Source organism: Schistosoma mansoni (genome assembly GCF_000237925.1).
Source record: "Schistosoma mansoni, WGS project CABG00000000 data, supercontig 0138, strain Puerto Rico, whole genome shotgun sequence".
In the NCBI taxonomy this organism is placed as follows: Eukaryota; Metazoa; Platyhelminthes; class Trematoda; order Strigeidida; family Schistosomatidae; genus Schistosoma; species Schistosoma mansoni.
Window position 1 is genome coordinate 626,386 of NW_017386041.1, and position 72,089 is coordinate 698,474.

The following is a 72,089-nucleotide window of genomic DNA, read 5'->3' on the forward strand; positions in this document are numbered from 1 at the left end:
GCATGCGGTTGCTAGCTCTATCTTCAACCTTCCTCTTTTATCTGGGATTGGAACCAGCAGTAACCCGAGAAAGGCCAGAGGCGGAGTTTTAATGCAAATGAAAGCAGTTAGTGTAGCAAGATCGTGAAATATAACACAGCCTGAAGCAACCCGATCTCGTTTGATGGACGAGGTCTGGAAGAAGTGGAAACCTTTTATGTACCTGGACAGCATCATCGATGAACATGCAGGAACTTATGCAGATGTGAAGGCAAGCATTGTAAAAACAAGTGGAGCATTCCTGTAATTGAAGAACGTATGGGACTCAAAGCGACTATCAGCCTATATCTAAGTCAGAATCCTCAATTAGAACGTCAAGGCAGTTCTGTCGCGCAAAGATGAAATTTTGAAAACTACCACAATCCAAAAAGTACAAGTATTTATAGACACTTCTCTACCCTGGATACTGCATGTTTGTTGTACGGAAACCATCAGCAAAACCTACTGCGAGAGAAGACAAACCAGCATCCAAATGAAGAGGAAATTAAAAAAAGAGGTTGGAAACGGACAGGACATATATTGCGGAAATCTCCAAACTGAATCACGAGCCAAACCCTGACCTGGGGTCCTGAAGGGAGAAGGCGGAGAGGCAGATCAAGGAACATTTTTCTCTGGAAACTGGAGGCAGACATCAGAAGAATGTGTAGCACTTGACAAGAACTGGGGAGGAGAACCGTGGACAGAGTTGGTTTGAGAATCGTAGTCCTCACCCTATCCTCCTCCAGCAAGGGTAACAGGCATAAGTAAGAAAGTATTTTGTTTTAGTGCTATGAAATTTCAAGGTTATAAACTTTTCATCTGATATCTGTATGTAATATATAGAATTTATAAGTATAACTAAATTACATGTTACGCATTCATATTAATGACATGGTACATCCTATTGATATTGCCTTGTGAACAAAAACATAGATTTACCAATATATAATAACTAAGAAACACCTTGATTCATCGAAGATATTAATTTCAGTTGAAAGTTAATCGAATCACATGATGATTAATTGTTTAATTTCTAAAATGCAGATTAGTTTCATTTAAAGATAAACTTGTATCAGTTTGAAAATAATATTGAAATTCAATCAGAAGTAGTTGTGTATTTCGACTCAGCATCGCATTCCACAACAATGTCGATCCTGTAACCTTGTACGAGATTGAAGTAAGAATCTTTAGTTCTCTCATAAAGAATACGTTCCATAAAACATATGTTTCGTAGGAAACTAGTTCGTATTTCGACATTATTTAACTAATGTTGATTAGTTATCGATATTGATAATATCTATTACAATTCCGAAATACGGATTTTACAGGACAATTACAGGAAAATTGACACACATTTAGTAATGAATAGGATCTAAGGCAAGACAAGATCAATGTGACTTATCTAACTCTTGTCAAAGGCTCAGCTTGACAGTCAACGACTTTATGAACTGATGCTTCCTTAGTCTGGCTCCTTCTATCTTTTCTTCAACCAATTTTTATAACAAAAGGCATCCTGAGTTGAGGTAGACAATTGTTTAGTCGAAATTAGTCAATTGATCATATGTTATTGTTAGATTAAAATCTAGTTCGAAATTGGTATTAGACAGTTATTGATAAAAATGCACATCAAAATATAAATCTTTTACCTCTATCTAGTTTGAAAATTATGGAAGCCTATCATAAAACGGACACACATTGAGGAAATCATCCAACTGCGTCACAAGACAAGCCCTCACATGGAATCCTGAAAGCCAATGGAGAAGAGGAAGACCAAAGAACACATTACGCTGAGAAATGGAGGCAGATATGAGAAGAATGAACAGAAACTGGATAGAACTAGGAAGGAAGGCCCAGGAAAGAGTGGGTTGGAGAATGCTGGTCGGCGGCCTATGCTCCATTGGGAGTAGCAGGCGTAAGTAAGTAAGTAAGTAAGTAAATAAGTAAGATTGAAACAACGTTATTAATTTATTGCACTATAAACTATTAAAGTTGTTTGTAGCTGGGGTGTTTTTAAAACAGATCATAACTGTGTATAACTGTTAAATCCCGAATCGGTAGACAAAACAGTGAAACATTACACATTGTATCTGTAAAATAACCATTAGTATCTTGACTTTCAGTTTGTATTTCAATATAACGTTATGTTCTATTAACAGACAATTTTATAATTCATAAGAAATAATCCGGAAAAATATAATTAGAAATTCAAGGGAAATATTTCTATGCCACTGATTTATTATCAAACCGTGTCATTCGAATTAATTCTTTGATGAAAATGTGACAGGTCAAGTTAAATATGTTATATGAGCAAGTCAGTCAGAATAAAGAAAACTGCATTTGGAATTCGACGTGAAATTCAGAAATCAATGGCATATCTTTCAGTACATGTACACTATAAAGGTAATCAAGTAAAATTGTTTATAATGCTTAAAATTGTTAGGAAAAATTCCTCCAACCTTCACAGAGTGAAAACGATAATGTTTTACATTTCCATACCGAGGTAATGAACGAGAACACAGGTGGGACAACCAATGTATTTAAATATAAAATTACAGAATATATTGGTAAAATATGAGAACCATACACTGAATACTTCATTTACAAATTTCCATCATTTGTCGTTTACAATTCTATATGATTATTTTAGTCCACAACTCCTTTCTATTTTCTTCTCTATTCTCTTCAACTCTATCTTCTTAGCCTTCTGCTGTCAAGTTCTCCACTTTCGGCTGTTGTTACATATTACTTATGTCAACAGACATACAGCACACACTGTAATCTTGAGGAAACTACTGCTCCCTGACGGATTCGATCCCGCGTCACTCAGCTTCAAAGTCAGAGACGTTACCACTGAGTTACTCGGGCCGCGACCGACCTCCTGTAGGACTGAGATGTAATCACAATTGATTGATCACTAGGTGGTAATCAATATCATGCGTGTCAAATCCTTCTTAGTGCACGCAGTGTCGAGCCACCTAGATTGGTGGTCACATTGCAACTTGATTGATAGCATTCGATCAGCACTAAGAAGGACTTGACACGTATGACATTGATCACCACCCGGTAATCAATCAATTGTGAATACAGCACACATATATATTCTTCACATAACAAGTGAATTGATTAGTTTTTGTCTAAATTTATTCATTTTATAAACTCATAAAAATTTTATTAATTAGCGGTTCACTTTATGAATTCGGAATGATAAAATTACCCATTTTTCTGTCTCATAACTCTAGCTTGTTAATTCTTGTTATTAAGCATGTTGTGTAAGTTGGTAAATTCTCTATATATAACTATCTATTATTATGAGAAAGACCAAAGAGATTTTTTTGTGTGGAAATATATCTGAACTCAGACAAATTTCTACAAAATTAAGATCGTCAAAATTCCCCCCCAAAAGAGCCGTAAGTAACCAACAAACGTTTTAACAGATTTCATTACTTTTGTTGCAGAAGACATTCGATTCATATAGGCTTTGTGTTCATTAACTAAGTAATAGCTTTAAAATTATACGACCATCATAAGAGTTGCTTGAGTCAAACTTTGTACTTTACTTTTACCGATGAATAATATAGGATAAACAGTTATTGGATTGATATAAAAAAAATGTTTAGTTTTTTGATTTTCCTAAATATAAACTTCTTTCATCATCTTTCTTTTTGATAATCTACATAAGATTTTCTGATTATTATATAATAATAGTCGTTTAATGACATTGTCTTTTTCGTGTATCTGACTAGTTATTATTATATCCATCCTTTCACTCTTTCTTTCTACAGTTCCTATCACTAATCTGTTCATATCAATTTGAAAGGATTAGTTAAGTGATAAGTTAGTATAATAAGTAAGCATAATAATATTCTATTATCTATTGTGTTTAAAATAATTTGGCATCTTCACTGTCACCTTATAAATCTTTTTATCACTATTTTTCCCCCCATGTTATCATGTACACATGCATGAATACATTGATAAGTAGATACATATTCGCAGTATGTATTACATGATAATACTTGGATAAATTTTCTTCTTTAGTACACACACACACACTTACATGCAAACACTGTGTATACAAAAAAATTCGGAAGAAACTTTAGTAACAAGTTCATGTATACAACTTGTCGTTTGAATCTGTCATTGTAACACAAAATTATTCTGTTTTTAGCCTTATATATATACATAGAGTTAGACATGCAAGTGCGAAATCCTATTTTGCATACATCTTTTTCGGTTTTTGGTTCACTGTCTCTTCTTTAAACTAATACTGGTACTAATACTAATACCACTAATACCACTAATAATAATAATAATAATAATAATAATATACTCTACCATATTTCAATATATACAATACATTATCAAAATATAGAAATCTGTCAACTACCTATATCACTTTTCAGAATACGTTATTGTAATAATGATAATCATAATAATTATTATTATTTTTATTATTCTTAGACATATCACACTGTATTACACACAGAATTATTTTGGGGCAGAATTGAAGCAAGTGAGAAGAATCACAGAAATTTCAGTATGGATATGAAAAAAAAAAGAAAACGAAGGAAGAAGGAGAAACCCAAAAACTGTTCATAACTATACTATACCCATAAGGTGCATATTTCATTCATGTTTATCTGTAAAAAATATAAATATATATCTAAGTAGACAGATAGATAGATAAGTAGATGTATGAATATCTGACTGAAAGATTAATATTTTTCAATAAGAGAAATTTACTTGTGATAATAATACTGATGATGAAAATAGGTGGGTTGAAGTAAAAGATTCCATCTTCTCTCATTTAACACTGTAGATACGTTTGTGCTACCATAAATGTGTTTTTTTCTCTTTAGTATTCACTTGACACAAATTTTACAGGTTTGTTAAGATGAGGAAAGAGCGTGAGAGAAAAATTTACATATACAACTCTTGGGGAGGAATGACTAAAAAGACATAACTAATGGAGAATAAGGAGACAACAACAAAAGAGAAGAAAATCGCTAAAAACCAAAATGATAATATAAGCATTACATTTATTTGCATTAGGAGTTTTTCGTATGTTTGTTTTCTTTTTCATCCTAGTGATTATCATACTACTTACGGATGTTGGGTGATAGTAATAAATAGACAGGCAATCAAATGACATCCTACATTACTCTACTCTCTGTCTCTCTCTCTCTCTCTAAACCTATACCTTGCAGTAACAAAGGAGATATACATACATACATACATACATACGGATAAATAGCTTCTTCCCTTATGATGTCTGTCATATACAATCACAATGCTGTTGATAATGATAGCGAAGTTAGTAATAGGGATAATAATAATAATAATAATAATTACAGTAATAATAATAATAACGATAATAAACCGATTTATTTTTTCACTTATATAAGTAATCAGTCTCTATCCTATTTTATACTTTGTCTGCTGCACTATCTGTTCAACGAAGTCAATTTAGTATTCTGTCCAAATATTAGAGAAGATATATTCATATATATATTCACATGTGCACTGACTAACAATCCTTCTCTATAATGTAAGAAGAAATAAACACTACACATATTCACATACATATAAAATCGCACTAAATAGTTGACGGTGATGATAATGAAAAAAAGGAATATAAAAATGAAGATGAAATTATTGACATGTACATCACTATAATCTTTGAATTGTAAAACCCACACTTTCAAAAGTCTTCTGTATTTGAAAAAAAACAACAACTAATTATGACTAGATATTTAATACTCTCTATACCCATGAATTAATATTTTTTTTAAAAAAAAAAATACAAAAAATAAGCTTCGGAATAAATAAACCTATTTACCTATATAGTTATATTTGTTACAATTTTAATAAAACATATACTTTAACGGATTAGAGATAAATTGTCCCCAAGGTGATAATTTTTATTTTTATTTTTTTTGAAAAATAAAACTGTTTGATTTTTGGGCAGAAAAGAAAAAAAGAATGTAACGATGTGAAAAGTGAAGGGAAGAAAGGAGAATGAAGTAAAATTATATTTTAAGGATGTTGATAAAGATGTTATTGTGATTGATGGAAATGGCGAAAGCAAATTAAATATTCAATATTATTTCTATCTTATTAAACAGTCTAAATCATTTATTGAATGAATTATGTATCTGTATAAATTAATTTTTGTTTCAGCGTATTATTATAACTTGTTAAGTATATGGTGAATTTTTAACAAGTTTTTACCAATCTTATGAATTGTGTTAAATATTAAAATAGTTGTTTGAATCTCGGGAGGCGAGGTCGTGGATACGCACTGCCGAGGAGTCTCACAATAGGACGAAACAGCCGTCCAGTGCCTCCAGGTTTTCCCTGGTGGTCTAGCTTCAATTGACTCACGCTTTCAACTATAAAATAGTTGTGTTAAATGTTGATTATAAACTGATGTAATGGTCTTTTCTACAAGAAAAAACACACAAAATATTTGCAGGTGATATTCGTCATACACTGAACTTAAATTGTCGTATTACAATGAACAAGAACATACAAATGAGGACGACTGAATGTATTTTCATACAAAGTTATAGAATCTCTTACTGAATTCTGAGAACCATACAGTAAATAATTCATTTGCAAAATGTCAATTAATTATCTTAGGCTTGATTGTCCCTTCGTTTCCACAACAGTCATTCTTTGTTCTCGTCCTCTTCTCTTCTATCTTTTTAACCTTCTACTGCCAGGTATTTCACTTTTAATCGGTGATACATACTACTTATGTCTATTGACATCAGTAGCACACACCACAATGTTATTTCACGAATAAATTGAAATTGAAAATCTGCAAGACTTAATACAAGCTTAATGTGTTAATGGCTAAGTTCTCATGACGAGATATGAATGCTCTGAAAATTCGTAGGTGCCTCGTAGTAGCCTCGATGTTAAACCAGTTAGCCATTTTGTCAAGGTCTTAATCTAGATTCAGACAAGCTATCTTTGAATATTAGTGCGTAGACAGATCAAGGACGTAACAGTTACGTTTTGTAAGAAATTGTTATACGAATTTTGTTTTGTTCGTTCCAGTGATTGAATCAGTAGAAAGGTATATAGAATAGGGATGACATTCAAACTTTTGATATATTAACAATCGTATTTGTATTTTCTCGTTTTGATATTCAGAATTGAACTTGAAAAATCTAGGTTGGTATGCATGTTCGTTGAATAAATAAACGTTGATAACTGTCATGTATCAGTAATCTAGTAGAAGTGGTAATTATAAAGTTTGATTGTTACTGGGTATTTGAACACTGGTGCACAAGTATTTTTGTCTAATATGTTTCAGATAGGATCAATCGTTCGTTCAACATTCTTCTGTTGGCCAACATACAAAATAAAAAAATCAGTTAGTTTTGGATATGAAAAATGAGTAGAATGCCAAAATTTATCTACTTCACAGTTAATATTTAAAGTTAGAATGTTAAAGAATCTCACATGAAAATTATAAAAAAATTCAGTTACACATTCTAAGGACTATTACTTAGAAGACTAATATTTGAACGAAGATTGGGATTTTTAAACGATTAAAATGTTATTACTTAGAATTTAAATGTAAACTAGACTTAGTATCAATTTCCTTGAACAGAATAAAATGACCTGTTCAATATGGTTACTTCAGATTTTCTAAAACCTCATACCACATTACAACACGGAGAACACCAAACCAATCACACTTGATGGCGAAACTCTGGAAGAGGTGGAGACATTCACGTACCTGAGAAGCATCGTTGATTAACAAGGAGGATCGGATGCAGATGTAAAGGCGAGGATTGGCAAAGCAAGGGCAGCATTTCTACAATTGGAGAACATATGGAACTCAAAACAACTCTCAACTAATTTCAAAGTGAGAATCTTCAATAAGAACGTCAAGACAGTCCTACTGTATGGAGCTGAAACGTGGAGAACTACTGAATCCATCGTCAAGAAGGTACAAATATTTATAAAAAGTTGTTTACGCAAAACACTCAACATCAATTGGCCAGATACTGTCAGCAACAGCGTTTTATGGGAGAGGACAAACCAGCTTCGAGCTGAAGAGGAAATTAAGAAGAGAAGTTGGAAGTGGATAGGACATACATTAAGGAAATCACCGAATTGCATCACGAGGCAATCCCTAACTTGGAATCCAGAAGGAAAGTGGAAAAGAGGAAGGCCAAAGAACACATTACGCCGGGAAATAGAATCAGATATGAAAAGGATGAATGTTAACTGGAAAGAACTGTAAAGGATTGCCCAGGACATGATTGGATGGAGAATGCTGGTGTGCTGCCTGTGCTCCTCGACTAGGGGTAACAGGCGTAAGTAAGTAAGTATATCACATTACAACCAATATTGATGAGTAAACACCATTTTAGTTAAACAAGTTAACAAATATTTGGACTCAATATCTCAGTGAATTTTACATTGGGATTTGAAGTGAGTTCTGTCATGAAAATTGACACTAAGATACAAGTACATCTAGCTGAAGAATCTGAAATAGGATGATCCATATGTCCTGAACTTCACTACTACTCGAAATGGATTGGTTTTAAAAACTGTGCTAAAAACATTTTAAAACTTTCTCCATGATTATCAATATAAAATTCGGATAAATTAAGAAAAAAAAAGCAGTTCTGTTTAGGTATTGAAACCATTTTATATGATTCAAAAAAACTACGTTTATTTCATCCATATTCATTGAAATCATACTGTATAAGTATTACCAGTATTATTATTATTATCGATTACTTATCATATACCCTGGTTATAATCTACACAAATATATGATGATTATGTACTAAGTAGTAACATAAAATGAGAGAGAGAGAAAAAAAGTTGTTGGATTTAATACTGTTACTTCCGGTTTGTATATGAATGTTATCAAAATGGCATTAATTTATATACCGATGTATGAGTTACACATTAGCACATGTACAAATACAATAGGTTAATTATTTAGTCTATATTATGAATATAAGTTAAATGGTAATTAGAAGAGTAATTAGACGTTAAAGTAATTTACGTATGTACTAATATACAAATTTTAGTGATATACACATCTTATTGTTAGTACATAATACATATTTTGTATTATTGTACTGCATCTAGGTAACAGGATAATAATATTGAAATAAGATTTCTATATGTATCTTTTACAATTAATTAATATAGTTGAGATCATGAGTCAATTGAAGCTAGATCACTATGGAAAACATGGAAGCACTGGATGGCCGTTTCGACCCATTGTGGGACTCCTCAGCAGTGCGCATACACGATCCCACCTCGCGAGATTCGAACCCAGTATCTATCAGTCTGGCGCGCGAGCGCTTAACCTCTAAACCACCGAGCCGGCATCCAAAGGTGTTAACGTTTAACTTTAACCGATCCACTAAATTGAGCAACAGTCCACAATTGTCTTCAGTGAGTTACTATCTCACAACAGACACGGTTGAACTTCTCAGCATAAGTTATTTCAATAAGTTTCCTTCTATTATTTCTTGATCGATCATTGCGATAAATATTGAGTGGTCGCCAGTTAGATGTTAGCAGTTCAGGAATAGGCGTCTGGTAAATATATATATCTTTTTGTGCATATGACCAGTAGCCACGATGTTTCTGATTGGCGTATTTTGTAACTTGTAAAACGAAATGTCATACCCTTTTCACAAGTGCACCTGAGTAAGTTATGGGACTAATAGGCATAATGATTTATCAAAACAAACAAGAAAACAGATAACTTGTTGAAATATCCGGATGTCAGGAACAGGTAGCTTAAATATCCAAGCAGACCGCCTTCTTTTTTTAAAGATTCATTGAGTCAATAAAAAATTGACTATTTGACTTAATGAGTTAGTTGAATTACAGCAAAAATCCAATTAACTACATTTAAACCAATATTTTCCAATATTCAGTTAAATGACTTATGAAAGATAACTTTCAATCAAGTCGAACTCATCCTTCAGTAACTGTATATTCGGATTATATTTCTGAATATTAAATAAGTAAACTATCGAGAACCAGAATAGTCCAGAATACAGTCCATTTATTCATTTCAACATAATCACTGAGTTTAATCACATAATAAGCCCTTATAATTCTTTATAGTCTACAAAATTGTTTACATTTTTGTACTGAATAAACTTTTATCCAGATAATGTTGATTTAAACAAATAAATAAAATTATCCTCTCCTATATTTGATTAATGAACAAATTTGTACTAATAAACGTTGTTTGTTTATTTGTTTGTTTTTTAATAGAAAAATGTATAATCGATATTTATCAATTTCGCGAGGTGGGATCGTGGATGCGCACTGCTGAGGAGTCTTACAATAGAACGAAACGGCCGTCCAGTGCTTCCAAGTTTTTCTTGGTGGTCTAGCTACAATTGACTTATACTTTCAACTATGAAAATACTGAAATCTCCACAAAACTCCTTCTGATTAATAATATATTTGTAAAATCTCAGCGAATGAATTTGAAGTAAATCCAACGTTTCGTCTGGCAATCTGATTCAAAGAATAATATTTATGAAGTATATCAACAAACTATTCCTTGAATTAATATTAGAAATCTCTTTTTAATCCCAAGTAATTTTGCAATAATATAAAATCCATTATCTGAATAAACATACTGCTAAACACAATAGAATGGATCAGATCAAAAAAATTTTCTTGTCATTATGGCTTGATCCACATATTAATGATACAAGTGTAATTAATGATTAAACAATCTGTGATGTAATGGTAAAATGCCATTTATTTATTTACGGTCATTAACATCCACTGTAATCTATAATTCCAATTACTTTGTTGCATACTCAAAAATGTCTTTTGTTTGATATTGATGAATATGAGAATATCAATTATATGAGTTAATTTTATTCATAGAGTTAATTCCATAGATACTGAAATAGTTTAAACTAATCTGTATATAAGGTCTACTCAATATTGTTCTCATAAAATATTCTCTATTTTATATTAATAAATATGCTCATAAATATCATTGGTTAATTATTACATAGTTCTGATTGGTTGATCAAAAATTGAGTCAATTATCGATCAACTTTTCATTTAAATACACTTTTTGAAAAAGATATTGTTAAAGAAATTAACAAGCTAGACTACCATGGAAAACCTGGAAGCTTCAATTGACTCATGATCTCAACTATATAAAATTAATAAAATCTCCACAAAATCCCCTTCCAAAAAAATTTATTGTATATTCAAGGAGAGATCATTAATTTGATAAACTAGTTTAGTATTTATGATACGATATTATTATGAGTTACTTCCTATCTGATTGAGTAATTCATCAGTTCCATGTACTACTACTACTTTTTCTTTTTTATATAAAGATGGAGTTTAAAAGTGAACATCAACTCATCATGGGTATCAATACCCTAGTTATTAAATATTCATGTAAATACAGTCAATGGAACAGATTATTTCGTTTTCATAATCTAAGCAGTAATGTTACAAGAAATACTCCTGATTTTTATAAATAACATACTGAAGCATTAATTACTTAGGATTAATTTGAAACGTGTTATCCTATTTAATCATTCTCATATCTAGTGTGATTACTAATTTTTTGTAACTATTGGGAACTGGTATCACCTAGTTTCACACTGACAGTAAATCCAACTGCTCCTAAATTGAGATGTTTATACCGAATAGGTATTAAATAGTTCTCCATGACATAACCTTTCTGAACAAGATGAAGTGTATTAGGTTTCATTATATCCACTGGGTATCAAACAGGGTATCCCACGACCAAACTTTTACTTGACTCAAAGGACTCAAGAGTACTTCGGAAATTCTATTAAGAAGCCTTACTTGAAAACTAATTAGAGAGTAAAACAGCTACTCATCTATGATATTAGATGAGGATTGTCCTTTATTGTAAATCAAAAAGTGTAAAAACTGAAATTCGAAAAGTTAGATGACTGGTAGAGTTGATGTCGTAAGGCCTGAAGGCTAACGCTTTTATCTGTTGTATAGCTACAGGTTTACAGAGATGAAAAATCAGGACTTAAGAATAAATAACTATTCAGTTATAGTCGGGTTTTCGGCAGTTCTTTGGTCTGATACTATTTCATGATGAGAATTTTATTTACCAGACAAAATCTTCAGTAAACTATTTGAATGAACCCTGAAATGTTTTAATAAGTTGATTTTACAATAAAATAAATGGTTTGTGACTGAGACCATCGATATACTAAAATGAATTCCAATCGGGCTGATAGCTCCTAAGTAAATAAGACGAAAGGTCATGTATTGATTTCCATAGCTAAGTTTAACTGAACACTGTTGGCCGGATTTCGCTGAGATTAGATTAATCTACAGGTGATATTCTTCAAGGATCGATTTGCTCGGGACACCACTGAAAATCAGTTATGGGAATTTCGATTAACCTCTCGTTGGACTGAGATTCTTACATTTATTGGATACTGAATTAGAATCCATCATCATCAGTTCCTTTAAGAATTCAGATTTTCCTCCCTTACTGATGACTACCATCTAGCACGAAACATATACTCAGCATTACCTGTTGACTATTTTCAACAACTTAACATAAAACAATCCATGTGATATCGAGTTACCAATGGACACATCGTAATTTGAACCATGGAATGTATAACATTAAAAAAACTAGACACACATGACATTGGTTAGTACTCAGTGATTAATAAACGTGAAATAATCATCGTGTTTCATCAGTTATTCCAATAAATCATATGAGAAATCTTTCCGTTAACTTCTGATTGTTTCTCTGGTCTAGTAATCTTAACAGTTTAAGTTTAATTCTAACTCTTTTAGTAAGAGTTAGTCTTGTAAATTTTCTTCTTTACAGTATAACTATATGATCTGAAATATTGGTTCATCGGTTTAAATGTTTTTATAACTGTTTATTTTGCTAGTTAATGTGATTCAGTTCATAAATACACACAGTTTAAGTACAAAATAATAACGGATGATAAAATTGGTTAGTAATACTTTAGTACATGGGAAAAAATGTTTTAAATTTGTTTTTGGGAAAAAGAGCCTTAATTATTCAGCACACGAACCTTATCCCTAACATATATATAATGGACATTATATCGTTCAGAGTTTTTAAGCAATGTGTTTATATTAATTTACTTCAATGTTTAACGTATAAACTTTTCTGATCAAGTATAATACACTAGATACTGTCTAATAACTGGCCAGTATTTAATTGTATGTCATCAAATAAGGTTCTGTTAGCATAGTAAATGTACTTTGGCAAAAATGTGACTATATTGCACATACAATACTGTATAATATATGTTTAATGTGAGGGTTTAACAAACGAAATATACACAGTAGTATAATATTAACTATCCAATTAAATCAATTTGTGAAATTTGTGTTCCCTTTGAATAATTTTAATTGGTTATTAAATATGAATATCTTGAATATTCCAATCAAAATTATTGAACATTGCACAAATTCTAAGGCATTAGATTATTAACCTCATTTAAACAAATAATCACATCAATATTCTTACGAGTAGTTCACACTTTTCCTACCCCTTTTATTTTGTTCTGTTGGTTAAGAAATATTTCATATATACAGAGGGGAATTAATTAAAGTTGTGACTGTATGCACATATATGGATTATGTGTGCTTATTCGCAATGACTATTATTTTTGATAGTAATAATAAATCGTGATTACAACTGAACACATCATATTATGTACACACTCTATGGTCTCATAGGGAATACAGAAGTAGTTGAAATCATTCAAATACTATAGAAAAGATCTTTTTCAGGAAAATTAATTAATTTCTTCGCAGTATAATGATAAGATATGGAATAATCACTGTAGTAGTACTGGTTATTGACTAATAATAAATAAATCATCATCATATTCTCATTGTTAATAATTTTTTTTAAACATGTCTGGAGACTATTTTTCAAGAACACCAGCTTTATTATACTCCTATGTTGATTCCGATTATAAAACATTTCAATTTAAAGTTGATCAGATCAATGATTCAATAGCTCCGATGACAATATTTAACTCAAATAATCATAATCATCATAATAATAATTACACAAATCATTATCATCATGATTTCAATGATATATCAATGAAGTATGGAACACAATCTATTCTTCAGGTACTTCCGAATAATCCTCGACATAATAATCATTGTCATCATCAAATAGAACAACAACATCATCGTAATCAACAGGATTGTTTGAATAATTATTGTTCATCTACAACAACACATTTGACAGTATTAAAATTAACTGGTACAACCACTACTGCTAATACAACAATTACATCGACAAATAATGTTAAATGTTATAATATTCATGAATCTGATGATAGTCATTTAAATAATTCAAATTTAAGGCAAATTAATCTTAGTAAACAATCGAACATGATTACATCATCTCATTATGATAATTCATCAACTGGTAATAATCATTTAACAAATGAATTATCCACTGAGAATTGGTGTAAAAATTCTCCACAAACATTAATGAATTTGTCAGAAAATGATCAATGGTTAGTGACATCTACTCCTAGATCACCTTTAACAAGTGACAATTATGTTAATGGTGTAGTTTCTATTAATCTCAGTACTAAAATTGATAAAACAATTACTACTGATGTACAGATTAGTACAATATCGACAACAAATCCTACCCTCAATTGTATAACATCTACAAACAATAAGAATACATTAAAATTGTATTCAGATTCTAGAACAAATCAAAAATTATGCCTAACAGATAATAATATTGATTGTTATGGTACAAATGTAAATGGGACTACTACAGATGTAGATGCTAAATGTTTTTTGCCGCCACCTAATCATATCATATCATCATCATGTATTATAAATGATCATTCAATAAAACCTAATAGTCTACCATTATCAATATCATCTTCATTATCGTCATCATCATCGTCGTCACCACCACCATCATCATCATCATCACCATTATCGTCCTATGATTGTACATTAACAGATTCTAAAATACTGCCTAATAATTTATGGTCTACAACACCTAATTTACTTAATAAACAATTAGGGAATAATAGTAGTAATACATTTCCTACAATTCATGAATCATATCCTATTCAACCTTTAATGACATCTTACTTAAATAATTCTTTGAATATTGATTATCATCATAATCTTCATCACCATCATTGTCAAGATCAGCAACATTCAACGTTCAATAATAATGATAATAATAATAGCAAAATATCAAATTATATGCCAGATATTGACTCACGTCCTTATCATCATCTTCATAACATTAGTAGTCCTGAAGAGTCGTCCAGTGAAGCATGTCCAACTCTATCAAATGAAACAATGAATTATGACACTGAATTAAACAGTTATGAATCACTTCATTCAATCCAATCATCTTGTATATCAAATAATCAATGTATAAATAACATTAACCAATGTAATAATAATGAACGAAATCATCAAGTCGATGATTGTTCAACAATTTTAGGTTCGGTAAACTTTACCTATTTGAATTCTGTGCCAATAAACCCAGTTTTACCAACAATGACTACATTTACAACGACAATGACAACAACGACACTTACTACCACAGAACCAGGAGTATCATTGTCGTCAGTAGCAACGTCAAAATGTATTTCAAATGGTTTCATTAATAAACATGAATCAGATACAATGAAATCGTGTACTCATGAGAATAATCCCACAGTGTCGCCATCTATGTTGTTATATAATACTATGAATATACCATTTCATAAAATGTTAATGAAAGGCACCAGTGATAGTCATGAACTAAATGATCAAGATGACAACATTGGTAATGAAGATGATATTGATGAGGATGAGGACGAAATAGAAGATGTGGAAGATGGTGATGTAAATATGGAACATAATCATTCAACTGACTTATCCGATTGTGAAAATGATGATGATAATGGTCACAACGATGATGTAGAAGGTGCAGATGTTACAAAACAAAGAGATCGAAATACAATTAACAATACGAAATCTAAATTAAAGGATGAATTAAATAAAGATATGGATAATCGAAAAAAGAACATTGGAGGTAAGCTCTTTGTCAAATTGTTTAAGTCAATGGTTGGAAACACAGTCGTATAAAGCTAAAATATGATATGTCTGATGGCAGCTTGAACTTAGATTTCAAATAAATATATTAATTAAATTGTGGCTAGTCTTAGAATCTAAAACATTCATCCATTAACATTTGTAACTCTTTAAATGTATGGTCTAACATCCCAATGCTGATATTCTCTAATCTACTATGCGTTATTTACTATTGAGACAAGCTAGCCGTTGATCAAGTATATGTTTTAATAGAAAACCTCTCAAATTCAGTCCCTAATATAAACAGAATTTTACAGTTGGTCACTTTGTTAAAGTTTAATTGTAATCTGATCTCATTCCTATGAAATCTGTGTTTTATTATTCATTAAGAAAAAAAGATTAAGGGAAACTCAAAAGTTATGTATGTTAATTGTAACTAAAAAAACAGAACACTCACTTTTTGGATTACTTTTAATATAATCATATATTCATTCACTGTAATTATCATTACGCCATGCATCTCAGTAATTATTGTTTATTTTAACAAACAAGAAATTACTACATTCTTCACGAAACCTCCTTATAATAATCATCATGTGCTCACTAGTGACTGGCTTCAAGATGAGTTTCTTGGAGTTCTAGTGAGACGCCGTGACCAGTGAAGTTCAACCGTGTCTGTTGTAGAGGCAGTTACTCACTGAAGACAGTGGTGGATCGTCGCGTAATATCGCGGAATCCGGCTAAGTGGTCTAGAGAATAAGTGTTCGAACGCGAGGTCGAAGGTGTTGGGTTTGAACCCCACGAGGCGGGATCGTGGATGCACACTGTTGAGTCCCATACTAGGACGAAATGGCTGCCCAGTGCATCCAGGTTTTCCGTGGTGGTTTAGCTTTAATCGACCGATGAATTCATATATTAAACAAGAAATATTTAATAGTCAACTGTTTTTTTTATAGAATATATAATCGGTTTAAAAATGTAACTTGGTATTACTGATGTATTAGCTTAAATTTACAAAGACTGAGAATAACAGTTCACGTAAAATAGATGCCATTGATCATCGAACATTAACATTGTATTATATAATTACAATAACTATTCTATGAAGATTAGTTCTATTAACTTGGATTTGGATATTCATTTAACTGTGAATTTCTTAACCATGGTGATGAATTCAAAAATAACGTAAAAAATCTCTTAAAAAAGTTTATTTGAATAGATTATGAATACAGTGTTTGTTTAAATATTATTTCATTTTTCGATAGTGTAAGAAGAAATCTAATATTATTAGAATTATGATATATATATATATATATCAGCGCTATACATTTCGAACAATCTGATCACACATATACTTGAACTTATGCTGCTAATATCAGCTTATTATCCAGAGTGATGGAATTTAAAATTGTTTCCACATTATAAGCAAAGATTGATAGTGGTTAACAGTGGGATCCAGGACGTGCGTTTCGTCCCACTTTGGACTCGTCAGTTAGATGTACCTGCATCTCAGAGTTGATGTTTTCACATTATTTTCTTCATTATCCTTGTCTTCCCTTACCCTTTATTCTTAGTCTACTTAACCATTTGTTATTATATATAAATATTCCTAACAGGTATATTACGTGTGATCAGATTGTTTAAAATGTATTGCTCTAATATATCCTATAGTTCTGATAATATTCGTCTTCTTATTACACTATTGAAATTAAAATCAAAGGGACTAATGGTTTCATATTTCTTAAAATATGACTCTCTGAATATGTTATTTCGTTTTGTGTTATTTTAAAAAATGATGGTGCATATTTAGAATGTAATTGTTTTGTAATTGTTCCGTTCATTCAAAAACGATATTTCACGTGGTGAACATTTCACTGTCATTCAAGATGATAGGTACTGTTTTGTAAATGGAAATGAAGTGTATACATACACTAATATAAGATAATAGATTATATAACATAGAATCATTTTAAAAATGATTGAAATAGAGTAGAACAAGCTATGGAATATTTCTTTCAAAAAAATGTAAACCAATGTATCCTCTCCATAATGAACTACTAACAATAGAGTCTTTCAAAAAATGTGGATGATTAAGTCATCGTCTCTCTTCCCTAGTGAATATATAAGAAACCTTTTTTAGATACAACTTACATAAATCTAATGTTAATTTTCTTATTTATGATTCAAGAAAACCTTGACATAATCTTAACTTTTGTAATTTACTACCGAGTGTAATATTGTTGTTCGTCAGATTGAGTTCGAACCACAGAAGAGGATTCATTCGCATTAAATGTTTAGGTTTATATGGATATAGTGTGAGGTTGTTGAATAAAATGATTTTTGATGATAAGTTATAAATTAAGTGAATATTAGTAATCAGTTTATCACTTTTAAAATGATCATTGAAATTCCTATTCCATAAGAATAATATTATTATCTAAATTCAATTGGTATTGTTTGTTTGAATCTTCCCATTGATGTTTAGGACTGCAACTGGTCAGTCTCTAATTGGCATATGTGCATACTGTGTGCATTGCCTCAGTATAGCCTTAATTCACAAGCATTGTAAGCAAAGATGGATAGTGGCTAGCAGTGGAATCCAGTGTGACGCACGTTACGTCCTATTTGGGACTCGTCAGCTGGAAGTACCTGCATCCCAGAATTGATGTTCACTATGGGACTCGAGCCCAGTAACCTTTCGCTTCAAACGCCATAGCGTTATCCGCTCAGCTACTGAGTCCTGATAGCCACTTGCTTGTGCAATATATGCAAAAAATATCCTTGGAAAGTGTCACAAAATATCGTAATAAAAGAAAAACGAAACAATGACGTTTAAAATCCTTTCAGGTGGGAAACAAATTAGAAGTAATAATGGATGTTTTTAGTTTGAAGATGAGAAAATCACATTTCCACAATTCAATTATGATAATAAGTTCACCAAGAAATTTCTAGGCATCTAGTATTCGCAACAAACCCTCAGTCCTCTTGGAAAACAGTTGACCATTAGAACTACTAGGTCGTCATAAAGTGGTACAGTTCCTACTTTAATTAATTTTCAACACTATATGACGACTATCTTATTTGATTGGTGACAACTCTCACATTTCATGAGTCATAACAACTTACTAGAACCTCAGGAACATTTTGAAGTAGGTCAATCTATGACGAATACTATCAACAAATTAAACCAATTTCCATAAAATCCTACCAAATAAACAACGATAATAACTGTTTACACCTTGTAATAATACTATCATAGCAAAGGGAAATCATTGTCCAATAAATATTCTATAAGCTATCCAAATGACTCATATATATATAAGGAAAACATCATAAATAGAATTACTATTAAATAGATAATATTATAACTTCAGTTAAGGAAACTAGAAAATATATCACATCTCCCTAACTGTGAATTATCCGATGGTTGAAACATTATTATTTTTAACGTCCAAATTGCTATAGGCCCTTTTTTGATATATATAGACACCCTGGTGATTTGAACTAATAATTGATTTAAATGGATTAAGGGGGTGTTTTGAATGATAATTTCCTTCTTCGCCTTTTTTTTATTCAGTCTTATATTTTTGATGATATAGCAGTTGAGTGCTACTGATGCTGTATTTAATTTGTTATTTTACACATTAAATAAGGTAATGAGTCTAGTCTGAATATATATTAAGAAAAACCGCTTTATCTAAATTGCTTTTTCTCGTTATTCAAATATTGATTACAGAATACTCAATTTATTCATTAATTTATCAAACTGTTTTTTAAATAAGTTGATTTTAGCATATGAAATATGAATTATGTTGTTAGATGGTCCTCGTTACGAACTGAACACATTAAGGGTACGAGTGAAAACCTGGGTACTCATTTATAATGATTACTGAACTTGAACGAAACAGTTGTTTCAAAAGGCAGAAACATTGACATCGAACCTTGACGAATACCACGTACAAATTATGTGAATCTTTACAGAGGTTTCATCACTAAAATTATGAATTGTATTTCTTCATGTCGAAATAATTAGGACAAATAGTTTGGAAACTTTACTCAGTACTTCGATTTAAATTTCAGCAAGGGAAATATTCGAAATCATCAAGTAATGTAACTCATTAATTTCATATAAGTGATAAAATGTTCATTGGACAGTCTTTAAGTATAAAAATATCTTGACTAACATGTCATTTAATAAGTTTTCTGACTAAATATTTACCAAACTTATAGATGAAATACTGAAATGGTTTCACTTTTAAGTAATAATTCATTAGTTACCAAACTAATTATACAAAGTTACTAGAAAAGCGTGATGAACATAAGAATAAAGCGATCCTTGCCAGTGATAATTTGATTCCTCCATGAAGCACTGGGAGAAGCATGAGATTCGGCTATCAATATCACTTTGTAGTAAATGTTTATGGATAAATTTAAGTGAAATCATATTGGACGGATTAAATAGAGATGAATAAGTACATAGCTGAGATTTTTATGTAGAGATTGAAATTTCAATAAGCGAAAATAGACTACTACCCAGTCTGTTCATAGGGTTTATGTAGAAAGCCAGTTTTTCTTTCAATTTTTGATTATTGATTAGAAGATTTTATAGAAAAATTGTTTGATGAAATTCCAGGAGAAATGTTCAACATACATTTTTTTATCAGAAGGGAGTTTTGTGGAGATTTAAGGTTTTTTTTATATAGTTGAAATCATGAGTCAGTTGAAGCTAAACCACCATGGGAAACGTGGAAGCACTGGACGGCCGTTTCCTACTATTGTGGGACTCCTCAGCAGTGCATATCCACAGATCTTTTTAATATTTTGATGTAGTAATTATACCAATCAATTTGTTATCATGATTATTTGACCTTTCATTAATATTTTTAATACAATGTAAAGTGATTCATTGTATGTATGAAAGTCACTTCCATTAGGGTGATATCATTAGAGTATCATTAAAAAAATGTAAGGAACACTAAACTTATTCTGGATTAGGGATTCTGAATAATACCTAATTTATTTGTATTAGTTTTTCAGGTAATATCACTTTAGGATAACATGTACCGTTGAATAAGTGGAGAAAATAGATTTTCTGACATTTCGTAACTCAATGTAAGCCACTTCTTCAGAGAACAGATGACAAAATCAAAATTAATTTAAGTCTATAACAATCTACCTAATGCTCAATTTATTTAAAATTATCAAGTCAAATCTTAGTAATAACACCCAATAGTAATATATGTTTTATCAATCTAGACTAGACTTTTGGATTCATTGAAAACATTACAACAGACATTAATAAAAAAAAAGTGTAAAATAAGTTATATGCAAAGTTTATATTAGTTAAGGCAAAATTATCAAGTTAGTTTAAAACATTTATCCTTTAAACCTTTAATTACAACAAGGAAAAGAGACTAAACGCTTAAAAATATGCCACTTCATCACTCACTATAAGACATAATGATTGTTCCTGAACTGAGTAACTCATAGAACTACCACAATCATTATCAAAAAGGTACAAGTATTTATAAACAATTGTTTACGTGAGATATTTAATATCCGCTGTTAGTCAGATACCATCAGCAACAGCCTTTTATGGGAGAGGACAAACCAGCTTCCAGCTGAAAATGGAAATTAGGAAAAGACTTTGGAAGCAGATTGGACATACATTCAGGAAATCGCCAAACTGCATTACGAGTCAAGACCTAACGTGGAATCATGAAGGGAAACGGAAAAGAGGAAGACCAGAGAACACTGAGTCGGGAGTCGGAAGCGTACATGAATAGGATGAATAACAACTAGAAACAACTGGAATGGATTGCCCAGGACAGGGTTGGGTGGAGAATCCTGGTGAGCGGCCTATGCTCCTCCACGAGGGGTAACAGGCGCAAGTAATTAAGAATAACTCATGTCGGATGTTGATGTCCTTAGAATAAATAACCATAGGTTTAATATTATTCTTTGATAAACTAAAATATTGATTCATGCACGAAATGAATATAGAATACATAATCATAGATTTTTCAAAATTATCTCTTAAAATTCGTATTGTCATGTTGTCAGCTTCGCCAGTGACAAACTCATTAATTTTGGTGCTTTATTCTTCATAAAATTGATAGGTTAGGGAAACTTTCATTTTTCAAAATACCAAATAAGAACATCAGAAAGTCAGATGAGTGGTCATAAATATTTTTTTTATTATTTAAACTTATAACTCATGTTGTAGTGAACGAGAACACAAGCGAGGACAACCAAATGTATTTGAATACAAAATTACAGAACATCTTAGCGAAATCTGAGAACCTTACAGTAAATAAATCACATGCAAAATGTCAATCAATTGTCTCAAACTTCATTGTTATTTTGTTTCCACACCAATCATTCTTTGTTCTCTTTCTCTTTTCTTTGATCTTCTTAACTTTCTTCCGCCAGACATTTCACTTTAGACTGATGATACATACTACTTATATCAGTCGACATCAGTAGCACACACCACAATGTGATTATAACAGTAGAATGCAAGATTATAATGTGAATTATTTTATAAATACTAAAGATTACATAGCCAGAACATTATCAATATAACACAGGATAACACATTTTTAGTTAATTACTTCAGAATTTATAAATAGTAAAAGATATTAAATTAATTCATGAATGTAAAAGTGGCTTATAATTATCAGAACTACAGAAAAATAATAGAGAATAACTATTTAATTATTATACTCATTCATAACAAATAAAGAAATTGATTCATAAGGATAAAAAGCCAATCAAATTTCATGATTCTTTATATTTTTCTCATCTCTTCCTGCTAATATCAGCTTATAAGAGCATAAATATACCAAAAGTAATTTACATGTTCATGCTCTTCTTCATGCGTCCTTACATTGATAAAAAGTTTTTCAAATCTTCCCTCATTGAACTTTTAAAACTTGTTCTTTCATAATATTAGTAATTTTAAAAATGGTATGCCCGATTATGATTTGATACGTTTTGTAAGTTGAAAGCTATATTCAGATCCTAAGCTATTCGGATAACCCCAGGGCTAGCACTACTCAGCGACTTGAAGACCAGAGAGAAGACACGAGTATCAGAGAAACACTTTACTGCAAGGTTCATTTATGTACAGAAAATATAGGGATTTTATAGTAATTTAAGAGTCCTTGAGTTTTTACTGAAAGTTCTAGAATACTGCTAAACATAGTAGCAATGTATCAATCAGCCAATCAGGATCTCCACATGTGACTTTTCCATTTTCGTTATTTTAGTAACATAACTTCTAATTAATCGCTTATTGGTTGAAATGCTCCTTGATGACCCCTGAGCTTGTCATGTCGCTTGCGAGAACGAGAAAAATGCAGGGTCATCCCAACATGATTGTTTTACAGAAGATATAAAAGTCAATAATTTGTACAGTGATTACCAATGAAATAACAAAAAGAACTAGTAATCATGCTATCATTAGTTTAAGCTTAAAATCGAATGTGGTTACAGTCAGTGAGAGTGTGTTTCTCAGAGTGCTATATCTTTATATATTTGAACATAAAAGGTATACACTTAGACATAATGAGTACTTATTTCAATAATACATAAACTGATCATTATATTTCAGGTATTTGTGATCATGTTTACAATATTTATCGTTATGGATGAAAAAAAGCCACAATCATTTTAACATTATCCATATTGAGCTTTCATATTTACACTGTAAATCATCTTCTTCTTCTGCTTCTTCATTAAAATTATAATTGATCAAAATGAATAGAAAATAAATTACTCACTTACTTACTTACGCCTGCTACTCCCAATGGAGCATAGGCCGCCAACCAGCATTCTCCAACCCACTCTTTCCTAGGCCTTCCTTTCTAGTTCTATCCAGTTTCTGTTCATTCTTCTCATACCTGCCTCCATTTCTCAGCGTAATGTGTTCTTTGGTCTCCCTCTTTTCCTTTGGCCTTCAGGATTGCATGTGAGGGCTTGTCTTGTGACGCAATTGGGTGATTTCCTCAATGTGTATCCTATCCGATTCCAGCGCTTCTTCCTGATTTCTCCCTCCGCTAGAATCTGGTTTGTTGTCTCCCACAGTAGGTTGTTGCTGATAGTGTCTGGCCAACGGACCCGAAGTATCTTGCGTAGACAACTGTTAATAAACACCTTTATCTTCTGGATAATGGCTTTCGTAGTTCTCCACGTCTCTGCCCCATACATTAGAACTGTCTTGACATTTGTATTGAAAATTCCGATGTTAGTGTTGGTTGACAATTGTTTTGAGTTCCAAGAAAATATATTAAATGTACAAAATAATTATTTCAAAGAATATCTGGAATTATTAAATAAATCTTTATGAAATAATTGGACTTTATGAAAACAAATGAGATATAAACTTAATTGTAATGGTATAGTGATTTGATTCAGGTCTTAATTATTAAAATGGGATCATTTCAACAGTTTATATAATGTAGTATATTTAACAAATTAAAAAAGAAAACTGTAAACCATACATATTGATACTATAGAAATGACTGTTTATTTTGTATATTAATATACTATTAAGAGATTGATCACATGTGAGAGCAAACTAAGAAGATAGGTGTCTAGTGTTTAGTAAATATATCATGTAGGTGTTCATGTCTTCTTATGATTCTCATAGTAACCATAAGTAATATTATTATTACTAATGGGTTTACTTAAGTAATGCTTTTTATGATTATCATTTTGTCTACTTTATTAATAACGATTTGTATATATTCTTTATAGTAGCAGTTTAAGTAGTGATATTTCTCGTTTATCCTCTTTCTATTATAGATTGTACTTATTATGATTCTAGATGGTAATAATAACTGTTTGTCACTAGCTAAATGAATTACCTTATTAATGCTCCATACAAGTAAACTGAAAACAATGAATGCTAAGTATTAAATGATTCTATGTGTTAGAATCCAGGAAAAAACCAATTATTTACAAGACAAATAGTTTGTGAACTATATATATGATAATAATTATTCGTAACATTCAGTTAGTCTTTGAAGTCTTAATGATTATGTGTTGGTGGGTTGTTTTTAGTCATTTTGTTTCCAGCTGTATCGGAAGAGGTATAAAACACTAAAAAAAGTTTTATTTCCGAACCAAAACCTTGTATATTACTTCCTTGTAATTTATCAGAAGTCATAAGATGCTTAGGTACCTGCCGATTCTAAGTAATTTAGGTAACGTTAAGTACGTTAACAGTTTCGAATAATTATTGCATAATATGCAGCATACTTTCAAAATATCTCCAAATTCTATTTAACTGACATCCTGTGTCTATTAATAATCATTATAATAATATTTTACTGTTCAATAAAAATTTCACTAAGTCCTCTTCTTATACAGTCCAAATAGTACTCAGTACTGTTTTGGTGCAGTTGTAAAATAATTTGAAGCTTGTCCTTGAAAAAATTTAGTAACAGAAACGTTTTTATTCGATTAATTTTAACAGAAGAGATTTTTATGCGAAGTGGTAAAAGCATTTAAGCATGAAAAATATCTTGAGAGAGCTATACTACTCACTAGTAATACAAAAATATACTTAAATTTTATATGTATTTCTTCAAGAAGGTCTGTTTAAACAAGCGAATGAATAGTTATTGTGATGTGACATTCGGACTTAAAAAAGAAACTTTTAACGTATTTAAATTCAAAATAGTTAGTTAATTATCCATATGATATTTTATTATTATTACAAACGAAAACCCTAATCCATTTCTTCGATGAACTTTTATTTGGTTATTATTAATTTCTTACTGTACTTGTTTGGATAAAGTAGAGTAGAACTGACTCAACAGCGAGTAAAGCAGAATGACAAATCACTAAGTTATTAAAAAGTGATAGCTTTAGTGGTTAAAATGAAATAGTGACTCAAAAGGATTCCAATATTAAATACGCCTGTTTACAAAGTGTATTCAAGTAGGATATACTTTTTTAATATAACCGTAAAATATATATATATATATATATATATATATATATATATATATATACATATAATGACAGTATGAAGTTTCCAAAGCATCAAATGTCCATAAAATTTTGAACGCGGCCCTAAAGATATTTACGATCCTTTGGATTAACAAACAGTTATGATGGTACAGTAAAGCCATAACTAATATTTACCATGTATATTTATTAATTAAGTTATTCATTCTTCATTTTCTGTTCATAATCATTGATAATCAATTTATGTGGTGGGAACCAGGAGTTATTTACTGTTTGGTTCAGATATATATTGACTTATTCCAAATAAGTAAAAAAAATATCAACCACTAGAGCAGAATCTGTCCATATATTATGCAAATGTCAATGCTTTTTGTTGACTTGCATTTTATAATGCATCACTGAATATTTCATTTATTTTTTTAATCAACCCACTTATTTCTCATAGTGACTAAAAAAACTTAATGTATCCCATATTTTTTTATTATATATATTCTCCTCTCTCCCTCCCCCTCTCTCTCTCCATATATATATATATTGTTCGTCATTGAAAATAATAGACTTATCCATAATGTCATCCAATCGAATTACCATAACATATTTTACATTAAACTGTCAGATTCGAGCGACCAATATTCTGGCGATTTAATATTCTGTTTGTTTGTGTTATCAAACAAATTGCTTTATCAAATTAGACTAGACATATTGTTTAATGTCATTGTATTTTTAGATTTAGTGCTTACGATTACAGGAAAGGTGATGTACAGTCTGATTAGATTTTAACTTATATAAAAAAATTATGAGGAGCAATGAATTCACTAACTAATACTCTTATCATGAGATGGGGGTTTTGTGGAGATTTTAGTAATTTTATATAGTTGAAATCATGAGTCAATTGACGTTAGACCATCATGGAAAACCTGGAAGCACTGGACGGCTGTTTCATCCTATTGTGCGACTCCTCAGCGCCTCATCAACTCAAAAAATGTCACTTAGTTGGTCAGAAGTTTTGGAAAACTTTAATTTCTTACCTCTTAAAATAATTCTATCAAATTTCATAATTCACTGTTAAAGTTATGTCTATTATTATATATATTAATTATTGTGTTATTACTTAAGCTGTATAACTAAACAATTGACTTTGATTCATTACTGAATCCAGATTATCCTACAAAGAAACATAAATTATTCTAGGAGTTTGTTCAATGACACTTAAATGGGTATGACACTGTGGAAAATGATTTCTACAACCTCACTTATCTTAAATCCTACTTTATTAGTTTAGTTGTTTGAAACCCATCTAACAGCTAATGTTTAAGTTAGAAGAAATCTTCTTACAAGCTGTTTAACAGTCTATAAAATAACGTTAAAATTTTATAAATAATACGAAAAAAATGTGAAATTTTAAATAATAAGCACTTCCTTACCTATGTAAAGTGAGCAAACCGTTTAAGTAGTCTTAATTCCTAGATTAGGATTCTTAAAAATAATACAAACAAACGATCTATGGATCGATGAATGTCCATCAAGAAAGAAAATGTTGAAATGAATTACAACTAATTAAAACACTAAAGAGAGTGAGATGGAATAGTTCCTTTTTTTAACTAAATAAATAACAATTTCTTCAAATGATTCTGACATATTCAATAAACTGTTTTTCTTCCTGAAAAAAGACAAGAAATAGATATGAAGAAAACAATGGAGATTAAGTAGATAAACATAGAATCTAAAATTAATGATAATTTCTCAATGTCCATCAAAAAAAACACAACGAAAACACAGCATCTGGAACATCCATCACCATCACCAACATCATCATCATCATTTCAGACGCTTGCTATCATTATTAGTGAAAGGTAGAAAGAAAAAACATAGTACTTACCAATTACTGTAAAATCTAGTGTACTTTAACTAACTTAATTTAAAAATACAAAACTTTCGCTTTGATCAAAGGCGACGATAATTATAACTGTACAAGACATAATTCTATCAGTTCGTTTATATTGTTCAATAATAGTCATATGATCTATCATATCAACTATGTACATTTTTTATAGACTTTATATAAACAAAATCTTTTAGCAGTAAACTAATACATGTATACATATATACGTTATTTTACATGGACATATTAAAGAAGAAATATACATAGGAAGTGAGAAGATGGGCAAGTGATTAACTAAAAAAACAAAGAAACAATTGAAGAATACATGGACAAAAATTTAGTATTTCCGGTCAATCCTTAAGAAAAAAACAACAAGCAGTCCATATTGTACTTCAACTGTTCGTATATAATTTATTATCATTATTAGATTTTTCGAGAATAGCGTTTTTGACAGACATTACAATGAAGGATCTAGGAAATGAATAGCTTGTTATGTTAAATAAACATACATTATATATATATTTGTATAGAAAAGACACTCGGATTAGTACTGTTTTATGAATCTCTTTCTTTATACCTTCATTTTTTTTGTCTATGTCTAGTCTATGTCAATCTAGTCTAAAGGAAACATAATTTTTTTTAGAATAGAATAATGTTTATTTTCAAATTATTTAAAGAATCTTCATTTAGTTGTTCATAATTAAGCTTAATAAGATTAACGCTTAGATGTTCCATCCTTCAAGGAAGTTAGTTTTTAGGTTATAATAGAAATATAATGATTGTTCAAGTTAATAGATATTCTCTTCAATTACCGTCTAAGGTTTCGTCAAAAAGAAACCCAAATATAATGATTTCAATCTAATCATTGAATGAATTAAAAACGTCTTGTAAAAAATATTTAGGAAGTAGTTAAGCTCGAACTAAAGCTAAATATATCAACGATTCTATATTAACAGAAGGAAGTTTTGTGAGGATTTTAGTAATTTTATATAGTTGAGATCATGAATTAATTGAAGCCAGATCACCATAGAAAACCTAGAAGCACTGGACGGCCGTTTTGTCCTATTGTGGGAGTCCTCAGCAGTGAGCATCCACGATCCCGGCCTCACGAGATTCGAACCCAGGACCTATCGGTCTCCATGGTGGTCTAGCTTCAATTGATTCATGATCTCAACTATATTAAATTCTATATTAACTTAATTTTGTTGTCATAATGTTTCAATACGAAAAAGCTAAGAAAAGTATATTCAAATTTACTTGAAAGGATATTATGAAGATAGTGAAGGTAGTATTCGTTATATATTAATCTCAGATGAGTTTTTGGAGTACTAAGTAGATAATTTTCCTTATTTTGAAACTGTTTAATACCACGTACACAGATCTATGACTTTTAGTTCATATGGGGAACGCTTGGATACTTAGATCACTGGATCAGAGTTTAATAAAATAAATTTAACTTTACTCAGTCATTCAATGAAGAAACTTTGTGAAGATTGATATAATTTGTAAGCAATATTTGTCATAAATTGACCTGGGTTAAACTATTTTTGAAAAAAAATTGTAAAAGATGGATCATAAAGTAAACTAAGATCGTTGGTTTGAATTTTTATTTTAACTGACAATTGAATGTCTAAGTAATGATCAAATAACTATCTGGATCATATTATGATAAAGAATTTTTATTATCGAAATAATCGAGGCAATACGCACAGTATGCACATATGTCAATAAGAGACTGACCAGGTTCAATCCTAAACATCAGTGGGGAGATTCAAACAAACAATATTAAGTGAATAATCTCATTCTGTTTAAAAGAAAGCATTACATGTGTTACATGTGTTAAATATTTAATTTATTCATTTTCGTTTCTTCTTATTTTTAATAGCTGGTAGACGATCAGAAAAACCTCCATATTCTTATATTGCATTAATTGCAATGGCTATCAAAGCATCTCCATCAAAACGATGTACACTAAGCGAAATCTATCAATATCTTCATACACAATTTCCATTCTTTCGTGGACAGTATACTGGATGGAAAAATTCAGTTCGACATAATTTGTCATTGAATGAAGTTTTTATTAAATTACCAAAAGGTAAGTGCATATTAACATTTCTGTCTAGAAAAAAGGTGACTAAAATGGAAGTCTTTTTTGAAGTTACTGGACTGTACACAGACGAATTAGGTATGACCCAAACGTAGGGCCTTCAGTTGTTACGGCTAACACTTAAGCACTAGAACTAGTCGTGTATAAAATCAATCTGTAAAATAGCTTTCACTAAAATCTGAGTCATTCCACGGATAACTTATTTTAAGATGTTCCTGGAGTCCTTGCAAGTAGTTGTGACTGATGGAGTTTAGACGTATCTTGGGTGAAACAGTTGTGACCAGTGGTATCGGATAATAGTCGAGATATATACCAAACCTATCCAAGTTGTAACTGTATCATCGGGTATCGAGCCAATGGTCTTAATAGTTAAGGATTTATAGCGAGACCTGTAGGTCCTGAATCGGATCCTTATTGTTGTCGTGAATAATCTTTTACCAGGAAAAGATTTCTGTTTAGTGCCCACCAATTTATAATGGTATCCTGACTGACATGAATCTGTAAACAATACAGCCCAGAAATTCGTTAACGTTTAAAATAGTTTCCATTATTGTATGATAAAAGGTTAAGAACTATTAAAATTGAAGAGATACTGAACAGCTGTTTCTTTCTTGTTTGAAACTTTTTAACCTCAAATCATTCAAAACAGGACGTAAAAGACTTTAAACATCTTTCAGATCTCATGTTCCGTAGCATATCATTCATTTATTTAGTCAGAGTTTATTATCACTTTTAATTTTATTCAATACTCTGTATAGTTCAGTTAACATTACATGATAATGACAAGTAACAGTTTCACTTTCTCTGTGTACCATTATAATTCAATTTACACATCATCCTAGTAACATGATTGATAGATTTGTAAAACTATATCAAATGTTACAGTTTCTTACTACGTTCCTATAATTTTTCACATTAAGTATATACACCTAGAACTTTATGGATGAGTTTCACGTCATTAAAAATTACTGAAAAATGTAGAAAAAAAAAGAAAAATGAAAAACATTTACATTTAAAACAAATGAATTAAAATTATTTTTACTACTAGCACCACCCTGTCAATAAAATTCAGTATTTATTCAATAATGGGAAGTAGAAGTCTTTTTTCTTTTCTCGACATTCACTTAGTATTGTTTGTTTGAATCTTCTCATTGATGTTTAGGACTGTAACTAGTCAGTCTCTAATTGGTATATGTGCATACTAAGTGAATTTAAACTTCACCCCATTGCACAAACAAGTGGCAATCAGGACTCAGTAGCTGAGTAGATAACGCGATGGAGTTTGAAGCGAAAGGTACTGGGTTCGAGTTACAGAGTTAACATCAACTCTGTGGTGAAGGTACATCCAGCTGACGAGTCCCATATAGGATGAAACGTGCATCCTGGATTCCACTGATAGCCGCTATCCATCTTTGCTTACATTATTCATCTTGTTTATATATTGTAAAGTTACTTAATGAAAATTTTTTAAAAAAAATTTCACATTTATACACCTATTTAACAATTATAATATCCAAAATATTTAAGTATTATAATTAAATGTGATAGATTTTTTCAATCTCTATGTAATTCAACTAAATCATCGTGTAATATTTCTTATTATCAATGGTTATCATACATCAAAGGTAATAAATACAATATACAGGTATTTAGAATTGTTAAAGTTGTAGACATAGTACTATGTAACTATATATATAGTAAATATACCATAAATCATAATGAATTGCGACAACATATGATATACATTGTAATTTATACAATCAACTTATAATGATTACTTAATAGGGTATTTGTTACCATATAGGTATTAGTTTAAGACTTAAAAAAAATAGATAAGTCTATAACTATTTAGTGATACAATGTTTCCGTGGGTGAAAATGGTATTTATTTATGATCATATTATATATATACGTGTAACTATTGAGTGGAATGTTTGTAAGAGTAGTGAATCAAGGATATTTAAACATAAAATTCTTATGAAATCCACATGATCTTTTAATATAAAATTTGATTTTTCTTTTATTGAGATTATAAAGTAATTGATGTTAGACCACCATTAAAGACGTGGAAACATCGGATGGCCGTTTCGTTCTATTATGGGAATTGCGAGCAGTGCACATCTACGATTCCACATACGGGATTCAAACTCAGGACCTTAGGTCTCGCGTGTGAAGACCTAACCTAGAGAGCACTAAGCGGACATCCAACAGTGTTAATGTCTAAGTTTAACTAATCTATGAAGTTGTGTGACCATCTTTCATTATCTCAGGTGGATACCTGTCTCTACCTGACATAAATTAGCTCCACTGGTCTCGGTATCTCACTAGAACTCCGAGAATTCTTTCACGAAGCTAGTCACTAGTGGGTACATGGTAATTATTATTATGGGGTTGTAGAGATTATCAGGTTTTTGATTAAGATCATGAACTGATTGATGTTAGACCACTACCACAATCCCATACTGACAAAATTTAATTATTGTGCCGTCATAGTAATGTAATTCATCAGTGGTTCGTATTTGAAAGCCTACTTACAAAAGGATCTAGGATCTTTAAACTTTCCAACAACGAACTAACCTTAAAACTATTTCTAAATTTAAATAAGTTGCGATATAGAACACAAAAATCGTCTTGTATTCTATCCCCAGAATGAGGGTAGTTGTTTTACATTTATTATTCTTTTGAACTCATATACACAGATGTACTAATTTAGAATCCATTTTAAAAAGGATTCAATAAGGTTATTTAAGCTTTTCAACAAAAAGAATTTTATCTCTTAGTGGGGTTTTCGAAAAATTGTTAACACCAATGATATTACAGTCATTTTAAAAGAAACTCACTTAATTTCGTACAGTTAAATATTTTATTATATGTTTTTATCTGTAATGTCCTATGAATGTTTATGATGATACTTAGGTATGGGTCGTCCTGGCAAAGGTCATTACTGGACTATTGATCCAGCAGCAGAATTTATGTTTCAAGATGGTGCATCAAGAAGACGACCAAGAGGTTTTCGAAGAAAATGTGCATCAGCAGCAGCAGCTGCTGCTGCCGCCGCAGTAGCGGCAGCAGTTGCAGTAAATATTTCATCAGGAAATAATTATTCACAAATAACTCATGATAATACAATGCATAAAATTTCTACAACACCTTTTGATAGTTTTAATTTAGGAAATATGAGTCATGATTTATTATTAACTAAAGAAATGTCAAGATTTTTCATACCGAATTCAGCAAATACTCGTAGTATGAATTACGATAGTATAAATAGTGTTTCTAAACTTCAACCACTTTCTAACGGATTGTCAATTTCATCAAATTTTAATATAACAAATTCTACATCAGTTAAGCGTGTAGAACTAGAAGGAGTTGGACCATCATCTTCATCATCTTCCATTGACAGTGTTTTCTGTAATCGTATTGCAACTACTTTAAATGGACAAATACATGGATCCACTACATCAGGTTCAGTTTCATTTGATAATGTATTCCGTACACAGTCAGATTCCTTTGGGATAAAACTATCAAATTCACCGATGGAAATTTCAACAATAACAACCCAACTTACAGAAAATATAAATGCTTCTAGAACCAACTCAGGTGATTTAGATCCTTCACAATACAGCTTTATGAACTCATCAGAATATTTCAGAAACAATAATAGTAATATTTCAGTTAGTCAACAATTGCCTCCAATATACCAAACTATGATTCACAAAACATTACCATGTATACCAAACTCAAATCCTACAACTGTCTCTTCACTTTATAAACCTACTATTTCAGACTCATATATTGGTTCAGTGAATATAAGTAACAATACACAACATCATGAAGATATAGAAATAGATTATACAACGTACTATAGTACAGAAAAAGATTCACAAAGAAGTGGCTCACATTCAACCCCAATAAAAATAAACCATCATAATTTATATGAAAATAACTTCAATCTTATACAAAATTCTCAGGGTTTATTGTTAACTTCAAAAGACTTGAGTTTACTCAATCAAAATAATGAACAATTAAATAGTGATCTTGACGTACGTTGGTCTAATGAACATATATGTTGGCCATGTGGTACATCTATAAAACGAAATCAGATATTCAATCCAAAAGAGTGTGGTCATACAGATATTCCTTCAAATCCAATCGAATCTAATTTATATACTAATGAAATTTTTAATATTTCTCAAATGAATACTAATACTAATACTTGTAGTAATAATAATAGTCCAACTGTTCATGATTTCAATGATCCTACAAGAAGATTTCAAGAATATAATAATAATTCTTTGTATACAAGATCATTATTATCTCCATCTTCTAAAAATAATTCACAATTAATTGATTCAAATATACAACATATCAATTTAACTAAATCAGATGAATCAAATCAAATTAATTATTCAATGAATTCAATTGATAATAAAATGAATATTCATATTGATAATTCATGTCTTTCTAATTGTTCACAAACTGATAATAATCAAAATAAAAATGAAGGTAAATGATTATACAATACAATTATTAATTATATTCTAATTTTATATAGTTGAGTTAATTGAAGCTAGACCACCATGGAAAACCTGAAAACACTCGACGACCGTTTCATCCTATTGTGGGACACCTCAGCATCCACGATCACATTGAAATTCACTAGGTGTTGTTTACTTGTAATCTTCCCATTGTTATTTAGCTAAGTGGATAACGCGATGGAGTTTGAAGCGAAAGGTACTGGATTCGAGTGCCAGAGTGAACATCAACTCTGAGATGCAGGTACATCCAACTGACGAGTCCCATATAGGACGAAACGCGCATCCTGGATTCCACTGCTAGCCACTATCCATCCTTATATTAAAATTGTTGATAATTTAAGTAAATTAACAAGGAATTTTTTAAAATTATAACTAGTTCAAGTTTTACTAATAATTACAAATTTTCATTCAGTAAAATGGATGCCAAAAAGTATTTACCATTAGAATTGTCGACTAGACTAAAAAAAATGAAAATTATACAAACTAGGTTAGTATTTAATTGATAACCTCAGCTAACATGAATAGTTTGATGAAGCGAAATTTTAAACAAAATTAGAAACAAATTATTCATAGTTCAATAGTTGAGACTGATAGGTCATGGGTTAGAATCACACGAGGCGGGATCGTGTATGCTCACTGCTGAGGGGTCCCACAATAGGATGAAACGGCCCGTCCACTGCTTTCAGGTTTTCCCTGGTGGTCTAGCTTCAAATTGATTCATGATCTCAACTATTAAAATTACTATAATATTCACAGGAAACCCCTTCTGAAACTATTTATACTTTGAAGAAGTTTGGTTAAAATACCATCCTTCTATAAGATTGACTGATATCATAAGAGAGACGATGATTTCATTAATCTTAAAAATAAAAAAATACATACCCCAATCTTCATACGTAATGGAACACATTGGAAATCCTGTTGTTTTATTATGTGTATGATTGATTAAAAAATTGTTTTAAAATAGGTTATGTGATTTATAAAAATAGACAAGCTTTTTGTTCTATTTGAGATTCATCTGTTTGATTTTACTGTATTTTAGCATTAACGTTCACATCGGAGCTTGACCTGAGTATTTTATGCTTTAAGCGTCCAACGCATCATCCGCTGAGCTATCAAGTTCATATAATCACTAATGAGAACGCGTTAGCGTTCAATGCAAAGGGCATTTAGTTGAGTCTTAGTCTGAATATTAACACTGGGGTATAGGTAGTACCTAACTGACGAGAACCAATCAAGATGAACTATTCATTCTGGATTCCTTTACTAGCCGCAATTCAGATGTATTAAAATCTTATGACTGAAAGATTATTTCGAGACAATCTACTCTGGTCACGCATAAGGTAACAGAGACTAATCAATCTCAGCCTTCAATACCAATAACTGAAAATCACAAATCTTTGCCAACAACTCTGAGTACAAGAACAGCATGTTCAAGAACAGCATGTTCAATCCCTCAATATATTATGGTCTTAACCTTCTATCAGATATTGCTTTTTTCTCTTGACTTCTTTCCAACTATTCTTCACAACTGCCGATTAGCCCTTATCACAACTTTCAATTATTGTGTTCCTAATATCTATCAAACGGACAATTATCTTTACATTAACATTTTTTACTAACCGGTTATTACACAACATTTGATTGATTTTCGAAGTAACAAGATTGTAACAAACCCCGATAATATTTCAGGCAAGAATCTAACATTTATGATTTACTTGTGATTATCATACCGCCCTACTTTTATTGATTATAGTCAGACCTATCTAAAGATACACTTATGTTGAGATGTTAAATGGTTATAGGTAGTCGACAGGAATCTATTTACCCAGGTTTCATACCAGTCGGGATTCATCAGAAAGGATGAGGCATCTGAAATCTCAAGGAAACAGGTGTTTTTTATGGCCTTCAAACCCACGTCTCCGACTTCATACTCTGAGATAATACCAGAATAGCCCGGTGTTAAAGTCATGACATCTTAACATAGTGTATGTGATTTCGAGCCATATTGACTGTTGGTTACATTTTATCGATCGAATCCGATTGCCACTCAAGGACTGGAGAAATATGACACCAGTTAATCATCAGTGATTAATCTATCCTGAGATTACACTTAAACTGTAAAGTTATTAAATCTTACATTATTTTTTCCGTATCTATCACAAAACGAAAATAATCGCACAAAACAGATAACAATTTCCAACTAAAATTCAATTGATAACCTTTGATAGAGAATTTCATATCATTTTGTTTTATTTAGAAATTCATGAAAGTAACGAAATTTTGGAATACAGTACAACAACGGATTCATTATCAACATTCATTACAAGTCCACATTCTCAAAAACATAACTATATGTGAATATTTATTTGGTTAACTAATTAATTACTTATTTGTTTATGAGTAGTATAGTGTACTACTTAAAATTTCATGACTTTTACGATTGCTTTTTCTTGTTTCTTTTAACTCCTTATACATATATATAAGTAAAAACAGTTTCGTCAAATGTTCAACATAAATATATGCATATATTTTCATTTAAGCGTTTACACTGACATATATATATGAATATAAAATAACAGTTTTCTTGGATATTTCGTTCATGCATACTAATACATCTTTTGTTTTAATCAATCATCTGTCTTCTTTACCATATTATTCGTTGTTTTTCTCGTGAAATTCATCTATCTATATATAACTGCATATATATCAGTATTAATATGGTTAAAAAAGAAATACTACTAACTATTAAGAATAGAAGTAGCTTTTTGTGATTTTTCTTTCATATTTAACAATTCACAAAATGCAATTTCTAAACTATAATCTAAATGCATGTGTGTTCACATTGAAAAGAACAAAAAAGTAAACAGGTCTCCTTTTTATCTTCTTCTATTTCTCAGTTAACAGTTTTAAAATATATATATATAATTAAATTATGTTGAATATTTGTGAATTAAATAATGATCTTTGAATCTCATTGGTTGTTCTGTCTTAGTATATGTTGCTTTGTCAATAAATCAAGAAAAAGAAAAAAAGATAATAAGCGAAGATGAATAGTGGCTAGCAGTGGAATCCAGGATGCACGTTTCGTCGTATTTGGGACCCGTCAGCTGGATGTACCCGCATCTCAGAGTTGATGTTCACTCTGGCACTCGAATCCAGTACCTTTCGCTTCAAACTCCATCGCGTTATCCACTCAGCTACTGAGTCCTGATAGCCACTTGCTTGTGCAATGGGGTGAAGTTTAATTTCCCCTTTGTTTGGATCTTCCCAGTTAATTGTTTAAGGACTGCAAGGGTCTATATCGAGGCATCCTACGCACAGTATGCACATATGCCAATAAGAGACTGACCAGTTGCAGTCCTAAACATCAATGGGAAGATTCAAACAAACCAATGCTAAGTAAAAGAAAGATAATGTTAGATGAAAATATGTTTCTCTATCTGCATTTTTTTCTCCGAATGAATACGGCGTATAATACTGTTTACACTACTTACTAATAACTTTAAGGTTTCTAACAATATGAAATGATAATTAGTTTTATCTTTTATGTAAATCTATTGAAAATCGTTCATATTTATAACAAATTTGTAAGTCATTTTAATTACAAATGAAGTCGAAAATCAATAATTCAGCTGAAGTGGAAGTTCATGAAGTTTGTAGTCCAGTTATCAGTTGAAACTTTCATAAGCTTGGATCGTAATGATAATGATCTCTATTCAGTATCATTTATTAGATTATAGTAAAGAGTTCTCAATATCAATATTGTAGAAAACTTGTTTTACATCCACTTAACTTCTGAATTCTCAAAAGAATTTGTCTATCTACTCTCTCTCTCTCTCTCTCTCTATATATATATATATATATATATATATATATATACTGAAAACAGAGTAGTATACTAATGAGATCTTGAATCATACTACAATTATTTTGTGTCTTAAATTACTGAAATAACAGATCTCATGGAGATGGTTGCTTAAAGCCGTCATTTATCTTGATTAGGAAACTGGATGGGGAAGTTTTCCTATACTCCTTTCAATTGTGATATAAAATAGATGACCCAAGTAAACTAATAACACCTTTTATTGAAAAAATAAACATGGTCTAATTATATTGTATGTAAATCGATGACTTTTTGATTGCAGATTTATGTTTTAATCTTAGGATTTGTTCATGTATATAGCTAATATTAATTTTGTCCGTAGAAAATTTGACATCACTTATCGAATCATAAAGGTATTATTTTTGTGTCATCCATAACTAAATATCAAAGATTTCGTTTTTTTGATATTCCCAATTAGAACGTCAGTAGTTTCAATTTTTCTTATTTCTCAACTAATTATGTCATTTTTGACAGAATCGTGTTTTTTTTATATTACAGTCATATTTATTGGCATACGAAGGAAGTCGCTTTATTACTATCAGAAAACAAGTATAAATGCCAATATTTGATAAATTTCTTTAATTAATCACAGTGACCAATATATAGTTAGCTTTCTATTTATTTGACAGTTTTCTGGCGAATTTCAAGGTATTATCATTATGTGATTCGTCAAAGTTATCAGTGTTTTGTTTGGGTAAATGTTAACTAATCAATTTATTCAAAAAATCTTTTTCCTTACCAACAGTGAAAATTACGATTTATTTGTTCACAATCCAAACTGATTGATCATTGGCTAGTGACTAAAGTTATATTTATCTAGTCCTCAGTGCTACTTAATTTCTGGAATGTGGCCACTAATCTCAGGGAACGTACATTGTCTTGATGTAAGGTGGTTCAAGGTAGTAGACCGGAAACCATGGACCAATGTTTCATTCCAGCTGGCACTCATCATTAAGTTGTATCTGAAGTTGTGTTGGATACTAGTAGGGATTGTGGGACATGCGTCACTCAGTTTTATAATCTGAGATCATGATATGAAAAAATTCTGTCTAAATGATGTAGTTTATTTATCTAAGATGTATTATTCAGTTGGGTGGTTTGTAAAGATTTCACCCTATGTAACCCAAACTGTTTGAGAAGCAAATATTCTGGTCATTATTCACGTTATTCTCTGGGAAGTAACAGGAGTTCTCTATTTATTCAACTTGTAAATGGTACGTTGAATTTCATAACTAATAGTGGTAATACTATTAAACAAACTGAAATATCAGAGAAGATTCTGTGGTTTAGTGGGAACTAGTGAAGTTTCAAAAGCGAATTAGGATTCTTAAATCGAAATCAGTCCTATCTATGGGGGTCCTTATCACGATGAAATATGCTAACGAAACTTGAGGTATAAGGCTACCAATAAAAGTGGCATCTTCACTAACAAAAGAATTCGATAAAGTCCCATATTCTAGGCTGCTAGCTATATATAACAACACTCCAACTAGTGGGAATTCACGTTATGATCTAAAGACTTTGCAGCTGGTTACTGTCAAGCAATTGAGGCGGAAAATAACGTGGAGTAGCTTTAGTGACAATGATATTTCTTTCGTACACAGACGACAAGATAAGGGCACCTAGAGGCTTGAGTAAGACATGGGTATATTAGTCCAACCAATACCAGGTGTTGCTACCGATTATATCATAATCCATATTTATTGTCAAAGGAGTATCAAATACATACTGAAGTGTTACTTTGTGGGCAAACATAGACCCCAGGGAATTATTATTCGTCGAGACTTAAAGACTACTGCGCATTGTAAGGCAGTAGATATAAAGAATTTAAGGATCTTTGGCATAAAACATTTTAGTCGCCTAAATGCTATAGGGTGTAGTCCAGAGTATTACAAACAAATACTGTATAAAAAAGACTATGAACCTCAGGACCATACTTTTATGATATGGGAGGAACTTCAGCGACATGGTTACTTAACAGTGATTTTTGTGACTTCACATTTCTTGCTTTACAGATCAGAAAACATTCCAGAGCACAACAAAATATCAAACATTCCAAACCAATTACTATCGAACTGATTACCAACCTTTACATCAAGCCATGAGTGACTAAAACCATATTCGTCAACAAATAGTAACGGCTTCGTTAAAATAATACTCGGAGTAAGGTTAAATTGACCAAGAAACAACTATCAACAGGGCAAATACAGACTTTACTAACTCCCTGTTCACGTTAATTGAAATATGTATTTCTAGACTAATTACTTGACTGATAGTCATTTCTTGTTAACACTTTTATGATATATTATGGCAAATGAAACCCATAAGTGGCTGAAAATTAAATACAGAACAGTTGTGAATCACGCGAACCATAAGGAGGGTGGATATTCCTACTGTCCACTCATCACAATGATGTAACCGCTTTGAAAGTAACTTTTCAGAGTATTACGGGGTCATCAACCAGCATATACTTAAGAAAGCTTCTTAGAATACGATCTCAACTGTTTTATGTGAAAATAAGCTATGATCATGATTGGATCTCCCAGCTACAAACTGAAAAGACAAAACATACAGCTGAAGCTGTTGGATTGCAACTAGTTATTATATAAGTAGTAGTTATATAATCCAAACGTGGTTATTGTCTTAATAGAGATATGGATGAAGATAGATATTTGGTAGACTCAATATTAAAACTACGATATCTACGTTACATATTTTGTCGAACTGTCATATAATTTCTATTTCAGTAGATGTTGATTGTCAAAAAAATGACTGACCTTCCGTAGCATAGTTGAACCAGAGGAGAACATGAGAAGATACGCTAGTTGGACGAAGATTACAAACATTCCTTTGAGTCTGACTTCAAGAGAACTTGGTTTAATCTCATCAGTTTAACATTCAGCTTGTCAACAGATAAGTAGTGCAGGGCTTATTATTGTACTGAATATTACACAACTGCTGGAGAGTAGATCATTCTATGTACAAGTGACATTTAGCAAATTTTTCATCGTTAATCCTTTAATCAATGTAGGGCTTTTGAGAGGTTATCATTGACAAATTCACTTATCAAAACCCTGTTTGTTTATTTTCACACATCTGTATAAATAGACGAGAACTATTTGCACAAGAAAACTATACACAATCGACTTTATTTAAGATATAGGAAATGATTAAAGCAGAAAATACAATATATTTTTACAGTAGATAAATAAAAAGAATAAATCAAGGAGTAACATATTGAAGAAAATCACTACACTACAATTAATGGATTCGGTTGTAAAAATGAATTGGAAATAATTTGTCGGAATACATTCAATTCTTCATCTGTAATCCATGAAGGTGCGAGAAATTGTATAGATCGTAAATTGGGACCACGCCAAGTAATCAATTCCATTAATGCACCTTTAACAGCTTTAAGTACTGTTTCTACACGTTTGGCCCTCCATGATTTATCCATATTCTTTTATCAAAATTAAACAAAAAACAGTATTCAGGTGAAAGTTATTAAAAGGTAGAAGAATAACCAGCTACTTATAAATATCAATTAAATGTTTAAGTAACATAATATCAGCTAGTCATTCAGTCAAATAAAACGTAAATCTGAGACATATATCCATAAGTTTAAGTTTTTATACTACACCACACCATTACAGGTTACAAATATCTTTAGTCAATGAGAAGTTTAGTGGCCAGCTGAATTTAGTAAATTAGTGGAGAACACGTTAGTGTTAGGCACTGAGTTCAAATCTCATTGTAAGCAGCAACAAATGAATGTAGGTATATCCAAATGATAGGTCCCAAATAAGACGATATATTTGTCCTGGACTCCACTGCTAGCCACATAACAAATGTATTAAAACTTGTACAAGTTATGAAAGCAGTTATTTGTTGCGAGGTATGTTAACATTTTGTTCAATCTATAAAATGAACTACAAATAATACTATGTGACACTATCCAACTACTACAGTCAATATATAGAAAATACAGTTGAGTGGTAGAAACATATATAATCTTAGTTAGGAATAATAAGTAAATTCCACAAATCTTTTTATTATTTAATATAGAAAGTTACTGATTGTAACAAAAACGGTCAGATGAATGATATGACACAAAACACACACAACGTACTTCAGATACTGATGAAACCAATAATAACGGCAAGGATAAAGTTGTAATATCATAGTCGAAACAAGTACGCAGTACAGCTGATATGGCATTGTGTAATGAAGATGGAATACGTATATTATTATTACTTTCATAATCTTCATCAATGACCACTTGAAAAACAACATTTATACCATCACCGGTACTACTGATTAAATTAGAATGCTTTGTGATTAATACATCACCATGAATTGGTTCATAACAGCCAGATTTTGATTTAACTAGGGAACAAAACAAAAACAAAGAAGAAAAATATAAATGGGTTAAATTTATTTAATTTAAGAAAGAGAGACGTCAAGTTATGGTGTCACGATATATCGATTGGTTAATTATAATGTAAAAAAACAATTTATTACTCAACTAGGAGTGTTAAATACAAACTATTATACAAATATTATACTAAAGATAGGAGGCTTATTTGTGACTGTAAGATAGGTTCCATTCGATTAACTAATTTAACAGTAGAGAATATGCTACGTATGTTAAGGAAGACAGTTTTAGGTTTCTTCATGAACATGTTTTGGGCTGTTAAAACAATGAATTAGAATACCGATCAACAGACATTGTGCAATGACACAATGTGACTGACTGATAACTGTTCATGTCACAAAATGAACTGGTACCAAAATCAAACAACCTAACTGTCAAACTGAAAGGGTGTTTTTGGTAAAATCATACACTTATAAACAAAATATATTCAACATAGAGATACAATTAGAAGCCATATGAAATAATCGATGATACGATACAATTTAGGTAGGCTCCAACGAAATTAAAACCTAATTATTGCTCGTCATACTACAACGATTTACAGTCTAAGTTTTTGGTTTCATAATTGGGACTTAGCGACGATATTGTAGATAATTCACTGACACTTAAACTAAGAGAAAAATCGGTAAAAATGTAGCTATTACATCAAACAGTCCAGTGATAGACAAACTATAAAAGGAGAAATACCTAATAGGAATAGGTAATACATATAAGTAATAACAGTCTCATTGCGTTAAGTTCGAGGAATGGATACGAAGGCTAGAAACAAAAATAGAATAGCGGAAGCGATGTCGTGATTATACTGATGTATCTTGATCTCAAAACATATTTACAGGCGTTTTTTAAAGATTAAATCCTAAAAACTTTGAAAGATTTAAAGTGCAACACGCTGAAAAAATGTATACAAAGAATCACTGTTACCGATGGGGGATAAATTGAAATTAGCTGTAGATTTAATGGGATTAAGTTACAGAAATAAATGAATATAAAGTCAATATATTTAAGCTAATGGAATGTTAAGTATAAAGTAATAATCGCATCAACAATCCAAGAGAGAAAGAGAATTGAATTAGTTGTATTGTAGCGACTAATCTTGAGTGATACCTTTAACCATAAATACAATTGGCTCACAAATCACTACCAAGAATTTTGAACCTATTGATACAGCTCAATCCAACAGTCAACGATGGTTGTCATGGCTTGGGTTTGGCAACCACTAAACATTTAATAAGTTTGATTTAACTTACTTTTTAAGTGCAGGTTTATGCATTTTGCTTTGCAGTCACAACATTAACAGCGAAGTAACTAGTAATAATGGAAAAAACTCGTCTACTAAGAAGTTATGACAAGCTATATGTCTGTTGGATAAGGAATAAATAGCAGTCTAGACATAGGTATGTAGAGAGCAATTTCAACCAGTGACTCATGAAAGCTTAAGGTTTAATTCATAACTAAGTGAACGTAATATTTTTATTGATCTAGACCATAATATGCGGTGTATACTATCATCATTTTTTAAATATGCTTAGTGTAGCTTATACCATGTAGTCCCTTTTATATGGCTTCAACTGAAAGGCGTAAATGAGAAAACATTTCGAGATAGTACTTCATTAACAATGGTATGAGTCTCATTCTACATAGTTGTTTGCTATTATCAAATGGAAAGTTTCTAACTGAAGGTAAGTAGTTTCCTGAAATTTAAATAAACGGGGAATTTGAATGATTCTTGTGTATACCATATGTAAATTAATATACATTTAACTGTCAATTAAGCGAAATTCAATTAAATCTCATATATATGCACGAATAACAATAGACAAAATCATATACCAACCTGTAGAAATTCCACTACACAAATCATTATTTTTTATTTTAGATTCCCCGTTTGATTCCGTTAACTGGCGTGATCCCAAACGATTGACAGTTTCCTGTATAGATTCTAACTGGGAACCAAATTCCGGGAAATGTAATTCAGTAGACTGCTCACATGCATCCGCTAAAACTATACAAACGAAAAAATAAAGGATAAACATACAGGTTAATAAAATCGGGACTTCCAGTCACAGTGTTTCTGTAAGGTTGCAAGTGATACCGTTTGGTTATACAAAAACAAGTGAAGTGGGATTCGATCTAACGATCTATTTGTTAAAAACCGAGCGTGTTTTAATTCCAAGGAATCAATAATTACACATAAAGGAAGGTTATTATTTAATACCAGAAGGGGGTTTCGTGGGGATTTTACAATAATCCATTATTAACCAACAAAAAATAATTATTTGATTAATTAATGAGAAGGAAAAAGGTTCTATACACTACACAACATTCAGTCACTTAAAGTTTAATTATGAACACCAAAAACGATAATTATTAGTTGATGCTTAAAAACCATTCTACTAAAGAACAACGTTTGGAGATTTCATTCATTGAGTAGTAAAGACAAACAAACACACACTCCATAGTACAATGTGGGAGACTGTATAATTGTAACCTTGCCACTGTAATGAATACCTAATTATAACATTTTTAAAACAGACTTTAAATTATTTTGCTTTGTGCCCTTTGGATACTCTCTTGTGTGAGATGCTTTTACTGATGTGTGGCATATGCAGTTCATCCATGCTGACAGATTAAATAGCTATTCGAATAAAAAAATCTGGAATGAATCTAAAAGAGTACAAATAATTGACCATTGAGTTACATACCTTAACAGTTTTTTGGTATATAACCCTTATTATTACAAGCTATAGAAATTACTAACTTACTTTTTTTAATCCCACGGAAAGAATTAATTCGTTTATCTACTAGAATCATCAAACCGTTTAAATTGTTTGAATAGACGTTTAAAGCATTGTTCATACGTTCAGCAAGCCAGTCATCATTGAGTAAACTGTACGAAATAATAGTGACAATAATTATAAGAATCTCAATAAGTACAAAGTAAAAAGAGTAGTTCAAACATCGAATGTAATTTCGAACCCTACTATGTTTAATAAGAAAAGGTATGCTAATTAACTTGGATTGCGTAACCGAACTAATCATATGAAAGGTGACCAGAATAATACTACAAATGTTCACAAACGCCCACAAACCCACGCAATTACTTTATTATATCTTACGGAGACTGGAAGACAAAATAATGAAAGAAGATAAATGTAACATTGTCAATATGATGAATTATATCAACTGTGAGAAACAATATATTGGACAAAGTGGATATCCCATATACGAACACAGACTAGAAGTTAAACAGCACGACTTATCACTGATATCAGTGAACATAAACAATCAAGGATATGAATTTGACATGGCAAATGCGGACACTCTGGATCGAGGGAACTCTAAGAATGTCATAAAACTCCTAAAAGTGCGGCATTAGGATCATTTAGTAATTAATAGGTTCATCAATATAGATCTGATCTATCAATCCATAAGAAGGTCAGTCAGCCAGCCACATGGTCAGATGTCAACCGAACAAAACGGTCCGATGAAGACAAAAAAGCCTTTATAGACACTCAGTCACAAACAGAACCACTATACGAACTAATTTGATGCTTTTGAAGTGATATACATACTTAAGGATACAATAGGCGCTGATGTAGTCGACCGAAATGACAATAGAAAGCTTACAATTAAGCCATCTAGATGAAGAAATCCAACAACACCAAAAACAAACAATCATTCACTCATGCGAAAGACCTTACATTTCCTCTCATTCACCGACACATAGATCAGTAGATACTAGTGGTACATATCAAAATTTAATGTTTTTCGGCAGACAAGACATTGTTATGGAAGAGGTTTATGTGATTTCATCTGACGAGGTTTTCGATTGTTGAAACCAACGAATATAATGTTAATCGATTGATGGACGCAATGATATAATGAAGCTGAGTGATGGTTACTCAGGAAACCGTATTGCTGGCTTAAGCCTCTGTATGATTTTAGTTAAAAACAAAAACAAGACCACTAGTCATGTGAATAAGTTATTTTTCCATACAATTAAATAAAATGAGAAGTAGTACTGCTGACTGTACAGAGGTGTGACGGCAGTAAGGTGTTTCCTTCAGACAATCAGCATAACAGTGATGTCGCTTTCCCACAAGGAGGGGTGGGGTTAGATAAGGTCAACCCTAAAAATGCACACCTTGCCTTATCCCACGAATTTCCGTCTCCTGCGATAAGGTCTCAACAAGTACGGAGCTAACACGGAAATTACTCACAAAAAGGTCGTGTGTGACTGACCCTAAGCAGTTGTTATTTGGGCATTGTAGTCACGCCCTCAGGTCAATAAGACCGACTTTAAAGTAATTTCCTTTTCAGGTACCACTAGAAGAACCCTTCAACAGTGTGGGCGATCGGAAGTGAAAACCGCCCTCATACGTCTAGCAGCACTCAAGATCACCATATTCTTAACCAAGTTCCCTTTTCAATTCTTATTATTCCTCCTACCCTGACTATCAACTTCGGGCATTGATCTCCTACCACAAGGTCCACTTATCAACTTAGAATACGCAGATGACATAGTCCTGTTTGGGGAAGACGCTGATAAAATGCAGAGTCTTTTGGTAGCACTGAGTAACAATACCAGAATGTTTGGGATGCGTTTCTCCCACTCCAAATGCAAGTTGTTGCTCCAGGACTGACCTGCGTCGGCACATGAACTAAGGATAGATAGTGAAGTAGTCAAACGTGTCGACAACTCCACTTATCTTGGAAGTCTGACCAACCCTAATGGGTTGGTGTCTGACGAGATCTCTGCACAGATTAAAAAGGCGCACTTGATTTTTGTCAACTTATGTCATCTATGGCGAAGGCGAGATATCCGTCTATCAATTAAGGGACGAGTATACTTCTCAGTAGTTCCTTCTGTCTTACTTTACGGCTGCGAAACATGGTCATTAAGGGTAGAAGATACTCGTAAGTTGCTAGTATTTAACCACAGATGTCTTAGAAATATTGCTCGCATCTGCTGGGACCACCAGGTAAGTAATAGTGAGGTTAGACTCAGGGTACTAGGGAATGATGGTGAATCAGTTGATGAGGTGGTGAATCTTCATCAACTGAGATGGTTGGGCTACGTATTACTCATACCCGACCACCGATTACCATAACGCACAATGCCGACTAGTATAGAAGATGGTTGGAAGAGAGTTAGGGGCGGCCAAACTAAAACGTGGCATCAGTGCTTGAAGTCACTAACTCCTGGTCCGAGCCGTGTAGGTAGATGCCGACTTCTTGATTTGGGTCCACGTGACTATCGTAACCAGTGGTTGGAGATTCTGTGTGACATGACCCAGAATCGATCACAATGGCGTAGGTGTATGCACTCTCTTCCCTTAATGTGTGAGATTCAAATAGCTTTATACCTTTCTTTCTACGAACTAATTCTCTCTTGTACTATATGCTTACACACAATCTTTCTTTTATATGTTACTACTATTAAAGTAACTACTTCTATGAATTTGGTGTTTATCTTGTTGCGCTGGTGAGGTATGGCAACTTGGACCGATGCATATATATACCTGGTCTCACATTGTAGCTGACTAACTTATCCTACGTAGAAGCGAACTACATAGTGTCATGAAACGTCAGAAAAATTTATTTTTATACTGATTGACCTGTATTTATGACAAAATGCAACATTGATAGTGGATATACCTAAAAAACTTACCTTTTCTTCGGAAAAATTGGTAAAAACTTTGAAAAACAATACATCATGTATTACACATTAACGATGAAAATCCCATTATTTTGAAAAAAATCCCAACAAAAGGACTTAACTGATTTTCTTGAAGTCTGAATCTCGTAGTTGTTATAAATTCAGATGGATCTAATCTAATTAAACGAAAATTGAACATTGTTCGTAACTGACGACCCAATTGTACAGTGAAAGTTTCTGATAATGGAATATGATCAGTCCGTTTAGAAATAGCTTGATTATTTATAGTAGATGATTTCTTTAATAAGGAATTCAATGTTTTAGATGAACTGTGTAAAAAGATATTAAACGAGAATGCGTAACTGTTAGTGTACATTTGTCGTAAATATATCTTAAAATTAAAGCCCTTGTAGCAATATTAAAACCATACTTTAATAGGATTATAAAATCTCATCATACAGAGGACATATTATGTTATATATATGATACAATACAGTTGAAAATTTAAGTCCTAGAAGAAAGAGTTGGTGTTATGTCTCTGTTTTTGCTGGAACGCAAGTTATGAATAATCAATGAAAAATACTGCATGATATTTTCCGGAAATGCCACGTATGAAGTCATTAGTTATTTATCACAACTGTTTCAAGGGATTCAGAATCTTCATCGACTTAAAAACCACGGCCTTAAGCAAGTCAAGATAAAAACACAAGTGCGATTGAGTGGTGAATAACAGCTAAGGATAGTTCGTTGATAGAACACTGATGACAAGAGATCGACAGAAAACTGGTCATACATTTGTAGTTAAAAGCGTGAGTGTTAGGAGGAAAAAGTGTCTTCTACAGCACTAGAATGAAAGATTTGTATATATATATATATATATATATATATATATATATATATATATATATATATATATATAAATTGCTCGAACATGAAATGTTTGGAATTAAAATATCTCGGTTTAGATGATGTTATGGCCTCGATCTCAGCTGTAGATGTTAAAAAAATAATTTCAATTGAATGAGGTTTAAGTGCTGCCAGGAACTGAGGTTCATGCGGCTAGAGAAAACCATTGCGTCCCAGTCTCGCAAAATATAAGCAAACCAATCCGAAACGACTGACTATTAATTGTAAAGTGTCGAGAGATACAGTTTTGATCACTTGTGTAAATCTTTTTTAATTATATATGACTATGTTAGCTGATTGTATATAGGTTTCTACTTGTATGGCTTATTATATCATTTCGTTTTTTTTCATTTGTTATATCAAATACAAGAAAAAAGATTGACTGTACGAATATAAAAATATAGTTTTGTGGTAATAACTTATCTGAAGTCTTTTAAACCGAAACATGCACTGACCTATCTTTTAAAAACGTCCGGGTTAAACTGGAGTGATCGCTATTTGTTGGTAAACTATTGATATGTCCTTTATAAGACATAACAAATGTTCTCAGAGCTTGACGATGTTCCCATTTTAATGCACTTATACAACTATCCCAATGACTCACAATAACTTCTCTATTGAGATAATAGTCCTCTTGGAGTTGTGTGATGGTTTCTGGGATTTCACTACCACGTTTTTGTATACTACGTCAGGTTCCATCAATATGTCTAAAAAATAATTTAAAATAGAACAAAAGTATTCACTGTCAGATTGTAAACTGATGTTAATAGTCACACAGCTACTAATACTTAAGAAAAACGAAGTAACTTCCAGGATTATCCAAGTATCGTACTAAAGTCATTGTAAACATGTTATATACGGATTTTTATCCAATTATTTATAATACTTATTGAGTTGACTTTTTCTCTGAATATAAAGAAAACAGCTACTAGTTTTAAATGAAACGTTATTTAAAAGAATAGTTGCACACATCTGTCACAATAAAAGCAATTTGTGTGAAAACTGACTTATTTATTACCATTTTTAAACTGAAACCTGAATGCTTATATATAACAAATTGGAATGAAACTCAGGAACCAAGGCTCTTAGACTTAAGTTATAGGCCTCGCGTATTTACAGGACGAATGATATTATAATGCGTGGTGGCGAGACTAAAGAACATGGACGTGTCAATCAGAAGCTTTCGCGGGTTTTCAAGGTCACGGCGGTAATTTCGGAACATGATGCTTACATACGATCGCTTTACAGCGGATTTTCGAGAAGACGTGATAATTGAGCGACTACAAGAAAAGGGATTATTAAGAAGCTCCTATACTTGTGACTGCTGAAGTCAAATGACCATTGTACGGTGTGCAGACTATCGTGATGATATTATCTTTCGATGTCCTTCATGTTGGAAGAAGAAATCAGCTCGATTAGGGACTTTTTTCGCTCGGTCAAAATTAAGGTTGGGACAAATTATGCTCCTTGTTGAGAATTGGATAATAAAAGCACCGGTAACACTAGCTGCCACCTTTGCCGATGTAAGCGAAGTTTCGGCAGTTCAATGGTATGAGTTTTGCCGAGATATTTGTGCAACAAAACTGACAAGCGTACAGCAATTGTATGGAGGAGTGGGGAACATTGTTGAAATAGACGAAACGGTTGTAAGGAAACGCAAATACAACCGTGACCGTTGTATTAAAGAAGATTGGGTAAGTACCTCTTCCATAAATATACCTCACAGGTCCTTGGAATATATGATAGATCATTACAAAAGGGACATTTCCAAAGAGTCAGGAACCGGCAGGCACCAACAATCATACCGATTATACAGCAATATGTGCTGCCGGGCACTACTGTTTATACAGATGATTGGAGAGCGTACAGGTGTCTAGGTAGACTGGGATATGTGCATGAAGTCGTTATACATAAGCGCCATTTCGTTGACCCTACTACTGGGGTGCACACTAACAATATAGAAGCTATGTGGTCAAGACTAAAAGAGTTTTTGAGACCCTATCATGGCTCCAGAGGCAGACTACTATGGAGCCATATGGATGAATTCATGTACCGCATGCAATATGATTTTAGAACTTTCGAACCTATATCCAACCTTGATAAGTTTTTAACTAATGTAAAAGAACATATCCACTATAATTCTTTGGTTTTGTATAATAAATTTTTACTGTACACTGTCTTCTGATTGGCTAATATTTCTCAAGGTCATTTAGGATTCGTTCAAAGGTCGTCCATGTTCTTTAGTCTCGCCTTTGAATCCAAAACTTTTAGGTCATGATGGTGTTTATAACAAGTAGATTACTGGTTAACTTTCAAATATCCAGTTAATTTGCGATAAACAGTGTCGTAATAGTTATTGCTGTGTATACCTAATTTCTATAGTTTTAAATCTATGGATAATCACAAAAGTAAAACTTAGTGCTTTTAGAGCATTAAAACAATAACTCATAGAAATTTCGATAGCATAATTGTTCGTGTACTCATTTAATAAAATAATAGTCCATAAAAGTAGCTTACTATTTGCATTACATGATTAGAAATATCATCTCAATAAACCAAGTAGCCATCTAATTAGTCATAGTTAACATAATGACTACTTTCCAACTAGTTGAAACAAGAAAATTATAAAAGTCGATGCTAGTGGTGGTCAGTTATATACCTTATATTGACTAGCAAGAATGAATTTCAAGACAATGGTAGTTGAATATCAAGGTTTCAAAGTAAAGTACTGATATGATATTAAGTACAGTTGATCAAGACTATCTATCCTAGATACTCTAGTTACTAAACAGTCAGTTGTCCCTCTTATTTGAATTTAGATGGCTTAGTAAACAACTAGATCCTGGTAGACAATCAGTGCCCTAAAGTGAATCCATGCTGCTAATTAACCGAAGAGTTGAACATAATATTTTATGACTACAATTCAGTTTAAATACGACTTACAACAAGAGATATGGACTCGGAAATCGAAATTTATATGCTTAAGTATATAGGAGACTAGGGATTGTGTCCCACATAAAAATAATAAGAAAGATTACACACACAAAATAATAGATTACTTTTGATCCATTTCTTTTAAAGTTTCATTTCGTCTTTGAAGTTTATGACCAACTTCAAGAGCAAATAATTGTTCTAAGTGAATAAAATCTTGTGATGCAGGCGAATGAATCATCTGACTGAAAGCATGTGAAAAAATTTCCTGATCGTTCAGCTTGGATGGTTTTGATGAAGTGGAATTCTGATAAGACAGGATTATCAATAATTTACCGCTTACGTTATGACTGGAAGAGTCAAAAACAGAACAAAATTTTTCTATATTTGATACATCAGACTTTAGATTGTTTACCAACTTTAAATAATGATCTTTAAAGTCATTTGTAGTTTCTTTGGATATAAAGTCTGATAATTTTTCATAGAAAACTAAATATTTAGTAAGGAAATTTCAAGAGATATACCTTTAGAAGCGACATCCGGGATATCATATGCACTTGCTAGTTGGGAAGCACATTCTGAAATAGTAAGTCTCATAGGAAATTCGAGCCACTCTTTGACATGAACATGAACGTCATGTTCAAATGATTCAGAAAATTCAAACAAAACCTTTCTCATTCGGTATTGAAATAAAACCTATGAAAGAATATCTGAAAAAGAATTGAAGGGTGATGTCAAGGAAATCTATGTCACTGTAATGAAGAAAAGTACTTTTAATTAGTTTAAATATATTACTAGAAACGTCTTATTAACTCTGAGGATGTCTACGTATGAATTTATTAACCAAACACGTCCTGTAAGAACGATGGCACAAACGTATCACTAAGTTAAATTAAGATATTGTCTACTGGTATACAATCACAGAATTCCATTATTTCAATTCATTTAGTATAATGACCACTCAAATCTAAAAAATCTTCAATCAAGAAAAGGTTTAATTGATAGGAAAATTTGCCAGATTAACTTGATAACAAAGCAAGATATTCATAGAAGTGAGGGTATGAAGAGATAAAATCAGTAGGAATTATAGGTATGTAAAAAAGTAGTTGATACAAATAGAACAGTTAGTATACATGTCTTCCAGAATATTGAGTTAACAAACATAAAAACGGAACAAATGGATCCTGAACAAGATCTTGAAAATCATCTCATGAACAGATAGTCACAACAACCTGATATCCTACGGTTTGGTTCGTTAATTGACTCGCACATTCTACCAGAGCAAAGCATCGATCATTCTTGTTAAGATTTTGAGCAAGTTACACAATCCAAAGAAGGAAGTAAGCTTTTTAATTTACTGTAGTTGTTTACATATTTGGTATCGAGAGTAAATAATATAAATCAAGAGGCACGTGTATATTGAGCTTAATCCCAGTGTAAACGCTTAATATACCATACAGTTACTTATAACGATGTAGATGAAGTGAACTTCAATTTTCCGACTGAATACCTGAAAGTCAAGAAGTTTAGACAATGACCTATAGTTGCAACACTAAGAAATAACTAGCAATAAGTGCACTGACTATCATGGGACTGTATCTCCTTACGCCGTTCCACTGTTTTGTGGATTATACCCTTGGGTCAAAGGCTCCGAGTGTGGCCCCCTAAAACAACCATCTACTTCGGTTTGGGCAGCCAGGCAGTATCACAGCCCTTACATAAGTGAGGGATAATTACCAATTGTTATTGTGTGGTGCATATGTATTTGGTGCCTCCTGTACTAATGCTTGTGCCCGAAAACTGAGGAAGTTGATAAAAAGGTTCTTTGCTCAACATGACTTTTCAGCCCTTCATAACATGAAATCAGCATTTAGCAGTATTAAAAACCTTCATGAAGAAAAAGGAATTAGAAGCTGAACGACGGTTTACCAATTTACAAAATAAAAATGGCTTTCTTAACAGCTATTTTAAAGAATGAACTTTGTATTCAATCTAATATTTCTACTGTCTTAGAGCTCGATGATGAACTTACAAAAGAGACCCGGCAGAACTACGTGAGCTGCTTAGCAACACAGTCAGCTACAACGTAGGACCAGGCATATATATGCATCGGTCCAAGTTGCCATACCTCACCAGCGCAACAAGATAAACACCAAATTCATAGAAGTAGTTACTTTAATAGTAGTAACATATAAAAGAAAGATTGTGTGTAAGCATATAGTACAAGAGAGAATTAGTTCGTAGAAAGAAAGGTATAAAGCTATTTGAATCTCACACATTAAGGGAAGAGAGTGCATACACCTACGCCATTGTGATCGATTCTGGGTCATGTCACACAGAATCTCCAACCACTGGTTACGATAGTCACGTGGACCCAAATCAAGAAGTCGGCATCTACCTACACGGCTCGGACCAGGAGTTAGTGACTTCAAGCACTGATGCCACGTTTTAGTTTGGCCGCCCCTAACTCTCTTCCAACCATCTTCTATACTAGTCGGCATTGTGCGTTATGGTAATCGGTGGTCGGGTATGAGTAATACGTAGCCCAACCATCTCAGTTGATGAAGATTCACCACCTCATCAACTGATTCACCATCATTCCCTAGTACCCTGAGTCTAACCTCACTATTACTTACCTGGTGGTCCCAGCAGATGCGAGCAATATTTCTAAGACATCTGTGGTTAAATACTAGCAACTTACGAGTATCTTCTACCCTTAATGACCATGTTTCGCAGCCGTAAAGTAAGACAGAAGGAACTACTGAGAAGTATACTCGTCCCTTAATTGATAGACGGATATCTCGCCTTCGCCATAGATGACATAAGTTGACAAAAATCAAGTGCGCCTTTTTAATCTGTGCAGAGATCTCGTCAGACACCAACCCATTAGGGTTGGTCAGACTTCCAAGATAAGTGGAGTTGTCGACACGTTTGACTACTTCACTATCTATCCTTAGTTCATGTGCCGACGCAGGTCAGTCCTGGAGCAACAACTTGCATTTGGAGTGGGAGAAACGCATCCCAAACATTCTGGTATTGTTACTCAGTGCTACCAAAAGACTCTGCATTTTATCAGCGTCTTCCCCAAACAGGACTATGTCATCTGCGTATTCTAAGTTGATAAGTGGACCTTGTGGTAGGAGATCAATGCCCGAAGTTTCAGTCGACGAGAGTGTTAACTCCAACAGTAGGTCAATGATGAGGTTAAACATAAATGCTTAGGAACACATTTGCACATGTATTCACTAGATGTAATCAGAATGAATGTACAACCAGCAGTTTCAAAGAACATACATTATCAGACCTGGAATTCACACTGATTATTGTGAGATGCAATAAGTTCATTAAAACCTTCTCTCGGAGGTGGTTATGATGGAATACCGGCTAATTTAATTAAATATGGAGGTTCTGACGTTATCATCCTGCTTACCAAAATATTTAATTTGTCCTTTGACATAGGCATTTTCTCTTGGCAATGGAAAACTACATACATTACTCCTTACTTTAAAAAGTTACAGCAGGATCGCCACTGGGTTCTATTCTGAGACATATCTGATAACGTCTCTAGCCACTGTGTTGTATCATCTTTTGGACCCCAACCAGGGAGTCGTGAAGGACCCACAGAAGCCAGCCCTGTACTGCTTTCTTCCATAACATGACACCATGTCATACACTGACCACCTCTCCGCTTTTCCCAACCAGTTCTAGAGTCGGCAAATAATGCACGGCGAGGAATTCCTTGGGACGACATCCGTAGAACATGTCCAAACCACCGAAGTCGATGTTTCAAGATGGTGACACTAATTGGACTACCGTCTTTGCGCCCGAACACACGACGCCAAGCCTCTGCATTACTAACATGGTGTTGCCACTGGATGTTAGCAATCCTTCGGATACAGCGATGACCAAACACAGAGAGTCGTCCAACGTCCTCAAACTAGGAGAGGCCAGGTTTCACAAACATACAGCAAAACTGCTCCCACCGACGGGTTGTAGAGCCGGCCTTTTACAGCCAAACTAACATCACGAAGTCGCCAAATGTGGCCCAGATTGGCATAAGCAGCTCTGGCTTTCATTATACGTGAATCGATCTCATCACCCACGCCATCACCAGCACTTATGCAGCCACCTAGATACACGAATCGTTTGACCTAGCGGTGCGAGGTGATAAAAGAACGTGGGAAGGGTTAGTCGTGGAGATAAGAGAGTTATTAGGTGTAGGAAGGATTTGAACGTGACCAACTTGGTCTCGTGTGCAGTTACGGGTATGAGGGCTAATATCACTTCCCGGCTACCCCACCGTGGAAGGGTTATTCTTGAGGGACCTGAAAAGGAAGTTGGATTAGCGTTGGTCTTAACGACCTGGGAGCGTGGCCGCAGCGCCCAAGGGACAACTGCTTGAGGCCGGTCACTCACGACCTTTTTGTGGGGGATTTTCGACGTGTTAGCTCCGTTCTTCAAAGGACCTTACCACCGGAGACAGAAATCCGTGGGATTATTTTTTATTTATTTAAACACATAAATATTGGTACAAAGAAGCGCCAGATACATATGTGCCGCACAAATCTCATTCGATCTGTGTGAGGGCTATGATACTGCCATGGGATAAGGCGAGGTGTGCATTTTCAGGGTCGACCTTTTCTAACCCCACCCCTCCTTGTGGGAAGGCAGCATCGCTTTTATGCTGGTCATCTGAAGGAAAAACCTTACTGCCGTCACACCTCTGTATAGTCGGCAGTACGACTTCGCCTTCGGACATTGGGATTGCTGCTTTTAGTCTTACCGCTCTTCAACTGACCTGTCTGGCATGGTAGGACCTTGAGGAACGATTGTTCCAGCCAGTATAGCTCGATTGGTTCATCACGATAGGCAAGCCCGAACACCACGTCAAGGTAGCAGCATCTTACAAAAACAAGTCATTTACCAAGTAAGTTCTGGGGATTTAACATCCTCAACAGTTGGAAAATAAGAGTACACAAAAGTGAGAATAGCATGTTATCAAATGAATGTGAGTTGTTCGAACTTTAATTGAAGCTAGAATAGTATTCATCATTTCATTTGATTTGCGGGTGGGCTGTGATACTGCCCAGGTGCCCAGACCGAAGTAGGTGGTTTACTTAGGCGGCCACACCGGGACCTCTGACCTAATCCACAAGGCAGTGGAGCAACGTAAGGAGATGCAGTCCCGTGGTAGTCAGTGACAGAACAGAACCCAGGTAGTGAAAATAGGTCAACACTTCTATTCCCCTTAGAATATTACTAGTAGCGTCCTCCAAAGCCCAGTTATCGTAACCCTATTGTTCATTAAGAATGTCAATGACATATGCAACTGCTTCACACTTGGGAAAACCTTTGTTATCTGAAGACCTTAAAGTGGTGTATTCATTCCACCTGAGTCCCAGTATAAATATCAACCGTATAATACGGAAAGGCCCGGATAAACTCCAAGACTGCAGCGACTCATGGTCTCTCTACTGAAAAAAACCTGGATAAATGTATCTCGGTACATTCGACCCACAGATAAGCTTGCATTGGAATTGACATGCATCTGCGACTCAGGAAGGGAATACTCTAAAAGTCTTTTATCGACAAAGCAAGCTACGTCTTAAGTCTCAAAACCCCGTGAACTTATTGGGTTTATCAAGCGTAACTTCTACTTAAAGGAATCGGAAATAATTCTTTATAAGATATGTGTCCGGCCCCCACAAAGGTGTTGCCCAAAACACTCGGTTGCATGCGTTTACAGACCGGCAGAAAATCAAGAAAGAACAACGCTGCTTTATAAGACTTTTTACTCCTGACCTATCTAGAGTGAGCTACTAATAGAAATCCATCCGTCAAACTTCTAATCAATTCAAATCTTCCCTAAACTGTTTACTGGACTAATTTGAAGTTTCTTATATGCTCGATGCAGCCTACCTAAGTCAAGCTGTGTTTGACAACGGGTCACCCAAGATCTAACTTTGTGAGCATACAACCGATTGACATCTTGTGGCTATATTACTAACCACAAATAACTGACCTCCTAAAAATCTCTGCAATTCAAATTCTACATTTTTCAGCTCCAACACCGCGTGGATTATTCACTTATTATGTACTTTGTATTCCTTTTTCACAGCTATTAAATAATCATGTCTCTTGAGTTTTATTTTGATCTCCATAATATACTGCTCAATCATTAATGGTGTTGCACATATTAGGCCTCAAAAATACCTTGCACTACGACTCAATAAAACTTATTGCAACGACAGACTACTTTGGGAAAAAATCAGAGACATTTAGAAACTGTCCATGGGAACCACTATCAACCGCAGTAATGCGAGTGCTTTTACTTTTTTTTATTACCGATCAGTTTAAAATTCCTAACCATATATGTGACTGTCCAACCATTTACAACCAAATCCCCACTTATTGACTTGAAACTATTGGATTTCAAAACTCGTTTACTCACCAGGTTGTTTCTGTTGACTTTTTTTGTTTGGAAACTCATGCTATATTCTATGCTACCATGGAATATTGTTTCGATGCTCTAACAACGGTCTACCAGGTTGAACTATCAGATATGTTTAAGGTACTTGTAGAATAAGTGTTTTCTAACAAAATGTGGGACAGAGAGCTTGAGGATAAGAAATTTCAATCTGACCATTACTTTAAAAGAACCGAATATCAAAATAGAATGGAGAGAATTCACTGACCAGCAAACATTGATAATGAGGGCATTGATTTCAATTCACTCATGTATGTTACCGAATACAAACATATGTAGCATGAGACTTCGTTCTACCCCTTGATTAATACCCCTCATATTTCTGGATTTATAGTCTCACCTGTTAACCCTATTGTCTGAGAACACTGTGAAGAAGCACGAAAACAGTACCTTCAAGTTTACGTTTTTGACTTACCGATTATGCACTCACCACACTGCTTCTTGTTGTAAACAGCCCTGGACATTTCTTACATTCATTCCATATATCAATCTGTTCGTTGCAACGCAACGGCCTTAAGGCGCGCCAAAGTTTGCATTGAAACTCGAATCAGACCAACATAATTCACATTCCTTTGTACGAAAATTTGCCTTCCATCATTAAAACCAGTGTTTCTTATAACGAATCAACCTAATTGATTCAAATATTGCATTAGGTCATGTGACGTTTGTAACGATTTGGTCTTAGATGTAAATTGTCATAGCTTGTGTAACAAAATGTTATTTGCAAATAGATTAATATTATGTGAGGGAAGGTAGCATGTATATCCCATCAACGTCATCATAGGATCAAATCGGAGTCAGATTGTTGGGCCACTAAATGTATCGCTTAACATAGAATTCACTTACCCATTTGTCATTGGATTTTGCCCAAAGGAGTCTGTTACGCTGCCCAAAAACTGTGATTAAACACAGTGTGTAAGTCCACTTTCATTGAGGTTCAACTGTATTTCTCCATTTATTTTCTGAAGAAATGTTGTGAGAATAAAATTTAGATTTCACACTTTGATTAACTAATCGTGCCCCCGTGAGTTAAAAGATCTTCATATTCAAAGGCAGATGACGTCTTACGGAGATGTGGAAGTTTTCGGGGACCACATAGCTGCCCAGACATTTGATGACTTGGCCGACATTTTCTAGGTACACGCAGATTTTATACAGAGTGTTAGAGAACTAAAAGATGATAACTGAGAAGAGAGTGTACAACCGAGCTCTGTCAGAATGAATGTATATTGCTGGAAGAAATTTAGATAATATAATTTAATTTACTGCATTCTTTTTATACGAGAGCGAAGTTCTCTACACACATAAAGATATGCGAAAATGTTGCTCAAAAAGCATAAAATGTTCATGGAAGATGTGGAGCTCATGCCTGCAGGATCACCGAGGCCCCCTTCAAAAGAAAGAAGGAATGGATCCTAGATAATTCCATACAGTTGTATGAAGTGTCGGCAGCAAAAAGAAAAAGGGACAGTTTTGTTGAGAGTTGCAGTTTGTCATGGGGAAATGCCTGAAAAAAGACCTAACCATTACGGTTGAGAAGCTAGACTTATAGGTTAGAATGCAAAGCAACATATACAAACAGATGAGTTAAATAAGTTAAACAAAGGGTGTCACAAGATATTTTTTCTTTGACCCTGATTAGGAAGTATGTACGATCCATTCTAGTATTTTCCCAAGCAAATATAGGAGAAAACTCGTTTTTCCTAATAACTTGTTGCTCCGTCAAATGTTTTGTTGCTCCTATTGTTGTTTGTATTCTCGCAAACCCGTTTTCTTATTCACTCTGTTTCCAGTTGATAAAATGATGTCCTTTATTAGTTCTAAATGTTGACTAACTCCTTGATGTTTCTGATACTTTTGATAACTGTTTTCCCTCGTTTTACTAGACATTAGTTTGTAGTGGTTCTTAAAGCACGGGGACAATTTGGTTGTTACTCTCTGAACCAATTACTATTGTCCATCCATGTTTATCTGGAAACATCAGTAGTCGCCTGTCCATTCACATAAGGTTTCTTCAAATAAATAGGACGAGGAAGCTCGCGCGTTTCAAATTGAAGATATAAAATGACCTGCTCTTAGTGTTACATGTTGAATTCAAATCTCCTCAGTAATTATATGCTCAGTTTCAAAGATCGTGTGATTAGTAGCCATCAGCACTACGAATTAAGTAATGCTAATAGTGCTCATCTGATAGGAATATCTAAAACATGGATAAATCAAATTATAGACCATGAGCTGCCAATAATCGACTTGTCTTTGTTTTTCACTAAGGAAAAAACAGGAATAGGAGGAGGAGTAGTCCTGTACCTACGATCTTGCTTGGTAGAACATCGAGTGTACACACAATAGTTTATAAATCCTGAATAATCCGTATAGTGCTCGTCTAGGCTAAACTCATGTCCTGATACTAGGAGACTTCAATCTTCTTAAAGTCGACTTCGCTGGACACAAGTACATTGGAGGAGACAACTCTCCTGAAGCTCAGTTCTTAAACACCACTCAAGATGTGAGATTATTCGAAAATATGAAGTTAGCAACTCGCCAGAGACGTATTCAGATGCTGTCACGTCTAGACTTCATATTTACAAATGAGGAATTCTTAACTGACAACCTACCAATCTCGGTTTCTTTGTGCAAAGATGATCATGCTTTCACGGCCTTTAATTTTATCAGCGAAACAGAGTTAAAGCATTCTACCAGCAACAGGCATTGGTAATAAAAACGGTTGCACGTGTTAGCCTCAAAGGTCAATCTACAGTAAGTAGACCGGGAAGACCACTTTCAACTTGATTTGGACGATCATTGGGATTTGTTACAGCAGACGATTTTATGTACTACAAAACAGTCTGTCGCGCTGTCTGTTAAAAATTACAAGCAACCAAGAGTCGCACTCTCTGATTGCTAAGGCACAAAAGGCACTACTGAACGGAATGTGAACAAACGAGTAACAACAGCATATAAAGGACAAATGCACAGGGGCGATAGCTAATCGATGAACTTGCCTTCAATCTGCGCTCAGATACTATGGTTACCTTGATGAACATGTGGAACGAACATGACATTTTATAAGAACGTATTAGTAGAAAGAAGACAGAAACAACAGAGTGCGAACACTGTAGCATTAGCTAATCAATGGAGTGCACACCAATGATTCGCATCCATTTTCCCCGACCGTGAAGAGGAGTTGTCTGCCAGATTATCTGACTAGGACAGTGGCATATCAATAGCCTTACAGATGTCACAGCGTATATCTCCATTAATTACGCACAAAAGATTTGTTCTGGTATAGTCTTTCGATTTAAGTGACTCAGAGAAACTTCGCACCCTATACAGAACAGAGTTTGGCGTGGGCAGATAAACCTCGCTCTATTGAATGATTTTCTGCGTTCAAACTAAATATTTGAAGTTTCATTATTAAACAAGATATTCAAGTGAATCTGCATCAATAGCGCGGAATTTTAGGAATTTTCTGCAAATTTATCATTAAAAATGTTTTTTTGTGTCAAGTGTCACTTCACCGTGAAACTGCAACCTTAAAACAACAAACTACATAAAGCTGAGTTAACTCAAAAAGGACCACTCAGCATTGAAGGATTTACGAAACTGCATGAAATTTTGATTACTCCAAATACATTGCAGCACCTATGCTTCAGCTTCATTTAAATCGGGAAGGAACTCATCGTGAATCAGCATGGAAGCAAAGGGAGAGACGAGGATGATGAGAGGCTGGTAGATATGTGTACACTAAATAAAGTCGCTAACGGCAACCCTTTCCACAGAGGACGTAAGAGCAAATAAAAAAGTTTGCATAATTACAGAACACCTTGTAGTGGTCAAGCTTAAACTAACTCTAAAGTACAGCTGGGAAATAGGACGAGTGGCATTTCTAAAGCTTGGTACAGGGTACATTAGAGAAGTTAACAGACTCAATGAATTCAAAATCCTTTTCAATAGCAACTTCTGAGCCTTAGAACACACACCAGAATGAGAGGATATCAACTGGGAGGGGGTTAAAGAAGCAATAATTTATTCATGCCAGGAGGTTCTTGGTGGAAAGTAGCACCAGTATAAAGAGAGGAAAGGAAAGAACAAGCAGACAACGGTCCAGGATATTTGGACAAGACTAAGAAACGCTAAAACTCACGCTGAGTTTACTGAAGTACAAAATAGCAAGAACCGACAGAATCACATTTGACAGTGAAGCTCTGAAACAGATGGAAACCTTTACATGCTAATGAAGAACAGTCGATAAATAGGAAGCATTTGATACAGACGTGAATTGGGAAGGCAAAAGAAGCATTCCTATTATTGAAAAATATTTGGAAGTTCAAGCAACTGTAACCTAAGACTATAATAAAAATTTCAAAAGCTAACATCAAAAACAGCTCTACTACGCAGGACTAGGGGGTAAAGAAATATCCACAACACCCATAAAATGGTGCATGCATTAATAAGTAACTGTCTACCCATGATACCGTAGATCCATTTTCTAAGTACCATCATGTGGTGTTTGTATGAACTAATTATTACTTTGAACTTGATAACTGCTTGATTTTGAATTTTAAACACAATACGTTTGTTCGTGCTCATCTAGTTCTCTTTGGTTAAACTGAGTTATTTCTGGGATTCCTAATTCGTATAATAATTCAGATACTTGTAATTATCACATTAGCGTCACGAGCAGGATCCTGTGATGGAACAATTAGACATACATTCAGATTTTGATGCTTTTGAGGATTATATGGAAAGGTTCGAAATCAGGCAGTAATCAAGTACAAGGGGACCATTAGTTCATACAAACACCACACATAAGCAATAACCTACTGTGAGAAAAAAACAAACCCATTATCATTTGAGTATGTTAGGAAAATATGCTAGGGGTAGGAAACACTATAAGGTAACCATTAGATTGCATTGCAAGAAAAACCGTAGCTAAGAATGCTCAAAGCGAAACGAAAAGTGGAAGGTCAAAGAACACATGACTCAGAGCAGTGGAGGTAAACATAAAGACTGAATAGGATTCGGGAACAACTAGGAAGGAGAGCTCAGGAAGATCTTTGATTGCTAGACTTCGCCCTCAGATCAGTAAGAAGTTTAAGTAGGTTATAAGCAAACCATTTTATAGTTTGGACTTTCAAAAGTATTTTATAAAGTCAAACTAAGTGTAATCTTTCATTATTTAAATGTACTACGCTGAATTCTTTTAGCCACTATAAGAGACTGATGAAAATACTGTTAAAACTTGACTTAATATTAAAACAGTTCTCGATGGAGAGAGTCATCATTTTGAAGCATAAATATTAACATTATGGATTGTAGTTACCGACCAGGCTATTAGAATTACATCCATTCATAATATTCATGGCTTTATACCTAGTTCACAAGCGAATACCCATCAATTACTATTATTAATGTTTCAGTTAAAAGACTATTTACGATGCCTAGCAATTCAATTTTTTATGTATTTCTCAGCTTCCACTTATTTACATCATATTGTCAATATCATGTAATGCGTACTGTTGTTTGGGTAAAATGATTACCATATTTCTAAAATGTTTCACAGTTTCAACCCAAAAAATCAATATTCAAAAAAGAAATAGAGCCTTTTTTGTTTATTTTTTTAATGTATTAAAACATGACTAAATTGGGGAAATTTGTTCAATTAAATTTTAAAAAATTGCTACATTGTTATTCACTGAAATGTACTTGTTGAATATGATCATTAGTAAGGACTGAAGTAAAAAGTTATATATATTTATATTCATAAATATTGTGAAACAAATTCAATAAATTCTTCATAATTTAATCTTCCATCTTTATTTTTATCATATTTATCAACCCATTGATCAACTTGTATAGGAAATATAAAATTACAATCACTTTTCATATAATTTTTTAATTCTTGCTTTGAAATAGTTCTATCTTTATTTTTATCCATTTCACGAAATATTTTTCTTAATGCAGCACATCTTTTAAATAAATATTAGAAATAAATAAATATTGTTTTAATAAAATGAGATTAATATTTAAAAGAAAATTATTTTGTGAGAGTTCAATCTTCCTTTTCTCTAATGAAAGCGTACTGTAAATCAGATATTATGGAATTTCAATGATTGAAATCATGAATCAATTGAAGCTAGACCACCATGGAAAACCTGAAAGCACTGGACGGCCGTTTCATCCTATTGTGGAACTCCTCAACAGTGCGCATCCACGATCCCGTCTCGCGAGATTCGAACCCAGGACCTACCAGTCTCGCGTGCGAGCGCCCAACCTCTAGACCACTGAGCCGACATCCAACGGTGTTAATGTCTAACTTGGATGCGCTATGCTGAGGAGTCCCATGATAGGACGAAACAGCTGTCCAGTGCTTCCAGGTTTTCGATGGTGGTCTAGCTTCAATTAACCCATGACTTCAACTATGAAAATAAGTGAAAAGTACAAATTGGTAGTGTAATGACAGGTGTACTAGTTGTGATAAGAATAATAAAAGGCCTCAATTAATGTTACATAATATAATAGGAAAACAGGTCAATGATTAGAAAAATATAGACACTGAAATAACATTTATAAAATTATAAGATTACGTAATAAGAAGTGTTCAGATAATTGGACCGTGAAGCGAATATTTGAAAAAAATAATAAGTAAATGATTGGTAGGGGGGTGAAGAAAAATAAATGAAGAAAGAGTATGGAAGATAAAATTATTTATTAAAGCCAAGGGAGAGATAAGGGTGTTACAAATTTCTTGTGAACACAAAAACTTGGGTTGTTGGATCGAATTCCTTTAGCTTTTGCTGTGTAAGAGACGAGATCGAACCCCATAAGGAAAACTAGTAGGAATAAGATAAATAATTTTAAATGACTGACTTCTGTCAACTTTATGACCGCTATCGATCAAGTGTAATAAAACCGAGCTCCGTATCCACTTGACCATACCTTTTCCTAACCACGAAGGGAGGTATTCACTAACTCTTTGGTTCAGTTGTCTGGTAGTGCGCCCGATATAGCTTTCTCCACAGGAGCAGCTGAATTCATAGATACACATAGAAGTGGCATAACCAAGCAACTCATCCTTTAGTTGGGGAATCACCATAGATCGGGTCGAGTACGAAAGACAGAGGTCGGCTGCATTAAACGTTCTCTTTACTGCTCTAGTCAGTCTATCCCGTAGTACACCATCAGCTAAATCGCTGTTGAATTGTAGTTTTAGGAAGAGAGGTTTCTTAGCAGCTGTTGATACCTTTATTTTCTTATTTGTTACATGCAAGTGTTTCTTCAGGAAACCTTGTGGATAACCCCTTTCAATCAACATATTATGTATGACCTCTAACTCATTGTTAATTGAATCGACTGAGCATATCTTCCTAGCTCTATTTGCCAGACATTTGACTAAATTTCTTTTATAGTGGAGAGGTACAAAGCTTAAGAAGTGTGTGTACTGACTTGATGAAGAACTTTTCCTAAACACACTTCTACTGATAGAACCGTTCGCTTTTTTGATTAACAAAACGTCAAGGAAATTTAATTTATTATCTAGTTTCTCTTCATATGTGAATTTAATTGCTGGGTGTTTGTTGTTAAACAGTTCTAGTAGTTCTACTTTTCCAATGTCCTGATCAACAATAATGAAAGTATCATCAAGGTAACGACAATAGAAGTCAAGCTTATTGATAACATCTCTGAGGGGTCCATTTTCTAGTTTCGCAAGAAAGAAGTCAGCAAAGATAGGACCTAGAGGTGAACCCATCGCTATACCTTCGTTCCTTTTAATTAGGTATTTACTATATGATTCTCATATTTTACTAAGATGTTCTGTAATCTTGTGTTTACATATTCATTCGATTGTTTCCACTTGAGTTCTCGTTCACTACATTGTCACCTAATTATAGTATTAATACTCTGTTATGTTAGTGGGATGAAAACTGTTCAACTGAACAATATAAAACAGATACCTAACTTGTTATGCGATTAAAATTGTATTCTTTTAGTTTAGCTAATTAAAAATAACATTTAGGGTAAGGGAAATACTAATATAGAAAGATGATTTGTTTAGGAAAAAAATAAAATCTAAAAAATACTCACGATACATCAGTTTGTGAAAGTTTCTTATTTGTAGCTTTCATGAATTCATTTTTGGATATTTTCCCATCTTTATCTTCATCATAGAGTTTGATAACTTCCTTTACAGAAAAAGTGTGATGAAGTATAAAAAAGTGGTTCACAAATGAAAAATTAATCAATGTAAACAAACATCATTAAAAGCTGACATTAACACCGTTGGATGCCGGCTCAGTGGTTTAGCGGTTAAGCGTTCGCGCGCCAGACCGATAGGTCCAGGGCTCGGATTTCACTAGGCGGGTTCGTGGATGCGCACTGCTAAGGAATCCCATACTATGGCGAAACGGCCGTTCAGTGCTTTTACGTTTTCCATGGTGGTCTAGCTTCGACTGTCTCATGAATTCATTTAATTAATTCATTTAAAGGTTAAAATATCTTGTAATATCATACAACAGCATTCGAAAGCTATTTGACTGGGTAGTAATTTTTATTTTCCTTTAATACTTAAACGATGTATTTCATAATTTCGATGCTTTCAAGATTAGGTGAAATTATATGTTGAAGTCTTAGAATCCAAGTTTGGTTGTTTATCGATTATTTTGGTTGAAATCTGACCTAAAAAGGTGGGAACTTTACAACGGTTACTAAGTAGTTATTCTGACTATGATGTTTTCTGATGGGAATTTCACCAAATGTATGTTGATTTTTAAATATTTCGAAAGGAAAAAAACTTGAGTTGATCAGTAGTTATATGGAAGTTGAGTCAATGTAAGCAACATAACTAGAACAACAAATATAAACAATCAACTGGCAGAGAAGCAAAATGATCAAACCTTGTCACTGTACAGGTGATTTGTGGTAAGAAAAATCAAGCTTATATCCAGTGCCTGTAAGTTATTGAGATAAAAAGACTTTAAATGAATGTAGGTGGATGGAAGATAACAAAAAAGGGCGAACGAGTTTGTCGGTTGAAATGTTTACATATTGAAAATCAAGTTAGTTATTAAGTAAGTAGAGGATATTCAATACTGGGTATATGTAAAATAGGCTTTATTCGTATTCACCTAGTGTTGCACAGTTTGTTGAGAGGCGACAGCCTATTTTATCTGATAGCAATCACCTACAAAGCCTTCTGGTTGATTGACAAATAGTTATCACGTTATTCAACTGTTAAAAAAGGACTTCATAAAACTATAACAGAGACTTTATAAGATCTCATCTTCATGGTGGTACAATACTCAATAGCTACTGATCGTTTAATTTGGTAGGTCTCGTAGGTGTAATTTATTTGTAACCAGATAATCACACAGTGGAGAATTTGCCCGCTCTATATTTCTTCCCCTTAAATACTAGTAAGGGATGCTGGATGTTAGAGATACAGTCATATATGTATGTTTGTGCATATATCAATCGACGGGAGCTGGAAGTGTAATCCGAAATATGTCAAATTATTGGTATAAATGCAAAATGGTTGTTACGAGACTTGAGGATCATCGGTAAATTCCCTAAGTGTGATTGCTAAGGAGTTCATACTAGGATGAAAAGGCCATAGAGCGCTCCATAGTTTTCTACAGTTGTCTAGCCAAAGTAAATCTGAGATATAAGAAACTTTGAGTTTTAGATATGTTTTTATAATGGTTTATAAATCAGTTTGTTTTCTCACACAGACCGCTAAGTCATAACCAAAGAGGTTTACACCCTTTTACAGTTAATAGAACCAAACATTTAAGTTTTGCTGCTAAACTAAATCAAACGTAACTGCACTATTTCTCTGTCTCCTTATCTCTGTCAAGTTAACAGAAAAAAGTGACAGTTTATCGTCTCAAAGGGGGTGTTAGATTATCAGATATTCGGAAATATCCCTGTTGATTTCAAAAAGACCAACAAATAACTCTAAATACTTTCACCTTTATATAAAAAACTTAACAATCGATTGTTTGTAAAGTAATTAAAAACGACTAAATTATTCATAAAGAAGTAAACGTATACGCGAATCAGTACAATGGTCTACTGAAAAAATTAATCCAATCTTGAGTTCTATTGATATTAAATGCTTATTCAAATGGTTTTGTAGAAATTTGGAACAAAATTGAATTCAATCTTCATCAATAATCAATTTCATAGTTGAATTCATGAGTAAATTGAAGCTAGACCACCATGGAAAACCTGGAAGCACTAGACGGCCTTTTCACTCTATTGTGGGACTCCTGAGCAGTGCTCATCCACGATCCCGCCTCGCGAGATTTGAACCCAGGACCTATCAGTCTCGCGCACTGCTGAGGTGTCCCGCAATAGGACGAAACGGACGTCCAGTGATTCCAGGTGTTCTATGGTGGTCTAGCTTCAGTCGACTCATGAATTCAACTATAAAATTACTAAAATCTCCACAAAACATTTTCTAATAATTAATTTTAGCTGGAAAAACTACTGAAAAGCAGAATGGAATGAACAGATGTTCTCATATAGTAGCCAATTGTTGAATAGGTATATTTAAAAAAACACCTGATAAATAATCAGTTTTTTCTTTAGGAAGTTGTGGACATTACTTCTCACAAATAGTGACAAGTAATAGGTCAGAACTGAGTATTCCTTACCATCAACTCTCATTTATCTACTATAAAGATCTGGGTTTTATCCGGATATCCTGAAAATTATTTTAAAGTTCTAAAAGGTTTACCTAACAGTTATTTGTGTAACAAAAGACTTTCACAAGACAATATCACAGTATCCTATCTGATCCCAATTTAATTCGACCATAATCTGTTTAATCTCCAAAATGTGACCAGGTCGACCTATTTTAGAACCTATGTGACTTTAACTGATGGTTCAGATATGTGGGGACTGTTGTATATGTTAATTTTCGCTGAACTTAATATTTAAGTTTTATTAATAAGATGTAAGTGAGAGAGACTAGGCTACTGACTAAAAATTCTAGAATAAGCTAGCAATATACGAAACATTTAAAATGCAAGGCAGTTGAATTTTGCTAATCATCTTTAAATTTTATGAAATTTATTGTCTTGAAGATTAGCAGCTTCATCACAGAATTAAGTGTTCGGCTTTCGTATGTTGTTATCGTTATAACTTTCTAACGTTAAATACATTACACTTTTTAGCACCAGATCTGTGATGAACTATTACGCTTTATAGCATCTCAAGTGATTGTTGAGATTAGTAAAATCAATGACATGGTCAAATTGGTCATTAATTAAGGGAATTTATATTTAAATGCCTCGACTTAATAGTTATCAGAAAACTGAATTACGGACTAACCGACTAACTATATTGGGAAATTAAAACTGTCATTTACACTCAAAAATACCCACCCAATATGCTATGACAATTTAGATGAAGAACAATCAATAAAAAGTGAAAATTAAGGCCATAAATGAATTGAAGATTACTGAGTTTTATTAGATATATAGGCAAAATGTAGCATTAGTAAAGGTAATATACCAGCTTTTTCTTTGTATATGGGTTTTGATTTCGATAAACGATCATAAGGAAACCTGATTGAAAGAATGCAATCATCGACAAGGGCTAGAAAACATGTTTTTGGTTACTGATAGGTATCGAAATAATGTATATTCCTTTCAACCCTTCAAAAGGTCAGCTGCTACCTGAATGGTTTAGTGGTAATTTTTTTGACTATAATACTAGTTGATACACGCTTAAATCTATACAAGAAGTAACGTTTCTCTAAAGGTTACACAAAACATTAACCAACGAATTTCAGTTTGTACAAGACCTAGGTCTATACCTATCTGCCATTCACCTCTGACTATCGAGGATCTAATACTATGTACCACGACTTTGAACCGCTTACACTCAATAACAAACTTGAGTAGTAGTAGAATTTCATTGGCATAGTGGGTGGACAATGTATCATTGATTGCCAGTCAGTAATCATTTAATGATTTCCACTGGTGCTTTATACTGTCGAAAAAGTTTGCTATTTATCACCTAAAGCAATTGCGACACTTTTTAAACAGCTTATTATAATTATGGTATAGTCCTTTAAATTTCAAATAGCAATAGTGAAATCAACAATTTACGATTTTTACTATGTTGAACTCGTTAGTTGAATATAACTATCTTTATAATTTCGATGTTTACACTGAGACTTAAATCCTCTAACTTTTAATTCGAATGTCAACTCGTTGTTCACTGAGCTATTGATTTCACATAATTACCAACTTGGAAGCACTGAAAAGCCGTTTCGTCCTATTGTGGGACTCCTCAGCAGTGCGCATCCACGATCCCTAGCTTCAATTGACTCGTAATCTCATAATCTCCGCGAAACCCCCTTCTAATAATTACCAACTTGTTTAACGAGTAAGAAATCTGTTGAAAGATCTTTCCATTCTCACATTATTTATCAAATGATAATTTCGAAGAAATAATCTTAATAAAAAATGTATAGACATTGAAATCTATCACATTGAAAAAAGTGCGCATATAAACTTTCTTACAAAGTACACTTCTTTCTTTTAAACACATTACACTAAAGTCTTTTTACCATTTTGTGAAGAGAAAAATAAAAAAACAACAAGAATAATGATTTTGTTTCTATGCTGATCAGATAAATATGAATTAAGATTAAGATTTCAACTAAATGGAATGTTACTTTGTTTCTTTTCTTCTGAAACAATTATGTACTACTTTCTAATTATCACGTTTATTCATCTTCTTTTCACATGATTTATATATATACACAAATTGTCAAAAGAATAATACAACCTTTCAATGTAAATTACAAATTATTGAATGAAAAGATAAAAAAAACGAACTAAAAAGATTAATTGATGATTATAATGAGATTTTTCTTTTCAATATAAATTAACAGTAATAAGGTTGTGAAGATTGTTAAGATTATGAATCGATTGATATTAGATTATCATTGAAAACCTAGAAGTACTGGATGGTACTTTTGTTCTAGTAAGGAATTAATGATATCAAATAAACATTTAACAATCTCCACAACCCTTTATTGATAATTATCATGTTCTCGCTAGTGACTAGCTTTGTGAGGGTATTCTAGGAGTTCTAGTGAGAAGCTGTGACCAGTGGAGCTAATCTATGTCAGGTAGAGACAGGCATCCAC

The 72,089-nt window shown here is 32.9% G+C and overlaps 2 protein-coding genes and 1 non-coding gene across 3 annotated transcripts; 2 read left to right on the forward strand and 1 right to left on the reverse strand.

The window, feature by feature from the left end:
- Nucleotides 1-15,197: 15,197 nt before the first annotated feature.
- Smp_076300 (forkhead protein/ forkhead protein domain,putative) lies at nt 15,198-36,997 on the forward strand (the record flags this gene model as incomplete). Its single annotated transcript, XM_018788687.1, has 4 exons — nt 15,198-16,117; nt 29,862-30,071; nt 32,999-34,125; nt 36,881-36,997. Exons 1-4 carry the CDS (start codon nt 15,295-15,297, stop codon nt 36,995-36,997), a joined length of 2,277 nt encoding a protein of 758 aa, XP_018646540.1. The 5' UTR covers nt 15,198-15,294.
- On the forward strand, nt 34,773-34,843 carry Smp_tRNA_01897_Gln_TTG.1.1. Its single transcript has one exon. It is a non-coding gene (tRNA).
- A 4,630-nt stretch (nt 36,998-41,627) lies between the features above and the next one.
- Nucleotides 41,628-53,115, reverse strand: Smp_163270 (hypothetical protein; the record flags this gene model as incomplete). The annotated part of the gene is made up of 8 exons (XM_018788698.1): nt 41,628-41,966; nt 42,636-42,892; nt 44,776-44,943; nt 45,704-45,828; nt 48,723-48,929; nt 52,566-52,744; nt 52,781-52,926; nt 52,962-53,115. 8 exons carry the CDS (start codon nt 53,113-53,115, stop codon nt 41,757-41,759), a joined length of 1,446 nt encoding a protein of 481 aa, XP_018646541.1. The 3' UTR covers nt 41,628-41,756.
- Nucleotides 53,116-72,089: the final 18,974 nt, after the last annotated feature.